The 60948-nt window shown below is 41.2% G+C and overlaps 2 protein-coding genes across 7 annotated transcripts; one reads left to right on the top strand and one right to left on the bottom strand.

Moving 5' to 3' along the window:
* Nucleotides 1-520: 520 nt before the first annotated feature.
* Nucleotides 521-4661, top strand: FAM217A (family with sequence similarity 217 member A). The gene is made up of 3 exons (XM_061194780.1): nt 521-591; nt 687-754; nt 3103-4661. Exons 1-3 carry the CDS (start codon nt 547-549, stop codon nt 4265-4267), a joined length of 1278 nt encoding a protein of 425 aa, XP_061050763.1. The 5' UTR covers nt 521-546; the 3' UTR covers nt 4268-4661.
* Nucleotides 4662-8755: 4094 nt separating this feature from the next.
* PRPF4B (pre-mRNA processing factor 4B) lies at nt 8756-51300 on the bottom strand. Of its 6 annotated transcripts, XR_009701535.1 has the most exons (20): nt 51128-51300; nt 41461-42660; nt 38571-38747; nt 30281-30436; nt 28866-28947; nt 27345-27555; nt 23582-23655; nt 22273-22363; nt 21408-21555; nt 19552-19689; nt 18748-18901; nt 16047-16161; nt 15331-15482; nt 13941-14027; nt 12493-13234; nt 11935-11980; nt 11332-11418; nt 11002-11074; nt 10507-10551; nt 8756-8840 (listed from the first exon to the last, which is right to left on the bottom strand). XR_009701535.1 is itself a non-coding variant. In XM_061195682.1 (15 exons), exons 1-15 carry the CDS (start codon nt 51262-51264, stop codon nt 13031-13033), a joined length of 3126 nt encoding a protein of 1041 aa, XP_061051665.1. In that variant the 5' UTR covers nt 51265-51300; the 3' UTR covers nt 12001-13030. The 6 variants fall into 6 exon arrangements, 2 of the variants coding, with proteins under 2 accessions (XP_061051665.1, XP_061051667.1); XR_009701533.1 differs by lacking the exon at nt 8756-8840 and having other exon boundaries at nt 8895-10551; XR_009701534.1 differs by lacking the exons at nt 8756-8840; nt 11002-11074 and having other exon boundaries at nt 8896-10551; nt 12493-12627; nt 12957-13234.
* Nucleotides 51301-60948: the final 9648 nt, after the last annotated feature.

The following is a 60948-nucleotide window of genomic DNA, read 5'->3' as shown; positions in this document are numbered from 1 at the left end:
TCTTAAAACAAGTCAAAGCCTTTATTTACTATTTTACAAGGCTGCAAATTGGTCATTAAATATCTTACTATATTACTTTTTTTTAGCATAACAGTGTTATAAATGGAAATTAACATTGTAGCGAAGATAATGTTTTCCAGTCACTGCCAAAAGGGAAGTGGTCTCAGCCCTTAAGATATCTTGAAGCAGCTGAAATGGTTATATTTTGTTTTGAAGTAGTGAAAAAAATTAATCTTTCGTTTACTTTTTTTGATCAAAATATAAAACAGTTAACTTAATAAAATAAAGACAGTCTTAATGATAGTCAAGGCTTATTAGTTAACACTGTTTAGTTGATGTTTATAAACAGATTATACTAATTCCTACTGAGGTCAGTAAAAACCATTTATATCGATATGAGGGAGTATTATAGGACTTTACTATATATTGCTTGGTTAGAACAAGAACTATACATTCTTAGAACAGGAGTCGGGAACAGAGATGTCATGTGTTTAAAAGTCTTCTGCTGCTTTATAGAACCATTTGGAAATTCCAGTAGAGCAACTCATGCTGGAACTTACTTTGTCAGAGCATGCTCCCAAAACAACACAGGTAGGGTTTCATTCATCACACTCTGAAAGTATTATTTTTTTTAAAAAGGCATGCAGTTACTGACTAAAATGTTGTCCATGGTTTTCTGTTCTTAGAATAGTAAACAAGGGATATTCCAGTTATGGAGTTATCCTCTCAACAAAGGAAGTGCCACGGAGAACAGGTGAGAGAATATTTATGTTTGTAAACCCCGAAATTACTGAAATAAATCTAAATACAGATGAGTTAACTGCTCAGCTGAAGTACGAGGCCAAAAAAACAACCAGAAGAAAAAAGTATTGTGTGCAAGTAGTGGGAAATTATAGAGACGCGCCCTAAAATAGGACGTGGCTGGCAGACAGCACAGTGTGTGGTGAAGAGGTGACTGGGCCTTTACAAGGAGGGTCTAGATGGAGAGAGTTCGGACTTCTCGTTGGAGTGAAAAGGAGCCGTAATAGGAAAGTAATAATTCACGTGCCAGGAATGATTTTCGTTCCTTCGCGTATTAACTCATTTAACCCTCAGGACAGTCCTGTAAGGGAGGTGCTGTTGCCATTGTCCCTATTTTACGGATGAGGACATGGAAGCAGGTGACAAGTGACAGATGGTTGACCAGGATGTGAAAGCTTGGTTCACGCTCTCAGACCCCCTTCCTTGCTTCAGTCCCTTCCTGGGATTTGAATTCTTACTTTTTGGTTCTTAAACTCTGGTGTGCGTGAGAACCAGCTAGAAGCCTTCTTCAAAGCGCAGGTTACTGTTGTTGGGAAATTGACATGTGTCGAGCGGCGCCAGGCGTTGATTTTACGTAGCGTATTATTGCACAGGGGTGCTGAGTTGCGTTCCTCTCTTTTCTCCCCAGTTTTAACAACTGTGTGGTTCCCTTGACAGCCGCTGTCTCTTCGGCTGAGGATTCTCCCCTGTGTGGCTCGGGACACGGCTCACCTAGCGCTAACATTGAGGGGAGAACCAAGAGGCAGGAAGGGGATCGTAGTGACTCATGTCCTGGGGATGCGGGTGGTGATGGGGGGAGGAAGCCTGCTTTTACGAGAAGGAACTCAAAGGAAGAGGTCAAGTGAAGTGAGAGGACGTAAGTGAGTCGGCAGAGCGCAGTGGTTGGAGACGTGAACGTGGGACCCGATGCCGGGGTTTAATCCCAGCTCCACCACTTATGAGATGTGCGACCTCAGCCAGTCTGGGCCTCAGTTCCCTCATCTGTCAAAGGTAGAGAATGGAACTGCCGACCTCATGGGGCTGTTGTGAGGACTAAACAGAATCACGCGTTTGGTGGGTGTTCGTGATTGATACTGGGGAGGCCTGGTGATGGTGCAGAGTTGGAAGCTTGGGGTCAGGGAGACATTTAACTACTGAGATGTTTCTCCTCAATATGCTGTCAACAAGGAAAGAGAATAAAAGTCACGATAGCTTTCATTTAGTGTTTTAACAATTTGCAAAGTACATTCATATAATTGTCTGCTTCTTAGACCATCTCCAGGGTGGGTATTATAATTTCCATTTTGCTCGTTGGTGGCAAAGGGGTTCAAGCTTAGGTCTTCCACATCCAGATTCCATGCTTTTTTTTTTTTAACTGTACTACATGGATTGTGTCTGTTATCAATTACAGATTTAAGGTGATTTTCCTGTGGTTTTTCAGAGGCAAGTCAGTAAACCTGTAGTATTTATTAGCTAAATAAATAAATTTTTATTATTTTCTGTACTTTCTAAAATCCTTCAAGACTGCTTTGTTGTCTTTAGTGTAAATTGGCTTTAAAAGCAGCAGGAAGATAATGGGGCTATAAATATGTCAATTAACGCCTCAGATCTTTCCATGGCAGTATTTCTAGTAAGCTTTAAAAAAATACTAACTGTAAACTCAGTATTCTGTGGCCTGGCTTTTTTGCAGTTTTCATTTGAATATAATACCTAGAAGTATTAGTCCTAAAATAAAAGAGCACAATCCGATGAAAATTACAATAGACTATATCTGGGATAATTGTTGTTCGATATACATTGTTTTGCTTCCTTTTTTGTTAGAATAATTTTTTAAAAACCACAGTGGCTAAAGTAGAAGCCCTTCTTAAGTAACCTAACTACATTCTTCGAGAGTTTCCTTTTATCTAATTCTGGGTCAATAAACATTTCACTATAATTTCAATTTGAGTTGGATAGCCTCCTTTTCAGGCATCATAGTTGAACGTACAATATATTCATAGGCAAATAGCTATAATTAGACACTTTCAGCCTAGTGGCCATTCATAGCCAGTTAGCCATTTGTAGGTATAATGATCTAGTCACCTGTGCATGTACAAAGGGATGCCCAGTTACTGTTTGAATCTGTACTTTAAAAAATGTATATAGCTGTATATAATTAGAGCGTATTTGAAAATTAACATGTTTCTGTTACAGATAGATACACATATGCCATTGGGAACCAAACATTAGCTAGTATTTGATAAAGGTTTCTTATTCATTATCATTTTAATAGCATTTTAATTCTAGGCAACCAACCATTTATTAAATAAATCATTTTTTAAGGGATTTCAAAAAATCTTCAATGGAAACTGGCTGTCATGTGACCAGTAATCGCATAAGGTTCTTCGCTGTGAACCACTCACTAACAAGTGCTTCAGTGGACAAGCCAGTTGGCTCCTACCCTGCCCTGCAGATGCCATTAAGTCACTGCTGGCCTTATGCTGATGGAGACTTCTTTAAGGACAGAAATGAGCCTCATATTAATTTATGCTCAACTCTAGGAAACAACAGTGGTGAACTTTTAACTGCGCCAAATTGGAATCTGAAGTATGGAAACAGCAGTGTGGAAGAAAATTTAACAGATGAAAGTGATTTATCAGAAAACGAAAAAGCAAACGAGACTTTACTCAGCTATTTTAAAAAGATGGACCTGAACTTAAAGCCAGAAACAATAGAAAATGTTGAAGACTCTTTCACAGAAGAACCAAGTGAAGTATTTCCATATCCTGATTTTCTTCCCCCTCCTTTCAATACCCTGGACTTGCACAAATTAGCCATCTCAAAATCTGAAAATTGGAAAATGACAATGGAGTCCCTAGACAGCTCTCTGGAACATTTAGTAGCTCGTTTACTGGACATGGAGAGATTGCAGCGCACGACTATTCAAAGAGAACGGCCGAGACTGCAGACTTCCTTCTGTGCTCCCTTAGCCACCGAACGACCCTCTTCCTCCAAAGCTGTACCCAAAATGAGACAGCCCAAACCTCCCGACTCTGTGGGTCTTCAGACAACTTGTGTAGAGAAAAGTCACGAGGAAAGGAAAACCAGTTCTGGTTCTTGCAAGCTTGAATACAATGCTCCCAAGTGGAATTGCAGCCGTGCTGGGAAATACAAATGGAATTCTAGACCAGCTCTGAAAACCTCACCCACCACAAAACAGGTGATTGCAGCTTACGACAACTTTAAGAACCCCAAGGTCTCCATTTTAAACCCATGCCAAGAACTCTCAGCCAAGCCTGCTCCTGCCCAGACAACTCAGTTGCTGGTTAAAATGGTCTCAACCAGATGTCTGCCACCAAAGTCTCCTACACGAGTTTCACCTATACTTCTGTCTTTTCCTGAAAATCAGAGGGAAGAAATTAAGGCACCACCAAGGACCAGAAAGAAACTTTACCAAAAAGACATGGTACTGAACAGACCATTCTGTATTCAGAAGCTAAACTGTTAATCACCTTCGTTGATAGCTAAGGATAAGTGCTCACCCATTGACCAAAAATAACTCTTTTCTTTCCTGCATCTCAACGTGAGCAAGTCTATTCCAAGAAGCCTGGCTAAAATATGGTTCCTCATTCCGAGATACAGGTATTACACACACACACACACACACACACACACACACACACACACACACACACACACACACACAATTCCTGAATGTGCTGTGGAGTGGAACTTGTGACAGTCGCAGCTGAGATGTCTACATATAAACCAAGGGCTTCCCTGATGACATATTTGAGTCTCTTACATGTTATGTTTCAAAGGAATGTTTCACTTAGAAAACCATTCTATTCAAGATGGTTCTTTTGTTGTGATTGTTTCCCAGTATAATTCCATCATCAATAAATGGCGTAATAGACTTATCGCTGGTACAATTATTCTTTTATTCTGTTCTATTAAACAATCATAAGAGCCAGTGATTTTCTTTCTGTTCTTAATTGAAGTCTAGTGGGTTTACAATGTTGTGTTAGTCTCAAGTGCACAGGAAAGTGATTCAGTTATACATATATATGTATATACTTTTTCAGATTCTTTTCCATTATTACAAGATATTGAATATAGTGCCCTGTGCTATACATTAGGTCCTTGTTGTGTATCTATTTTATATATAGTAGTGTGTATCTGTTCATCCCAAACTCCTAACTTATCCCTTCCCCTTTGGTAACCATAAATTTGTTTTCTGTGTCTGTGAGTCTGTTTATGTTTTGCAAATAAGTTCATTTGCATCATTTTTTCAGATTTCACATATAAGTAACATCATGTGGTATTTGTCTCTCTCAGTGATTTTTTTTCCTCCACTGGTACCCTTTCTTCTTTCCCTTCCCATCTCGACAAATCTCCTTTGTCTGTCATTTTGACCTAAACTTTGGGTATCTGCTTGGCCATTAAAAGCTAAAGAAGTTGCTATTTTGTTAAATTAACATACAAGATCCTCTAGGTCCTCCCATGAATCCTTAGAAACTTTCCCTTCCCCAGGCCCTTTGTCATATACATGAAAGCAAGATCATTTCTCTTTGGGGCCTAGCTACAGGTTTAGGCTTGAAACAGCCCACTTCCCTCAGATCCAGTAGTTTTAGGATATTGAAGGAAAACGGGAAGAGGTCGCTGTCCACAGAGCAGCCCACATCTCTTGTTCATGGAACTTTTCCCCACGGCTCTTTGTTGCTGGAAGTGTTAACCTTGGTTAGATGAAGCTCAAACAGCTAAAGCTTAAGTCATTAGCTGGTGAAAAAGGGAAACTATGTAATTGACACACCTTACTGTACTTAAGAATCAGGGAAACAAAAAAGTAGAGTCCTGGTTTCTCTTGGAGGCCTACGGAAACAGAATCTTTGGGAGTCGGGCCCAGGGATCCGCTTTGCAGAAAAAGGCATCCCAGGTGATTTTATTGCAGGTGGTTCTTGGAACATACTTGAAAAACATTGTAAAGGGGAAAACCTGATGTAACATGCCTGGATCAGAGTTTGGATATTTTGGGGGGTAGTGGGCTTTGGTTTTAGTGGATGGTTAGTGAGTTCAAATTAGTTTTTATTAAATGTTAAAAAACACACACACATGATTAAAACTTCAAACATTACCAAAAGGGAAAGGCTTCTTCCCACCCCCAAACTCCTCCCCCCAACTAAGGCAGTCAGTATTAAGCTTTTGTATATCATCCCCCTAAATAAGATGGAATATTTGAGTTAGGGATGGGTGAGATGAATTAAAGTACAATTGAAATAAATGTTGAAGAGGCAACTTGTTTGAAACAAGAGGTAGCTTGTTTCCTCTATTCTATCGTTAGGAAAAGAACAAGGCTCAAATAGTATTTAGAGGCAGGGGTCAGAGTATGCTTAGCTTTCAGGTTAATTTCAAAGAACATTCTGGAACCTCATCAACAGCAGTAACAAAGAAACTTAGTTGTTCAGGATCCCTTATTATAATAGACTTTTACCTAAATCCCATATAATTAGTGTCGTTAGCCAAATGGTATAACATCCCGTTCACAGATTGTAATGCAGACATGGACTTGTACTTTCACTCAGTTCCAACCTGCAGTGACCTTCCTCGTTTCCTCCACCAGCTCTCTTTACTCTTGCCTACAATTCTGAGTCCTGAACCTTACGTACCAGCCCTTTGTATCCGTTCTCATTTCTTCCCTCTTTACGTGTTTCGATTTTTAGCCCCTCGCCTTTAGAGCTGGAATGATCTAATTTTTACTTGTAAACCCTTCAGGAAGGGACATGCATTTTGTCCACTGCTGCAGCCCGGCCACTGCCTGGCAGGTGGTAGACACCCTTTAAGGCGTTTGACTGGAGTGGACTTCACCCATCACAGAGGGTTGTGACGTTCGCAAAGCAGCTGTGAGCACTCGCTCCCAGGCTCCGCCACTAACAGCCCCAACTCCTCAGGCAGGTTCCCTAACCTCTCTGTTCTTCACTTACCCAATTTGTAAAGCGAGTAGGATACCTTTTATCTCATATAATCACGTGAGATCAACTGAATGAAGTGCCTGGCAAATTCAGGCACGTATCAGGGAGAGTAGGAAGGGCACAGGAGGGCAGAGTGGTTGGAGCGGGCTGCCCCGGCACTGGACTGTCACCGGATTGTGACAGCTCACGATAGACCGTCCGCGTCCCACCTCTCGGGAGGCACGTGCCGGGCACCGGGGACGCGGTGTGGAGTAAGGCACGTACACCCTGGCTTCCGGAGCGGGCGCGGGGGACGGGACGCAGGAGGCGTGGAGGAGCGTCTGCCGGGGGCTCCATGAGAATCCTGCACTGAAGGATTTCATCTCTTGGAGTGAGGGGTGCGGGAACACGGATTCTGGGCTTTAATGTCTTAGAGGTGGGTAATGGCAAATTTCTTATCGGGGACATAACCAGACTGTTTTATTTAGGATGCCATTGGACCTAAAAAAAAAAAAAAAAAAATTAAAAAGAAAAGAACTGAAACACCTACTAGTTTTCAGTTGAGAGTCCCAAATTGCTCTAAATGTAGTTATGTAAAAACTGTGAGCAGCATTGCTGACTTCGGTTATGAGGCACAGGCACTAGTAATTATATAACATGTCAGGAGCACGTGGTTAAAGCAGAGTCGCTGGGATTCTCTTTCCGGTACTTAAACCGAGTCCCTAGAACGAGGCACCGCGTAGAACGATGGGGGAAAACAGGCAACACATACAAACGGGTGAGGAGAAAAACTCACCACGGAGGGGGGTTGATGTGTAGTTATCAACAAATTCAAGACATTTTGCTATTTCCCAGACCTGTTGGAAGTCAACTTCTACCACTGTTTTTGAAGAAACATTTGGCAAAGTCTGTAACAGACACGTACAAAGTAATCCTGCTCAGGAAATTCTTGTTAAATCTGGCTTTTCGGCTTGCTCGCGGAGTCCCACGTTGAGCCCTCCAGCACTGACACTTTTTCTTGGCTCCTTTTCGGGTCTTAACTGAGGTAGAGTCTTTCTCATCCATAAAAGAAAGCCCATGAGGAAAGCTGTCATCAACCTAAATCCACCCTACATACTCCTTCCCCTAATAAAAACAGCATCTCATGACCCCTGCCCATCACTTTGGATAGATGACTACGTAGCCCTTAGCCCTGTACCAGGCCGAACAGGAAACACAACCGGGGCTTTTACAAGGCTCTCCAGAGCCACTGCCACTCAGCCCATCGCTCCAACCACCACGACCTGACCAGACGGCCTGGCCGGCCACCCGGTGGCAGGGGCTCCAGCTGGGTCGGACGTGCTCTACAAAGCCAGCCTGGGCCTCTGCCCTCCGCCCTCCAGTCCTGTTTTGCGTGTGCTGAAGGTTCACACAACCTCCCTGTTCCTCTTAAGTATTTCATCACTGTTCTGTTTAAAGCTGAAGACAGTTCCTTAGGAGAAAATAAAGAATGGGAAGAAGCGGACAGGGGTCCAATACTCGTCAGGCTTCCCTGCCTGCAATGAACTGACTGATGTTAAGTCATTACAGGAAGGGGTTATCCCGTTACGCATCGTTTCTATCCCTAGGAAAACGAAATCAAGTATGTGTAACGGGAACGAGAACACAACACCCTCTGGCGTATGTGTTCTGCACTTAGCTGCTTGCAGGCTGTTTCCAGGCTGCAGGTTCCGAGGGGCAGATTTGGCTCGCTCGGCGGGACCTCCTCCCCACCCTCCCCTTCGTGAGACTCGCAAAGCCTGTTGGATGTCTTCCGAGAACTTTCCCTAACCTGGCGGTTCCCAGTCATATCTGAGCACAGAACACTTTGCAGAGCACATCTATGAAGATCAGGTAAGAAACAGTGTTTCTGACTTAAAGCTAAATGTAAGATACCAAACTCGAGCAATGAAAACTTAGGAGGCAGTATGGTAACAAGAGGCACATTTTATTACATTTTCCTAGTAAGTCAACTGGGAACATTGCCGCTGAAATGCAAGTTACAATTCAAATGACACTGGGAATAATTAGGATACATGTCAAGTATTTTCAGAGATGAGCTTCCATATCTTGCTCACTAAATGGAAAGATTCTTCAGAAGAACAGTCCCTTACCCTACACATAGGAGAAGAAAAATTAAAGATACCATGATGATATCTATCAAAATAACTGGAAAGCATTTTAAAAGTCAATTTAGTGTACATTAATTGACATGTAAAACACATGAATTTGTAGTGAGCATTTCTATAAGGACGTTTCGTCTCAGAAAAGAATGATAAAATTCACGTTAAATATACGCCTCAACTAGGATTCTATGAAAAAGAAAACACTTTATGAAGCCCAATTTCTGACAACGTCATGATAACTAACATAAAGTAACTGCGCATTCGATATCTGGCTTCTTTCCTATCTCGACACTTAAAAGGGGATTCCCTCAACTGCTCGGCCTGAATCTGAAGACATGCGATTCCCGTTTCAGAGATTCTCCCTCTCCCCGGCCAGCTGGAGAAGCCCAGGTGAGGGGAGGGGGAAGAACGCAGAAAGGGACAAACCTGGCAACCGTGCGCCTCACTGCCTCCACCACGTACCCACAACACTATGACTGTAAAAATGTCCTGAGTATTTGTTTTAGTCAGGAAAAGAAAGGAGTAATTACAATGGCAAAAAAGAATTTTTTTTTAAACACAACATTATTTTGAGAAAAACTGGAGTGGAATGAAGCAGGCACTGGGGAACGAAGACAGAAACAGGACGCTGTTAGTAAGGACTGGAAGGTGGGGGTGAACGCAGATGCTGGGAGGGTCTTAAAGTTTATGACAAGACACTCCCTTCAAAACCCTGACGTTCCAGCCTAATTTCTGATAACCTTCGAGAACAGGTCTACCCAGAGAACGGCGTCTAAAATGCGTGAGCTCAACTACTCCCCCAACTACAGAGAGAACTATGCCATCTTTGTGGGTTACGTCCGAGGACTTATGGAGCCTGAAGTCTCACAATCACTTGGCACCATTTTTGCCATAAAGTGAAATACAGCAAAACCTTCGTGAGAGAAACTACACAGCAAGTGACTGCGCGTCTGCGGAGGACTGTTCGTGCCCCGGGCCCACCTAGCAGAGGGCTCGCAGAGCTCCACGTCTCTCTGCCTTAGAACGTTACAGACTCCAAAACAATTACGTGTGTGTGGATAAACACTGCTTACGGGGTTCCTTTCAAGTAGATAAATCAAGGAATGCTGAGTTCGGGAATTTCAAAGATCTACAGAACGTGCCCTCGCATTTCCCTTAAGAAGGAACGCTGGCAGCGCTCTGGATATCTGGTCTATTTCAAGACCGTGACCGGAGCACTGGCTGAACACAGACACTGAGGGTGAGCTGGAGAAGAGGGCGTCCCAGGAGCTGAGCAGTGCTCTTAGGGTTCCTTTCTACCCTTGTGCATCAGCCAAGGAGACGTGACACCTAATGTGGAAGACTACACCTTCAGATGGATGCTCTTTTTGGTGGCTACTGTTTTTCTAATAATCCTTAGGGACCAATTTTGACAACCACGTGTGATGCGGAATCTCACCAGCCACATGGCCAACATTACTAGATCTGACCACTATTCTCATCCTAGGGGACGGAAGTGGGGGAGAGGCAGGAAGCATGATAAAGCGAAAACTTTACAATGAACACAGGAGCACCACAGTAACGCACCCCAAATCATAATGCTGAAAACTAAAAAACCAGACAAAAATTAAATGGAGGATTCTTTTTTTTTTTTTAATCTTTTATAGGACAGAAACCTTAGCTCATGTCTTCTGGAGTCATCATCTTCCACTGAGCTGCACCTAAAACACAAAGAACAAGTAACAAGCAACTTTGTTTTTTAAAGAACACGTAACAGTTTTGAAGGCATAAGATGAACTGTCTCTAGTGGAAGTTAACTTACTTAAATAAGTATATAAAATGAAGCCATGAAAATCACCAGAAACATACAAATGTTAACTATCAAATTTTGAGTGAAAAAAACTAGGAAAGACTTGACTATGCAGCATTATTATCACCAAAGTAAACAGTGGTGGGAAAATCACTACCCGTTTCCTTCAGGTAGGAAAGCTGCACCTGTGACGCCTTGTTTACAGGGCGTCACCACCTGAGGATGAGCACCACCTGGCATTTACGTCAGTTTACGTCTAAACCACGAGGAGACGGGGGCAGAGTCAAAGCTGGCCTATCGCATCATCTATCACCTTCCTGGCTGTAGTTCATTTCATGCCTTTAAATGGAGCAAAACCCACCAGAAGAATGCTGCTACTCTGATTTTCCATTCTTGAATGCACCAAAATGTGCATGCTTGTTGTAATTAGGTGCCTGGGTGAATAAGAAAATCCCATTTACAATTTTAAAATATTATTTAAACCCCTAAAATCTGATTATTTTCCACATTCCTCAGGGAGACAAGCATTAATTTTACCACCCAAACAGAAAAGATTACATACATTTCTGAAAATTCTCTGCTATCATGTTAAAAAATACTAATTTCTTCGTGTTGCAAAACCAAACCGATTTACATGATTTTGTTTTAAATTGTTGCTAAATGTTTATCTACACATGCTGTCAGAAATAACCTTGTTAAGAAGGTGAAGCTGGTGTCTCAGCAAATCAGACCCCTTGGAGAAGGCGGTGAGTGGCCTGTGCCCCGTTTTCCTTTTTCTCTTTCCGCACCATCAGAAGGAAAAGTGAGAAAATAGCAGAAACATTAGTTAAATCCTGAATTATACCCCATAACCTACAGGAATTACCTCACTACACTGAAAGCTGACAATACTGGTAGAATTTTTTGATGAAATAATTAGGATCCTAATTAGTAATAAAATGATAAACTTCTGGGTAGGTTTACATCTTTAACAACTAATTCTTTCAGTTAAAGACTTAAAGGAAGAAACGCAAGGTTGCTTTTAACTCTATATCGTTTATCTGACTTACCAGCACTGAAGACAAAAACTTTTAAAAATGGCTACAAATGCCTTGTTCACAAAAGACTTTATTACCTAGTGATGCGTACTGAGAACATACAGAAATCTGCATGGTCCACGCCACATGCAGTATAACAATCTTCACTTTACAGTAAGTGAGCGTCAGCTGTTTTATGCCACAGACAACACTTTAAAGTCACATTCTTAAAGAAAAGCTTCATTTACAAAAGAAATAAAAGGTAAAGAAGCAATTACCGCTTTTAAAAAGCAGCTGCTTTGTTCAAGAGTGGAAGGTTTATGCCTGTATTGAAAGACAACATGATCACAAATAATGAAAACAATGAACAAATGAAAAACACTTTTACCATAAAGCAGTACACTTTCAAAATGACATACAAATAGTTAAAAATTTCATTATGTTGTCTATCTAACTTTTAAATATGAGGACTTCCAGAATTAGGCCTCAACATTTGTTATTAGTAAATGAAAACTACGCATGGTTTCTATGTCACTAGGAACTGTATTTAACAAAATGTATATAAAGTCTATAGCAAGTTGATTTAAAAAAATTAAAGTTCATAAGAAACAGTACACTGAAGGCGCTCCATCCATCAAGTGCGCACTCTTCAAATTTTAAATGTGATGAACAGAACAGAAGTCGTAACTATGCCACAGCTGCAATGCCAAAAACTAAAACAAGACCAGTTATCACACATGCAGGCAATTCTGCCACAAAGCTAACATCCCTCATTTGTCAATTGTTCCAATAAAATAACATCTTAAAACACCAGTGATGTTGATGGTTTAGCTTACCTTCAGTGTACTGAATGTTGTACACAACCTGCTTTAAAAGAGGAGACCATCCCTGCAGGCAGGCTCAAGAAGGAACAGACCCCTTTCGGCACTGACTACACCCAGGGCATGCTGCTGTGGCCTGCACACACACACCTAGGAAAACGTGAATATAAACAGCATTTATGCTGGCCATTTTATCTGAAGACCAAAATGAAGCCAAGTTTGCTAAAAATAAATCAACCACCCAGTATTACTACTCATTTGATAACAGGTGCTTCTGTCTTTTATGAGAACTGCAACCGTTTACATTAGCCCTGTAATGCTGTGCAGTCTTGGCAATTGAAACATTTCTACAGTGAAATTCCACATAAGACACGAAACAGATGAACTAGCATTTCTAAAGGAAATATCACCCTTGGTGTTAATTCAAATATATCATGCTTCCTCAAATTTGCTGGAGAAATATTTATAAGTTTATATACATTAATAAACTGCTGTGAAATTTCTTCAGTCTTTGTATTTAATTACTCAAACCCTTGGAGCGTCTTCATCTCGTTTAAATCTTCTCCTGGATGAAGGCGTGCTGCAGGGCCTGGTTGATGCTAATCCGTTTAGCTGGGTCCAACATTAGGATCTGGTCCAACAAGTCCTTCAGCTGGTGCACTTTTTTACGCTGGTCTTCAGGAAGTCGCTGGCACCCAATCAAGTCAGCCAACAGGTCCTTAGTTGGATTAATGGTGCTCATGACAGTAACTTTCTCCTACAAATAATTTTTTAAATGTGTATCTCTAAATAAATTACTAAACACATATAACCTAAAAAACTTGAATGAAAAAGGTCAACCCCAAGTTAGCCATGATAGTTTAAACATCATTCTGTAATTTAATTTTATAAACAGATCAGAATGACAACAGAAAGGAATTCTATGAGAATTCAAAACCACAGTTAAGTAATTAAGGTCAGGATGGTGTGCGAACAAAGGCATGGAGGTCTGGAACAAGCAGCATGCCCGCTGGCCTACTGCCAGGTGTGGAATGGTGGGGTCCATGGAGTCGTGAGGAGGGGGAACCGCTGAGGACGGCAGTCTTTCTGAGGAGTTAAATACATTATCTCATAGGTAAGAGGGCGCCAAGGAAGAATTTTTAAGCAGGGAGAGTAACACGATCGGATTTGTTTTCAAAAAGATCACTCTGGCAGCAGTACGGAAGCTGGATGGGAAGCCAGACCAAGACAGTGACCCAAGGAGAGAGAAAAGGGCCTAAATACGATAAAAAATAAACTCGTTATACTAGGCAAACATTTTAAAATCTTTTCCATAACCTGACGTGTCTTATTCAGGAATTGGCCAACAGCAACAGGAATTATTTTTAGTGTTTTAAAATACTCGCATCTCCTAGAACCACCCGGCACGCGATCCGTTAACAATAAGATAATCATCTAATGTAGCACACCTAAAGGACACTTACCCTCTCTGTTACTTTATCAACTTCTATGTACATGAAGTTGAGGTTTTGATCAAAGTGTTGGTCTTTAAATACGCCTTTCCGAATCATCTGGCAATAAAACAGAACAGTTGGATTTTGAGCTCTTAGACAACATCGGTAGTCTGGTCTACCGATGACCCAATACACAAGTCACACAAGTGTTCCTGTTTAGTCTCTCTGGGTTTGCTTCCTTATTTGAGAATGATCTCCGATTCCTTGTTCTCGAGAGAATAACACCTTTGGAAAAGCTCATACAAATGCTGTACCTAAGACTACTTAACAACATGAAATTATATTTTCCCGGGCAGTGACTTAGACCAATTACAATAAATATCATGTTGTGCTTTCACTATTCAAAACTGAAGACTAATAAGCAAAGACTTACACCAGTGGTTCTTAGGAAAAATATTACACAATTGGGGCCTTTTCTCTTGGCAGTTAAGAAACCTAATGACATTTAAAAAATTATGTTCTAACAGCCCTAAAGTGATAGCAGGTCAGGCCTCGTTAAAACAAGTACCAACATAGCTAATTTCTGTGTATCTCAGTCTAAACGAGTCCAACATAACAGAATTTGGACAGAACTTAAAATACATAATGGCTTCTGACCTATAGGGAGAGAAATCTGTAAATCTCTCAGAAAGTCAGCACATAAGCTGAAATCATAAAAGCCTAAGATACGGTCTTTAGACATTTTTATAAATGCCTATAAAATTCTTGATTTGTGTTAATCAAACAAATATTACAGCTCAAGCATTAAGAGTGAGTTTCAGGTTAAAAAGATGTCATTTTCCGTGAGTTTTCTCAGTACCTTCTTCCTCTCCCAAGCGGCTTCCAACCTCTATAAACGGACTGCCGTCAAGTCCCCCTCTCATTCTCTGATGACTGAGTCCTTCCTCCACCATCTGCCTACCTGGACCTGCATCTTCTCTCACTGCAGCTGTTACCAATAAAGGTGTGCTCCCAGGAGCCCTGCTGCTGCTCTGCCCATCACTGAATGACAACCAGCGGAACAAGGGAAGGACAGAGATGTGAGAACAGTCGCATGTATCCTCTCTCCCTCAATTCCAATTCTACCTTAAACTAAAGGCCCTACACTTCTGCTTAATTCAGGAGAGTAAAGAAAAGCACAAAGACAGACTTTAGACAAGAAAAGGAAAATGGGATCCTCTTATTCTCTCTTGATAGCTCTTGGCTGATTAGAACCACTAATTTAAACACCAGAAGCGAGAAAGAGCTCAGGAATTAGAGTAGCCATGTACCTGCCTCTCAGAAACTGTTTTATAACCACTAGAGATGAGTGTCAGCAACCCACGAATCTATCGGAAGGTACCACTAAGACCTTGGAAACAAGCTCACACTAACATCCTACCTTATTTGGCATCTTTCCTTTGAGATCCATGGCGAGCTTCAACATATGGTTATTGGTTTTGCCAGGAAATAAAATCTTTCCAGTATAGAGTTCATACAAGGTGCAGCCTACGGACCACATATCTATACCATAGTCATAGCTTTTACCTATAACTGAAAACATAATACAAGTTTTAACATATGATGATAAAAACAATCAACTACTGTTTACTTCCATTAACAGGGGAATCAATTTAGCTCGGACTATGTAACCACAATCTGAGTACCTCACTTCCACATTGGTTTCAGATTCTTTCCCACTAATTCTTAACAGGGACTCTTAAACTTAAAAATCTTAAAAAAATGAGGGCGCGGGAAAGGAACTGAAGGGGCAGAAGAAGGTGTGTATCTCTTCTATCTTTCCATTTCGCCTTTGGTGGAGGGGCTGACCAGCCTCAGCCAAGGCAAAAGACGGGGAAAAACACAGGTTCCAGACAATGCACAAAAGTGACAGTCAGACCCTGCGGAAGTAAGAGCTGTCTCCCAAAGCCGAGGGCTTTCCACACCGGCCCCAACTACGGTCACCCCACCTGAGGAGGATGAACTGGCTAGGGTTCCCTTCCTCGTGAGACACTCAAGCAGCTGCTGCAGTGCGACGGAGGACAGAGCTTAGACAGCCAACGGGCTGCTCCCACTGCGCACGGCGGCCCAGCTCCGAGAGCGTCGGAAGAAACTTACTGATTTCAGGAGCGCGATAAAATCTACTGACAAGGTAAGGCGTTATGTCATTATCCGCAACATGTGAAGCCGACCCGAAGTCGCAGAGCTTTAAAATAGTTTTTGATTCATTAACCTGCAAAACATTTTATAATTGAAGTTTAACTCACGCCAGGAGAAATTAAGACACATGCTCAGATTAAAAAAACTGGCTCTGAGAAGTTATTCCCAATACTGAGAACAAAGTCACTCACTTGAAAATTCCTTTTCTAATTATTTTATAATCCAATTTCCTAATTATGAAGAATTAAGAGCTCTCAAATATTTGATCATAAATTAGTAAAAGAACTTTCTTCAGTGAGGAAATAAGAGATAATACCAAGTAAATTGAACCAAAGCTATTTAGAAAAGGGTGGAATAGTAACAGAAAGCATTGAAGCAAAGCATCTTCTAAAAACCCCCAGGAAACCCGAACCAATCAAGTTACTGCCTAAAGGAACACGAAGACTGTCACTGAGAAGAAATCAGACGTAGATTAACTTACAACTGACTTAAGTTAACTTTCATTTGCCAGAAAATTACGATGGCAATGAAAGCAGAAGAATGATTCAGATTAAATTTGGACAAAAAGAGAATAAAAACATTCTTCATCCGAAGCTGCTAGACCATCCCAAATTTAGCACTCACTTCGAGTCTAAAAAATATTAAATCCCTTAAATGTAAAGAAAGTATTAGTCAGGAAAACGTTAAATATATTTGGCAAGACGGATAAACACGAACACTGTATTAGTCATTTGTCTCTTTTCTCCTTTGTAAATACTTCCACATACACAGTGACAGTGACATCTGCCGAGAGGCTGGAGGTGCTCCCATGGCTGCTGCCACTCATGAGTCAGAAGCGTGTTGGGGATTAACAAGTGAAGACAATTCACATTCCAGAGTCCCTTCCCCCCTTCAAAAGAGACACACACAAATTCCGAGTTGGGACTTGAACTTGGCCTACTGTTCCCACCCCAAAGAAACATTAACACTTTAAATAAGCAGCCCCGGGCAGTCTCTCCTGGGATATCATAAAGCCTGGTCAGCGCTACAGACTGGTCCACTACAGACCACATCCACGGAATTAGAATAATACAGGAAAAGTACTTTTAAAGTTTTTAAATATCAACTGTATTCAGCCACTTAAGGGTGCAGCTGCAGTAACCAGAGAAAACCCCGGGGCCACTTAAAATCCGAGTCTGCCGGGGGAACGCTCGGGCTGGGTGAAATGCCCTCAGCAGCAGGGACCCACACTCGGACACTTCCCTCCACTCGCCCGCGGGGAACACGCACTTCTGCCGGACTGACAGCTGAAATCCTGGGCTAAAAGCTTTGGATTTTCATTGACAAACAGCACCACGTGGCTGCAGGTGTCTGTTCCGTTCTCAGGAAGAAGGGCAAACTGTCTGAAATCCACGTGAAAACCTATACTAGTTTAGCACTAACTCAAAGGAAAATGAAGCTCTAAAAACAAGAGCTTCTAAGATGCTAACAAATGTCTTATTACTTAACCTCCATGGTGGTTACACAGATGTTCAGTGCATAATTACCTTTACCTTATACATAGTTTATACGTTCTTTGATATGGATGGTGTATTTCACAATTCAAAAAAGAGAAAGAAAAATTGAGGTAAAAATCAACGATGAAGTGGACTCTGCAAGCCTACAACCCATACTGTATCTACCAGTTCACTGAAATTACTCAGCCACTCTAACCTCAAGTGACATTAGAGATGCAGTACCTTCCTTTTAAACTCAGACCAAACGTACAAAATGGAACGCCTCATTAATGTGGTGGTCTGGAAGGAGATATTTTAAGATATTAAAAAAGAAGAGAAAGGGAAATCTGAACTAAGAGCTAAGTTACTGACAAGGAGTCCAAAACAAACTAACGGGATCGTATCTTTCTTAAAACATGTGGAACATGTTATGGGCAGACGAGCTAGAATCCCCCAGCTGTGAACACGCCCCCGACTCTGACAGCATGACAGAGAAAGGGCCGGGGAGGGAAGGGGCACGCACACGCCAATCACTCCACTGTGATGAGATGTGTTTCTAAGTTTCAAAAACATAAACACTGGGAAATCTGCATCTACCACACCAGAAGGCACGAGCTAGGAGAGGTCAAGACTGGGAAAGGCTCCTTTCCATACAAGGCCCAAGAACAACCCAGCTTTCCTGGGTGTGGCCGCCAGAAGCCACAGCTTCTAAAGCATAAAGAATAAATGAAAAAGAATTATTCCTGGACACCCTAAACTCAACCCCATGCATCTACTTCAGAGAGGGTAACTCCCTTAAACGTCCCTCGCTCTGTCAGTCTATAAAACTAGAGAACAAAGGACTGTGAACACTCCTTATTTCAAAACAGCAACACCACAGCATTTTTCCAGGTACCCGAGGAAGCCCATCGTTACTACATCAAAGCATTCTTGGGGTCTGTGTGCACTCATCAAATCCATCAGTCAACAGGAAAAAACTGGGACAGCAGCCTACCTCCTCTCTCTTCATACTTTACTATAAAATTCCATGGCCCAATTTCTAGAAGAGTAAAAACTGGTAAAGTCATTTGTAATGGGTAATACACTGAATTATTCTCCAAAGATGTCATTTCTAGAACACAGTGGTAATCACATTATAGTAGAAGTTATATGGATGTACAAGGCAGCCTGATCGTTTGACTTACCAAGATATTGTCTGGCTTGATATCTGCATGGAGGATATTGCATCTTTTAAGGAGTTTTAGTGCCAAGAACAACTGCTGACTATAGGATCGTACAGCCTTAATATGAAGGCCAACATCCTTACCATATTTTTTTAACACCTCTCGTAAATTCATACTTTTAGGAAAGAAGAAAACAAATAAAATTAGGGGTTAAAATGCAAAATGGAAATTAAGAAAGCCAAAACCATTTTCAAGCATAAAGTAAAATCAAGTTCAAAGCATGAATTACAATGAAAACACTCTGTTCAAGAACCCCCTCCCACAGCCCAAACGTTTGATAAATTATCCTACACTGACATGAGAGCGCATGAAACTGTGTGTACACAACACAATTTTCAAAATGAAGAGAAGGGAAGGTATGCAGTGCTAAAATTCCTACTGATTTGGAATGGGCTTCCGCTCGAAAGCATAAACATGAAGCCACGGTTTTGAAGATGGACGTCATATTCCTACTCCACTATTCCCATTTCTTTTCACTATGGCTTAATCCTTTCTTGAAGTATTTAATTTTCAGAGAACTCTCTGCTGAGCTGAAGGCCACACGAGGTGAGTGTGTGACACACAGTACACAGCCAATCATTGTTTACACATTAACAACTGTCAAGAAGCTAGCTCTTCACCAATAATTAAAAAACAAAACCCAGAGCCAATTGGAAAAAACACATCAAATACCCAGAAAATTTATCACGGCACTTATCTGAACTGAGGTTGGCAAAGGTACAGAAGATGAGTTTTCAGGGTAATGTACAAGTTTTGACACTGTACCTCAGAGGCTCAAACACGAGGCAGAGATGCTGTTTGTGATAAAAGTGTCTGAAGAGTCGCAAACAATGAAATTTGTCATCAGGATCAGCATCGTTCAGTTTTTTCAAGAATTCTAATTCTTTTAAACCAGTTTTTTGCCTGAAATGAAAAAGAAAATTAGGTCAAAATTGGATACATCAAGAATTTAGGAAAACTATACAAAACAATAAATGCTGGAGAGGGTGTGGAGAAAAGGGAACCCTCCTGCACTGTTGGTGGGAATGTAAATTGATACAGCCATTATGGAAAACAGTATGGAGGCTCCTTAAAAAACTAAAAATAGAACCTACCATATGACCCAGCAATCCCAATACTGGGCATATACCCTGAGAAAAGCATAATTCGAAAGGACACATGCACTCCAATGTTCACTGCAGCACTATTTACAACAGCCAGGTCATGGAAGCAACCTAAATGTCCAGTGACAGATGAATGGATACAGAAGATGTGGCACATATATACAATAGAGCATTACTCAGCCATAAAAAGAAACAAAATTGAGTTATTTGTAGAGACGTGGATGGACCCAGAGACTGTCATACAGAGTGAAGCAAGTCAGAAAGAGAAAAACAAATATCATATGTTAACGCATATACATGGAATCTAGAAAAATGGTACAGATGAACCGGTTTGCAAGGCAGAAATAGAGACACAGATATAGAGAACAAACGTATGGACACCAGGGGGGGAAGGCCAGGGGGGGTGGGGGGGGGTTGGATGAACTGGGAGATTGGTATTGACATATATGCCCTACTATGTATAAAACAGATAACTAATAAGAACCTGCTGTATAGCACAGGGAACTCCACTTCGCTGTACAGTAGAAGCTAACACAGCATTGTAAAACAACTATACTCCAATTAAAAAAAAAAAGAATTTAGGAAAACTAAATAATATGTATTTATTTAGTGATGTGTTTAGTCTTTTTTTTTTTTTTTAAGTACTAATAATAGAACTGTTGAGGAACACAAGTCTCTATATCATTCACACAGTACTTTACTCTTAGCCAAATACTGTTTTCATGGAGTTAATTTCCAAAATAATCAACGAACAAAACAGAAACATCGAGGAATAAACCCACCTTGCTTGAACGGAAATCAATCTTGCACATTTTATCTCAAGATGTCTTGATGTAAATATTATCCTCTGAAATTCTAGTTATAATCTGTCAATAGGCTACATTTTAAAATTAGTGTCTATAATACAGAAGTTGGGGACTTCCATCAAACAAACTTTCTAAGCCTAGGCAACCTAAGACTTCAGTATAAACCTAAACACTTCTTTCTTGTGTTTCCAAACCAGTACCAAGTTGACTTTAATGCCAGCTCAGTGTGTGGCATAGATTATGCGTTAAAGCACATGGGTATGGCAGTTACCTCCTTGCTCATAAAGAGAGGAGGCAACAGACAAAGATACAAATAATTCCCAGAACTATCTGATTTCACACCTTTTGCAGGCCACCATATGCTCAGTGACAGCTAATCGATCTGACCTTCTGATTTCTCACCTTTCGTCTTGCGTTTACGCTATTCACAGCAGAGGATGGTCGTAAGACAAGCGGTAGATGGAGGGAGTCTGAGCTGACATCAGTGCACAAAGCAAGTGCTGAAATGCACTGAAATGAATTAAATGCGATCAGCCTACGGCTCTAGTGCCGCACACAGAACAACACGTGACTATCAACTAAATACCCAGAGCTGCTCTGTCGTTGTCTAAGCCCAATACCTGTCCTACACAGATTGTGGCCACTATTTAAAAACAGGCTTATTTGTGAACACCCGTGTTGGTGAAGGTTTTGTTCTGTCTCCTGAACTTACATGAGCTCGTTGTTCCTAATGATCTTCACGGCCACCTCCTGGTTGGCCCTCGCATTATCCCTGGCTCGGACCACGTTACTGAACACGCCTTGACCCGTGTAGCCATACACGTTATAACGCTTATCCAGGACTTCACCTATGTTCACACCTAAAAAGGTAAGCTAAAAGATTAGAATTCTGACCATAACAGATTACTGAACAAAACTGTGAGATACACATCATAAAAGTCGAAAAGTAGGATACACAGTGCAGTCACTTAAAAACTGTGTCAAATCTCTGCTGTATACTTGGCTTCCTGGACACCACGGAGACTCAAGGCCTCGCCCCCATCGTGACCCCCTTGCGTAATGTGGTTAAAGTTGCCGGCTGCCAACCACTGCAGGAAGACTTTCTGCTCTCCGAGCAACTGCTGACGATCCTAACACTGAGGGGGGAAGAGCTGTGCTCACTGCAGGGTTTCTAACTGTGGTCTGCGTGACTGGCACCCCTTCCCTCTGGAGGATGATCTCATGGCTGAAAATAACTTTGAATAGATTTAAGCTGCACATCAAGTCTTCACCTCACTTCAATTTGTGAAGCTTCTGGGCTGTAACATGGGTTCATGAAGCTGCTAGATGTGCCACACTTTCGAAGTGACGGCACTGTGATGTGACTTTCAGAGTCCTCCCAAGTGTGAAGGCATTAGACCACATACTTTTACAAGATGTTACAATGAACTCTAAAATTAATAAGAACTGTATTGAAAAAGAATAGATACATGTATAACTGAGTCACTCCGCCATACACCTGAAACTATCACATTGTTAACAACTACACTCCAACAGAAAATAACAAGTTAAAAAAAAAAAAAGAACTGTGAACTTACGATAATAGCCTTCTGCATCAGTCCAGTTATCCCTGAGGTTGGGATTCTCTTTGAAATCTTTTCCAATGCCAGCAGCCCGCAGACGCGCACTCTGAAATTAAGGCAGCAACATGAGCTATTTAGCCACCAAACAGGCAGACATTTAAAGCACTTCCTTTAAAAGAAAAACAGGCAGAACCAGCTAAAATTTTATGCCAACTTAAATAAACTCTTACTATGACTTATGTAAATGCAACACAGCAGAAACATGATTATCTAAGTCTCTTGTATCACAATAATGCTCAAGAAAAAAAGTAACAAGTTATCTTCACATTTCTTTTACTGCCCTAGTCACGTAACACCCCCTCCCTGTCTCCTCCCATCTATGGATGAAATGTCACTGGCTGTGCTAGAGGATGAGTTTAAGAATATCTGGTACTTCTGACGAGTCTTCACTACCCATCACTCACATCACTCTTCCATGATACCCAGAAAGCCCTTCAACATCATCCAGGTGGATGATGGGTGCCAACACTTTAACTGGCTCAAAATCATTTCACCCTTTCTTAACCCATCTTTTTTACGTGTTCCTGTGGCAGCACACCACATACGGGACACGTTACTTAAGCCAATCACCGGTGTCTTCAGGGTCCTGGACATCATTGCTTATCCTAGCCTATTTTTAATCTCCCTGTTATATGTTTATCTCCCCCAACTCCCTTCATCAAAGCCTCTGTATTTCTCACGTTCTTTTAAATTTATGATGGAAATGGTCTGCTACTTTTGAGACCATTTTTCAAGAAAATCTTTTCAAGAAAAACCACTGATAAAATGGCTAAAGGTACAAAATTTCTTATTCCACTCCTTATAACATTTCCAACTCTTCCATGACTGCTATTAGGCTTCAAATCCTTAAGTTCCCAATCGCCTACAATGTAGAGGCCCAAAGTGGACTCTAGGCCTGAAAATTACTGACATCACCTGGTCTCCCCTAACTACAGCACACATACACAGAGGCTTGTAAATCCAAGAAGCAAGTTGTTTAAAAAGAAAATAACTACACATTTAAGTCATTTAGTATTTAACTTTTATGAAGCCGTCAGATTGTTCTGCTGTACGTGTTTTAAAATTTGATTTAATTTCAGACAGAGAAAAGTTGCCAACTAGTATAAAGAGATTCTAGATACACTTCACCCAGACTGTCCAAATGTTAGCATTAATTTGCTTTATCCTTCTTTCTCTCTATAGATGTATATACCACTGAAATACATATTTGTTATATACCATTTTTTGATTAACAGTTGTGTTTTTATGACTTAAAATTACTCACATCAAAATACGCAGCAAACATATCATCAGATTCTGTAAACATATCGGGTGCCAACAGCTTCTTCTGAGATGAACCTTAATGGAAATTAGCATTAATATTTGAAAAATGAAGAGATACAAATTGAAACACAAATAATAAATCAATGGAAAATCACTAACAGCAATTCAAACTTTTTTTCCTCTTGCACATCCGTTTTTCACCAATACCCAACTTAAAATCACTTTGTAACACTAAGACATACAAAGCTATCCACTTTTCTTTTTTTTTTAATTTATTTATTTATGGCTGTGTTGGGTCTTCGTTTCTGTGTGAGGGCTTTCTCTAGTTGTGGCAAGCGGGGGCCACTCTTCATCGCAGTGCGCGGGCCTCTCACTATCGCGGCCTCTCTTGTTGCGGAGCACAGGCTCCAGACGCGCAGGCTCAGTAGTTGTGGCTCACGGGCCCAGTTGCTCCGCGGCATGTGGGCTCTTCCCAGACCAGGGCTCGAACCCGTGTCCCCTGCATTGGCAGGCAGATTCTCAACCACTGCGCCACCAGGGAAGCCCGCTATCCACTTTTTACTGAGAATGCACTTCAGAAAGTTGAAAGACCTAATATCGATACTTCCACTAACGTTGAATTAATATGCTAATAACTAAGCAACGATTAGGTATTACAAGGGAAGCTCCTCTCTAAACTGCAATTTCTCTCAGAAGGTTAGCACCCCGCACTATGAATACAGATCTACGTATTTCTCTCCTAAAACGCCTAATAACCCCACTAAAACACTGGGCAAAAGAATAAATGTAAGGAGCTCCTAGAAAAAAAAGAATGCAACGGCTTTAATCATATGAACACATGCCTGATCTCATACGCCCATCTCAAACGCAAATTAAAATCACAGTGAAATACCATCCTATGAGACTGGCTAAAAATCTAAAAGTATGACAACATTCTGTTAACAAGGCCCTGGATAAAAAGCCCTCAGACATTGCTTGTGGGATGGCAAAACTGTACAACCTTTACAGAGGGGAATTTGGAAGTATACAGCAAAATGACATATTCATTCAGACCCAGCAATCCCACTTCTAAGAAACCATTCCAAAGACACAGTAACAAGCAGAAAAGAACGACTTAATGCACAACGCTATTATCATTAATGCTCCAATCAACAGCCAAACATCTACCATTAGAAGACTAACTGAATAAACTGGCGCACTCATCACACTGGAGTAATATGCAGCTGTGAAAAGGAATGAAGGTCACTTCATACAGATGAGTATAATTTTTTGTGTGCATGTGTAGATAGCATATAAACACATGCACATATGAAAGATGTTTTAATGATTTTTTAAAAACCCAAAATATTCCTAAAAATCAAAAGCAAATGAAAATAAGCCTAAACCAAATCAAACTGGTGATATAACCGTACAGAGGAGAACTATTTCAAAAAACTTTAAAACAAACACAGGTTTGTAGACATCTTGAAATATAACCTAAGGACAAAACCATTACATTTTCAAACTGCATTCAGTACATTTAATACTGACAATCGCAGTGATAACTCTGCGTATGAAAGTTTCAAAATAACCTAAATAACTATGTTTATTAGGAACCAAGTTTTTCTACTGTAAAAGAGAGAAATACAAAGCCAAGCAAGTTAATAAAAACCCTGTAATCTCGAATTTGAATTGGCAAATCAGTATGAACTCCTCCTTTCCAAAAATGTATGTATTTCCTAGTTTGGTCCACTGAAAAGGCCCATCAGTAATGGGCATCCCTAAGTGCCCTGTAGTCTCCCAGTGGCATTTCCTACTAAGTGGAACCAAGGATCCCTGCAACAATAACTGATTCTGCTCTGCGGCAAGATGCACACAAGGTGAGCCTATGATGTCTTAGTGCCTTGAACAGGAGTCAGCAAACTACAGACTGGGCCGAATTTGGCCCCTTGCTTGTTCCTGTATGGCCCTGACACGTGAACACCACGTGAACTTCAGTCCATCAAGTGTTTTGGGAACGTGGCCATGCTCATCCAGCTGTGCTGGCCCAGCCGCTCTGCACCATGAGAGCAGAGCTCAGTAGCTGGACCAGAGAAAAAAGTCTAAAATAATTACAAAAGCCTAAAATATTGGATATTTTACAGAAAGCCCCTGTCCTAGAAAGTAAAACAGCCATGTTAAATAAATACTGCAGGGTTTGCCTCAAAAAGACACCAGAAACCCATTTAAAAGGGGCTCCCTGGGCTTCCCTGGTGGCGCAGTGGTTGAGAATCTGCCTGCCAATGCAGGGGACACGGGTTCGAGCCCTGGTCTGGGAAGATCCCACATGCCACGGAGCAACTGGGCCCGTGAGCCACAACTACCGAGCCTGTGTGTCTGGAGCCTGCGCTCCGCAACAAGAGAGGCCGCGATAGTGAGAGGCCCGCGCACCGCGATGAAGAGTGGCCCCCGCTTGCCTCAACTAGAGAAAGCCCTCGCACAGAAACAAAGACCCAACACAGCCAAAAATAAATATAAAAATAAGTTTAAAAAAAAAAAAAAAGACCTAAAGAAGAAATACATGGTGAATATATTTCTTCTCTTTAGTTCCTAAATTTATTTATATTAAAAAAAAAAAAGGGGGGGGGGCTCCCTCCTCGGGTGAAGAGAGAACAATCTAAGCTTCAAAAAGAAAAATGGCAGCAGTGGATCCAAACTCAAGAGCATAATGACACCAAATAATAAAAACCCAACAAAAAAACCAAAATTTCATTGGTCACCTCTGGAGGTTGCTAGGGCACCAACTCTATGCTATGCTAAAAACTGGTCAATAAGCAAAAATAATCAAGCATTTAACCTGCCTTTCCTGTACGAACTATATTTTGGGGTAACCAAAGAATGGAAACCTCCTCTTTTACAAAATTAGAGCTAATAATTCAAAAGGAATGATAGAGATTTTAAAAATCACCACTTTGGAAACCCTGCTGCCCCCAATGAAATAATGGATCTAAGCAGGGACCATCAATGGCTGCTAAAAGCGTGAGGCGAACAGCTGAACAGAAACTTCAGTGGAGTATCTTACCTAACACACCACCTCAGTGCCAGTAAAAACAGGACAGCCACACCACACCGCACGTGCCGCCAGATGTGATGTAAGAGCACATACCGCCAGTGAATGAAGCATTCTTGCCAAAAAAATTAAACCGACACCTATTCAAGTCTCTAACACTAACTACTAGTTTTCAAGAAATACGGAGGAGAGAGAAAATAAATAATACAAGAATGTGGCCAGACAAAATCAGAGTAGAAAAGTTCACAGGACACAGGCCTTAGCACCTTCACAAGTAAAGGGGGGCGTCGGGGGGCGGGGGACAGACCACACCACAGTGAGAAAACTATTAAAAAAGAGACTTCAGAGATGTATACCCCAAACATAATGTGTATCTTATTTGGATTCTGACTCAAACCAACCAAATTTAGACATCAGATATCTAAAAATTATCAATTTTATCAAGTGTAAGTAATGTTTTTTAAAAGGTCCTTATCTAGCAGATACAAACTGAAGTATTCCCAGATGAAATCAAATCATGGCTGGGATTTGCCTGAAAATAGCCTAGCAAGCCAAACCGAAGGCGGTGAACAGGCATGTGGGGCTCAGGGCGACACTCAGGTCATGCTTACAGCTTTCCTAGTCCCCCTCCCATCCCCATCCCGTCCCCATCCCCAAATAACCTCTCTCCTTATGAAGTAACAGGGGTGCAAATTCAGAGAAAAGCATGGTCGAAACAAAACTGTAACTGACTCACCATTATTCTGTTCGACTGTCATGAGATTATGCTTGGCTTTGACTGAGGCCTCAAACGTATCAACATTCTCCCGTTCATACTCCTTGACGTCGGCAGCTACCCTTTCCAGAATGTCCTCAGGGGAGGGAGAGCGGGTGCGAGTGCTGCTCTGGGGGCTGCTGGGCTCAGAGGGCACGGACATGTTGCTGTCCTCGGCAAGGTATTTGTATTTCTGCGGTAACGACACAGAGTATTACTGTCACAACATCTGGTGCTAAGAGGGCCTGAACTGAAAAGTTAAGTGTCAAGGAATGCTAAAAAAGTTTTAAAGATATTGAAGTCTTAACTGAATTAGATCCACAATCCCTTATATATAATTCCAAATCCACAAAACTCTGAAAGCTTTTCTCTGTTTGGTGCACGTTCATGAGGCGGCAAGATCTGCGCTGCAGAGATGTGACGCTCTGAGGGGTCTGAGCTTCCCCAGCGTGAACGCGATGCGCCTCGCTCACTGCAAAACTCTCCTAGGGGCTGATAATGGGGTGCTGTGCTAGACCCCACTGATGGGGCAAAGGAATATACATATATGCACCACATTACCTTTCTAAAATTCACATATTTCTGAGTTCTGAAGCACATCTGGCCCCAAAGGTTGGAGATAAGGGATTGTGGACCTGGGTAAGAACAAAAAAAGATTCAACCAAGTCTTTAGGGATATCAGTTTAATACCAGTTTCATCAGTGCCCCACAAAGGTAAGTTTCCTATAGATTTCTAGTTATGCCCTACATACTCAGGTGATTCAAATTCTTTCCCTCACTCTGAAATGCTGTGGTTGCCCTCTCTGTTTACCCAAGCTGCTACGACTGTCCTTTCCTTGTCTGCTGTCCTCCTAACAGCACCCAAGCATGTTTCATATCTTCCAGAATTCCTCCTCTCAGCTCCATCACTCACCCCCATCACATGATGGTGACAGAAGGCGCTTTACAGGGACCACCATCTTCCAAGGTTGGAGTGGCCAGGCCTCATCTCAGGATGGCAGGGAGAACCGGCAGCCTTCCCAGGCAGCTCACCTTACCATTAGGCCTGAGTCTGACACCCTTTCCCACCCAATCCCTGCATCGCTCGGCTCTCAAGGAGTCTTACAATTATTGAGATGTTCCATTTAAACATTCACATCTGCATTAGAAAATGTGCCATTTTATAAGGCATTAAAAAATCTTTTCCACATATTAACAGGCTATTTATAAGTTTGTGCTAAAGGAAATTCCTCCAATTTATACTCACTTCTGAGGGTTTTCTTGTTCATCAACTTAAAAAAAAAAAGAAAGCAAACTCCATATTTTGTCTTATAAAAGAGGTTTATATCAGAATCCCATGTATAACAAAAAAGATTAACTATTTCAATTTTATTAAGGAACCACCTTCCTTTCAAGACCTATTCAATTGCTACTACTGTCACTGCATTGTCAAAGTAAAAATCCTTAATTTTGTTAAAATAGTGGTGAAGGAGTGTTGATCAAAATGTTACTGAAACCACGTACCTGAACAATGGCCTGCCTTTGTATTCTTCTCTGTTCTATCAAGGCTTCTTCATCTTCCTCCTCAACATCAAAGTCTTCAAGGCTTAGAAAAAATTACACACACATCCGTGTAATTAACTTCAAACATAGAGACTCCAAAAGCATTACGTTTATACATTTAAAAGAATAAGAGCTGGAAAATGTAGGTCATCAGTACATTTGAGCAAAAATCTTAAGCCACCCCACTCTATCCTTGCTTTTAAACTATCCTGGTTTGGAATCCTGGCAAGTAATTTAACCTTCTATGTCTCATTTTTCTCCTCACCTGTTTCACAGCACAAAGACTGGGAACAAAAGAAAGATGCCTAAGTTTAAAAGTCATCACTAGCTGTGCCTTGTAGTAAAGTCATTTCACCTCTGCAGCCCTTGTTCTCACACCTATACAACAAGAGGGGGGCTGGGACACACAAGTAAACTGCTACCTTTTCTGGGTCACAGAAGCCTTTGAAAGCTAGAGATCCTTTCCCCACCAAAAATGCACAGGTAGACATTTGCATACAATCTGAAGGGAAAGTGGCTCCACCTCCAAACACTGCCCCTGACCGGTTCAGATGGTACCCCCAAAGAACCCCGCACTCTTCATGAGCCCTCCCAGCGCAGCCTTTTCCACGACCTGCTGGACGTTCACTGCAGAGGTGTAAGCGACCTGCACTCTGAAGGTACCAGGTCTACGTAGGACACTTTCCCTCCACTCAACTTTCTTATCTCCCAGCTCCAGCCAGGGCTCCTCAGCGCAAGCGTTGCTAACGTTAGGACAGCTCTGTGTGCTGGGGCGCAGCCTATGCACTGCAGCGTGCAGAACAGTGTCCCTGGCCTCCCGCTACTAGGTGACAATAAACAGGTCTTCAGACATCGCCAAAACGTCCCTGGGAGGCAAATCTCCCCCCTTTGAGAACCACTGCTCTAAATTCGTCTCATTTATTTTTGAGATGTGCCATTTAGACAACGAAGTTTGCGTTAAAATAAATTTCCCCACTATTTTATTAGGCACTGAATATTTCTGCATTTTTCACACTGTAACAGGCATAGCAAGTGTGTATCGTTTACACAAAATGGAAAGTCTAAACTTAGTATAAAAATCCCCCCACCAAAACTGGTAACTGAGATTGGCAGGATACCTCTATGGTTCCCAATGAAAATATAGAACGAAAGGCTCGTGATAAAGTGACGGCCCATATTCACTCCAGCCAAACCAAAATTCAGACAACCATGACCTCTGTCACATAACCTATAAAACCTGCACAGAAGATGAACTTAAATTCAGGGTCAAATTAATGGATTTGCTTAAAATATTCAGATGGAAATTAAAGATTTCCAAGTCAAACAGTGTTTCTCTGATTTGGAAAAAGGAAATTATAGGAAAGTTCCATTCTTACTTATCATCAGATGAAGATTCCTGCTCGACTTTCATTCCTTCAGAAAGACTTCCTTTAAATTTATCTTCCTTTACTTTGCTTCTGCTCCTACGTCTACGACCACCCCGTGACCGAGACCGCCTTCTCAGGCGTGACCTGCTCCTTCGACCTCTGTCCCTGTTTGAGGAGAAGACAAATTTTAAAGGTCAATTAAAATTGAGGAGGCTGTGAGTTTGCTGGGTGTAAGGGTAGTACAGGGACTCTCTGTACCTTTCAAAAGCTCAGCTCTGTTGTCAATCCAAAAGCGTTCTAAAAGTCAAATCTTTAAAAACAGTTAGTTAAAATTTTAAAACAAAATTAACATACCATCAATAAGATTCGGATACCCAGCCTAACTGATGACAACTAAACCACAGCTACTCTTCTTACCAACTACAAAGGGGCGCGAGGGAACTGTCGGGGCAATGGGAACGCTCTGTACCTCGATGATGGCAGCTGTGCGACCACACATCTGTGGAAACTCACAACTTTACAACAAAAAGGGTGAATTTTACTTTATGTAAATAATATGTCTCAATAAACTTGATTTTTTAAAAGATCACTGCTGAATAAAGTACGGGAAAGACAAAGGTGACAGAAATTCTAAGTCTAATTAATATGGCCCTCAGACATTGTTATAAATACCCTGTTAACCAAACAGAAAGTGACATCAGAGTTCAAGTATGAAGGTGGAAGTTTGTGTCAGAAAGTGCCGTGGCACTCCCAAAAGAAAAGGCTGTGAGTCTACAAAGGGCTGGTAAACTCTGTTCATGTCACATCTGACCATGTTTATCTCAGATTTCTTCGGAAACCTTACTAAAACAACATTAAAGGGAACAATGACAAAATAAAACCTTCAGTCAAAGACAATGTGAAGAGATGTGACAACAGATACCAATAAAAGCTTGAAACATGCAAACTCGACAGAAAAGTAGTAGCAGATCAAATCTAAATCTTAGTCCAATAGGGACATACAAGGTAAATAAGAAACAAGTCAGTGCCTGCCACAAAGCCCCAGAAAGCGTCAAGATCTGGAGATACCGTATCCTCCGAAGGATGGAGTACGAGGGAAAAGCTAAAGAGAATTGGTTGAAATCCTTTAGGAACAGCTTGACTTGGTATATTCTCCTTTCTGACTCAGTGGAGAATGCCACCAGCTGCCCCTCCCCACACTACCGCAGGAAACCTAATATTCACTTTACAGAGAGGTAGTGGTGGTTGTGAAAACTGGCCCACAGTACCGGAGGGCACTGCACTGGGAAGAGAAGGGTTAAGGGGGGACCCACACTATTTAGGACCGGAACTCTACTGGCAGCCATGTCTTACTCTCCAGCAGATGAGAAGATTCTGGAAAACTCTCAAGCCCAAAAGGAAAGATCTACAGTCACTGATACGCTAATCCGCCACCAATCCACAAGTTCCAGGTTGTCAGAATGGAAGAAAGCTTCCATTTAGCATTCTAAACCAGAATAAAAAAAAAATAAATAAGTACGTAAATAGTCATTTGCGACTTTCCTGGCGGTCCAGTGGCTAGGACTCTGTACTTCCACGGCAGGAGGCCCAGGTTCCCTCCCTGGTCGGGGACCTAAGATCCTGCTCTCATGGAGAGGATAGGCAGATGAATCAGAACAGGCAGCAAGGAAGGATCCACCTGATCTAGGAAAGTCCTCAAATGAAAAGGCAAACAAGCAGCAAAAGAAACCTGGGTAGAAACAATATATTGGTAAGAGAAGAAAACTATAAAGAACAAAAGCTCCACAAAATAAACTCATTATCATTTTTGACATAAAGATGCTACTTCCATAAAATGAGAGTAAAATGTTATTAAAAAATAAACAGCCAACAAGGTCTTGGAAATTTAAAAAATTATGAGTGTGCAGAAGGGAGAAAAAAAAAATCAACAGAAAGGTAAGAAGGTAGACTGAGAAAGCTTCTCAAGACTGAAAGTAGAACAAAAGGACAAACATAAAAGATGAGAGAGGACACATTCACAGAAAGAGAGACAAAATGAAAAGGCAGAGGACTTTGTACCAGATGAAGGAACAAGATAAAACCCCAGAAAAACAACTAAATGAAGTAGAGATAGGCAACCGTCCAGAAAAAGAATTCCAAATAATGATAGTGAAGATGATCCAGGACGTCGGAAAAAGAATAGAGGCAAAGATCGAGAAGATGCAAGAAATGTTTAACAAAGGCCTAGAAGAATTAAAAAACAAACACCTAGAAGAATTAAAGAACAAACAAACAGAGATGAACAACACAATAACTGAAATGAAAAATACACTAGAAGGAATCAATAGCAGAATAACTGAGGCAGAACAACGGATAAGTGACCTGGAAGACAGAATGGTGGAATTCACTGCTGTGGAACAGACTAAAGAAAAAAGAATGAAAAGAAATGAAAACAGCCTAAGAGACCTCTGAGATAACATTAAACGCAACAACATTTGCATTATAGGGGTCCCAGAAGGAGAAGAGAGAGAGAAAGGACCCGAGAAAATATTTGAAGAGATTATAGTCAAAAACTTCCCTAACATGGGAAAGGAAATAGCCACCCAAGTCCAGGAAGCACAGAGTGCCAGGCAGGATAAACCCAAGGAGAAACAAACATTACTGAAAGCAACAAGGGAAAAATGACAAATAACATACAAGGGAACTCCCATAAGGTTAACAGCTGATTTCTCAGCAGAAACTCTACAAGCCAGAAGGGAGTGGCATGATATACTTAAAGTGATGAAAAGGAAGAACCTACAACCAAGATTACTCTACCCGGCAAGGATCTCATTCAGATTTGATGGAGAAATCAAAAGCTTTACAGACAAGCAAAAGCTAAGAGAATTCAGCACCACCAAACCAGCTCTACAACAAATGCTAAAGGAACTTCTCTAAGTGGGAAACACAAGAGAAGAAAAGGACCCACAAAAAGAAACCCATAACCATTAAGAAAATGGTAATAGGAAGATAAATATCGATAACTACCTTAAAGGTGAATGGATTAAATGCTCCCACCAAAAGACACAGGCTCGCTGAACGGATACAAAAACAAGACCCATATATGTGCTGTCTACAAGAGACCCACTTCAGACCTAGGGACACAAACAGACTGAAAGTGAGGGGGTGGAAAAAGATACTCCATGCACATGGAAATCAAACGAAAGCTGGAGTAGCAATACTCATATCAGATAAAATAGACTTTAAAATAAAGAATGTTACAAGAGACAAGGAAGGACACTACATAATGGTCAAGGGATCACTCCGAGAAAACAATTATAAATATACACGCACCCAACATAGGAGCACCTCAATACATAAGGCAACTGTTGACAGCTATAAAAGAGAAAATTGACAGTAACACAATAATAGTGGGGGACTTTAACACCTCACTTACACCAATGGACAGATCATCCAGACAGAAAATTAATAAGGAAACACAAACTTTAAATGACACAATAGAGCAGATAGATTTAATTGATATTTAAAGGGCATTCCACCCCAAAACAGCAGATTACACTTTCTTCTCAAGTGCCCATGGAACATTCTCCAGGATTGATCACATCTTGGGTCACAAATCAAACCTCAGTAAATTTAAGAAAATTGAAATCACATCAAGCATCTTTTCCAACCACAATGCTATGAGATTAGAAATCAATTACGTGGAAAAAAACGTAAAAAACACAAACACATGGAGGCTAAACAATACGTTACTAAATGACTAAGAGATCACTGAAGAAATCAAAGAGGAAATCAAAAAATACCTGGAGACTAATTACAATGAAAACACGATGATCCAAAATCTATGGGATACAGCAAAAGCAGTTCTAAGAGGGAAGTTTATAGCAATACAAGCCTACCTCAAAAAACAAGAAAAATCTCAAATAAACAATCTAACCTTACACCTAAAGGAACTAGAGAAAGAAGAACAAACAAAACCCAAAGTTAGTAGAAGGAAAGAAATCCTAACGATCAGAGCAGAAATAAATGAAATAGAAACAAAGAAAACAATAGCAAAGATCAATAAAACTAAAAGCTGGTTCTTTGAGAAGATAAACAAAGCCAGACTCATCAAGAAAAAGAGAGAGAGGACTCAAATCAATAAAATTAGAAATGAAAAAGGAGAAGTTACAACAGACACCACAGAAATACAAAGCATCCTAAGAGACTACTACAAGCAACTCTATGCCAATAAAATGGACAACCTGGAAGAAATGGACAAATTCTTCGAAAGGTATAACCTTCTAAGACTGAACTAGGAAGAAATGGAAAATATGAACAGACCAAACACAAGTAATGAAATTGAAACTGTGATTAAAAATCTTCCAACAAACAAAAGTCCAGGACCAGATGGCTTCACAGGTGAATTCTATCAAACATTTAGAGAAGAGCTAACACCCATCCTTCTCAAACTCTTCCAAAAAATTGCAGAGGAAGGAACACTCCCAAACTCATTCTATGAGGCCACCATCACCCTGATACCAAAACCAGACAGAGATACTACAAAAAAAGAAAATTACAGTCCAATATCACTGATGAATACAGATGCAAAAATCCTCAACAAAATACTAGCAAACAGAATCCAACAACACATTAAAAGGATCATACACCATGATCAAGTGGGATTTATCCCAGGGATGAAAGGATTCTTCAATATACGCAAATCAATCAATGTGATACACCATATTAACAAATTGAAGGAGAAAAACCATATGATCATCTCAATAGATGCAGAAAAAGCTTCTGACAAAATTCAACACCCATTTATGATAAAAACTCTCCAGAAAGTGGGCACAGAGGGAACCAACCTCAACATAATAAAGACCATATACAACAAACCCACAGCAAACATCATTCTCAATGGTGAAAAACTGAAAGCATTTCCTCTAAGATCAGGAACAAGACAAGGATGTCCACTCTTGCCACTATTATTCAACATAGTTTTGGAAGTCCTAGCCTCGGCAATCAGAGAAGAAAAAGAAATAAAAGGAATACAAATTGGAAAAGAAGAAGTAAAACTGTCACTGTTTGCAGATGACATGATACTATACATAGATAATCCTAAAGATGCCACCAGAAAACTACTAGAGCTAATCAATGAATTTGGTAAAGTTGCAGGATACAAAATTAATGCACTGAAATCTCCTGCATTCCTATACACTAACAACGAAATATCAGAAAGAGAAATAAAGGAAACAATTCCATTCACCATTGCAACAAAAAGAATAAAATACCTAGGAATAAACCTACCTAAGGAGATAAAAGACCTGTACTCAGAAAACTATAAGACACTGATGAAAGAAATCAAAGATGACACAAACAGATGGAGAGATATACCATGTTCTTGGACTGGAAGAATCAATATTGTGAAAGTGACTACACTACCCAAAGCAATCTACAGATTCAATGCAATCCCTATCAAATTACCAGTGGCACTTTTTACAGAACTAGAACAAAAAATCTTAAAATTTGTATGGAGACACAAAAGACCCCGAATAGCCAAAGCAGTCTTGAGGGAAAAAAACGGAGCTGGAGGAATCAGACTATACTACAAAGCTACAGTAATCAAGACAATATGGTACTGGCACAGAAACAGAAATATAGATCAATGGAACAGGATAGAAAGCCCAGAGATAAACCGACACACCTATGGTGAACTAATCAATGGCAAAGGAGGCAAGGGTATACAATGGAGAAAAGACAGTCTCTTCAATAAGTGGTGCTGGGAAAACTGGACAGCTACATGTAAAAGAATGAAAGCAGAACACTCCTTAACACCATACACAAAAATAAACTCAAAATGCATTAAAGACCTAAATGTAAGACCAGACACTATAAAACTCTTAGAGGAAAACATAGGAGTAACACTCTCTGACATAAATCACAGCAAGATCCTTTTTGACCCACCTCCTAGAGAAATGGAAATAAAAGCAAAAATAAACAAGTGGGACCTAATGAAACTCAAAAGCTTTTGCATAGCAAAGGAAATCATAAAAAATATGAAAAGACAACCCTCAAAATGGGAGAAAATATTCGCAAATGAAGCAACTGACAAAGGATTAATCTCCAAAATATACAAGCAGCTCATGCAGCTCAATATGAAAAAAACAAACCACCCAATCCAAAAATGGGCAGAAGACCTAAATAGAAATTTCTCCAAAGAAGATATACAGATTGCCAACAAACACATGAAAGGATGCTCAACATCACTAATCATTAGAGAAATGCAAATCAAAACTACAATAAGATATCACCTCACACCAGTTAGAATGGGCATCATCAGAAAATCTACAAACAACAAATGCCGGAGAGGGTGTGGAGAAAAGAGAACCCTCTTGCACTGTTGGTGGGAATGTAAATTGATACAGTCACTATGGAGAACAGTATGGAGGTTCCTTAAAAAAACTAAAAATAGAATTACCATATGACCAAGCAATCCCACTACTGGGCATATACCCAAGAAAACCATAATTCAAAAAGACACATGCACCCCAATGTTCACTGCAGCAGTACTTACAATAGCCAGGTCATGGAAGCAACCTAAATGTCCAATCGACAGACAAATGGATAAAGAAGATGTGGTACATATATACAACAGAATATTACTCAGCCATAAAAAAGAACTAAATTGGGTCATTTGTAGAGATGTGGATGGATCTAGAGACTGTCATACAGAGTGAAGTAAGTCAGAAAGAGAAAAACAAATATCGTATATTAACATATATACGTGGAACCTAGAAAAACGATACAGATGAACTGGTTTGCAGGGCAGAAATAGAGACACACATGTAGAGAACAAACGTATGGACACCAAGGGGGGAAAGCGGCGGGGGGCGGTGGTGGTGGAGTTTGGGAATGACATAAGAACCTGCTGTATAAAAATAAAACAAAATAAAATTCAAAAAAAAAAGATGAGAGAGGGGGAAGTCAGTGTAACAGTTTATAAGGTCTAATTGGAAAAAAACCAGAAAATAATGGGGGAGAAAGCAAACAAAAACATCAGAAAATTTCCCGGTACAGGCAGCCATAATCTTCCTGCTTTAAAGGGCCTATCTAGTGCCCAGCAAAATAAATGGAAAGAAGGAGCCGCTCAAGGCATTATTACAGTGAAATTTTGGAACACAGGACATTTCTTATAAAAAGAGAGAAAAAAGCAAGTCCTATAAAGAAACGCCCACTTATCAGAGGAGGACTTCTGAATAGCAATAAGGGAAGCTAGAAATCAGTGGAATAACAATTTAAAAATTCTTAAGAAAATGATCTCAAACTAGAATTCTATTCCTTGATAAATCAGCAATGAGAATAATAGGCATTTTTTAGAGACACAGGTCCCCAAGATTGTCCTTTCTGTTCATTTTCCTCAAAAAGCTATTGGAGATGCATTAGCAAACAAGGAGGTAAAGCAAGAAACTGGATACAGGAAACGGAATCACAACGTAAGAGAAGAACAAGGGACTCTGGAAAAGGGAAGCAAATCCTACACAAACTACCGTCAGCTTGGAGCCAGAAGGCTGGGAGCATGAGAGTCCTCTCTTCCCCTCTCCCACCGACTGCTTGCTCTGGAATGAACGGTATGTATACGATCACAATGATTACATTAACCTCGACCATGTCCATCTGCAAGAAATGTGATGAAACTGGGCAGAACAGAAACGTGTGAGGAACAGTATTAAAAAAACTAATGAAACCAATACATATGGCAGTAACTTAAAAAAATTCAGACAAACACACTGTCAAGGCATTTCCACTTCTGAGAATCTAGTATACAAAAACATTCAAAGATACATACATAAAGACTGGTTTCTACTGCTGTGAGTTAAAAGAGATCTTCACCCAAAGGGTCTTTCACGTCTACTGAGGACTTCATCTCCAAGTCGTGTTCTTAAGAGGACCAAATACAAGTTCACAGAAAAATCAATACAGAGCTGCAACTATGAAATGACAGGATACTTATTTATTACTTTGTGATCTAGCCTGCTAGTTAAAAGAAAAATCATAAGCCTAGCTCATTTAGTATTTATCTCTCTTTAAAACAGACGGAAAAAAATGTCCTACTTAAAAAAAAAAAAAAATTTGTGTTTTTAATGAACACGGATTTATATAAATTTGAAGGAAAACTCTATTAAAGAAAAATCAGTGTGCGTGAAATATCACATGTTGGTAACAAGAAACTATATGGCGTCACAGCTACAATTTTTCAGAGAAAACTGTTTGTTAAGAAAACCTACCAACTGAGCTTCAAAAACAGTCCGAGTTTGACGGATCAAACGGGTATCTTTACCTTCTCCGAGGAGACCGGCTTCTTCTTCTGGGAGATCGGCTCCGTCTGAGCGGGGAGCGGGACCTCCTCCTAACAGGAGATCTACTGGCTCTTCTTCGGGCTGGAGACCACCTACTGATTGGGCTGGCATCTTTTGACCTTTCCCGCCTACTGAGGATGTCATCTCGAGGTCGTGTTCTTAAGGGGACCAAATACAAGTTCAAAGAAGAATAAATCAAATTAGAATAAATGAATTTCTTCTACATGTAAAGAACACTTTAAGAAAGGGCACATTAACCTAAAGTTAGTAAACACAGATTAATATGTTTTATAACAAAAATTCAGATGATCACAGTGACATCTGGTGTTATGGCAGACACACAATAGAAGGTCTATTTCCTCTGGTCTCACAATTTGAAGAATTATTAAAAATTATTCATATTGTTAAAGCTACTGATTTTAATTTCAGATAAATAAATAAAACTTGCCCAAGTAAGTAATAATATTCCATTCCCTTGGTCTGAAGACTGTTTTCTTTCTAAATTTTTGACATTTTTGCAATTAAGAGCCTTATTTTTAATGTATCAATTAAGAATAAAACCCCCTTACAATCAACATTAACCTCAGAAAAGGAAATACAGGTAAGAGTTTAGGAAAAAGGACAGTCCACCTAGTCATGGAAGTAAATATTGGTATAACTTATCTGGAAGGAAATGTAGCAGTTAACTTTCTAAAATGTAAATGTACATAATCTCAGACTGCAATTCCACTTCCATGAATCTATTCTAAAAGAAACTTTACACAGAACCAATGGATGTCTTTGCAAACAATCATGAAAAACTGGAACCAACCTCAACTTTCATCAGTTTCAACAAGGGAATGGTTAAATATATTATGGTACATCTACACTGTGAAATATCATGTTGCTATTATTGATATATGAAGAATTAAAAACGATCCTCATGTATTGTCACAGAAGTGTTTCATGAAAAAAGAAAATCACTGTTAACATAAACAGTATGAATCCTATTTTTAAGAAAAAAACGCATACATACAATCGTATGTGCATAGTCAAGGGGCTAGAAAGAGACAGTCTTCTTTGGAGTGGCAGCAGAGGAGGGATGGAAAAAGTGAATTTACAGGCTTCCAGCACAATTTAAATTTCTCTTTAATTAGCATGTATCTCTTCTGCAACTAAAAATAAAAATTTGTTTCAAATATTCAACTCTAGTCCTTGATAAACTCCTCAGAATTTCCTTTTCAAACTGAAAGCAACTGAAAGAGAACAGGACCTTAAGAACGAGGTCAGATAACACCAGCAACACTGTCTCCACAGAGCTGCAGGCAGAGCCGTTTCATTACACTGCTTAGAAGTAAAGAGTCAACAGGATCTCTTAAGATACAGCACTTTGAAAATAGCATTCTTGAAGCTTCTCAAAACACAGGATGATTTATTTAAACTTCAAGGCCAGTTCAGATTTATACCCATACACAGAAAACATTAACATGCAACAGTAGATGGCTAGGAATTCAGAATATCTTTGCATGGTATAAGCCGACATTCTTTTAAGGGAAACTTGGTTGGTAATTTCGCATGTCTAATTACTGAATATAAAGACATTAAAAAATCAGTTTCTAAAGTAGCTTTTGGACTAATCTAAACAACACCCTCCCCTCCCCGCCAAAATCCCTTCTGTGCCTTTACTCATCAGTTCTATGACCCTAGGTAAGTTAGATAACCTCTCAATCTACTTTCTCATTTATAAATTAAGTATGACTTACTTCACTCTGTATTAAGTCAAAAAGAGAAAAACAAATACCGTATGCTAACAAATATATATGGAAACTAAAAGAGTGGTACTGATGAACCTAGTGGCAGGGCAGGAATAAAGACGCAGATGTGGAGAACAGACTTGAGGACACAGGGAGGGGGAAGGGTAAGCTGGGACGAAGTGAAAGAGTGGCATGGACATATATACGCTACCAAAGTAAAATAGCTAGCTAGTGGGAAGCAGCCGCATAGCACAGGGAGATCAGCTCGGTGCTTTGTGACCACCTAGAGTGGTGGGATAGGGAAGGTGGGAGGGAGACGCAAGAGGGAGGGCATTATAGGGATATACGTATACATATAGTTGATTCAATTTGTTGTACAGCAGAAACTAACACAACATTGTAAAGCAGCTATACTCCAATAAAGATGTGAAAAAAAAATGATGACAAAAAAAAAATTAAGTATGACGATCACTCCACTTCATGAGACAATCATGAGAACTTATGAGAAAAGAATTGATGGACCAAATGTATATGAAATATTTTCATTATTATTGATAAAAAAATCACTTCTTACACTATTCTTCCTAAACTTAAGAGGTACTATTTTTTTTTTCAATGAGATTACAAGTATATGAATTAGTAACAGAAAAAAACTTCCACTTTTAATTTAATTATATTTTGGGAACCAAAATAGACAACTGTAGTTCCAATCATATTGTCAGAATTCAAAATCATGCCAATTCAAAAGAATGGACAGATCACAATCCTTAAACTGATACCTCCATTTTTAAAAATTTCAGCCCATACTGTTCAAAGAACAATCCGTACTCTGGAAACTATACAATCTCCTTTCCCATAAAATGGGCATACGGAGACTTATCAGCCCAATTACTTGGATTTAAAGGAGTGATTCTGCACATTAGATACTAAATTAAGAACTTAAAACATGTCAATAAGTCCAATATTTAAAAATCACCTAGAGTCAAGAGACTCACTGACAAAAGTGCAAACATCAATATAGTTAGTGGACAGGATTATACGTAACACTATAAAACTCATTACCATCTCATTTTTATTGTCCACAAGTTCTAGTTTCTCCTCTGAAATCTGCAGCACTACAGCTTTGCAGTCAAGTTACCTTGGCGAAGAAAGGCGTCTCCGTTCAGGCTCCCTGCGTTTTCTTTCCAAGGATCGGCTCTTGGCTCTCCTACCAGGAGACAGAGTTCGAGAAGGTGACTTGCTTTGCTTAGACCTTCTATCATTTAAGAGTGGAGATCGACTTCTTCTTGACTTATCACGTTGTTTCGGAGACAAACTTCTTCTTTTGGGACTACGACCAGGTCTTCTACTGGGTGACCTATTTTCTTTCCCAGAGGAAGCATCTTTAGAGGGAGATTTAATTGGCTTCTTCTCTTTATCAGTTTCAGACCGTTTCGATTTCCTCTCTTTGGACCGTGACCTTCTGTCTTTGGATTTACCTCTCAAGTCAATTGGGGATCTAGATTTTTTGCCTCGATCGCGACTTCTACTTTCATTTATGATTGGGGATTTTTTCCTGTCTTTTGACTTACTTTTATCTTCAATTTTAACCTTGTCATCAGCAGGAGATCTGGCCTTCCCAATTTTCTCTTGAGAGCGCCTTCTAAGGGTAGGAGACTTTGACTTTCTTGCTTGATCTTGAGACTTACTTCTTTTGGAGGGACTTTTGGACTTTTTCCTCTCCTTTGACTTGCTCCTCGTTGCCTTCTCTTTAACTATTTCAACACCTCCCTTACTTTTCTTTTTATCAGACCTATGTCTAGTCCGTTCTTTGGATCTGCTTTTACTTCGTTTTTTTGTACTATTTTTATTGTCCATAAGTTCAAGTTTCCCCTTCGTACTTGAAGATCTAGTACTAGACCTATTTCCATTTCGTGCCTTTTCATGAATCTCCCCCTCCTCTTCAGAGCCAGACTCATAACCTTGTAATATGAGCCCCATCCCAGACTGGACCTTTCCTTCCATTAACTCATTATCAAGTTCAGCTTTAATCAAGGCCCTCTGTTTCTCCAAGTCTTCCAGCAAAGCTAAATCATCAAGTTTAGTTCTTTTTGCTGGAGACATACCTTCTTTGTCAGAAGCATCAATAACCTCTTTTCTTTTGTGTTTCTTATGTTTATGCTTATGTTTATGTTTTTTATCCTTGTCTTCTTCTGAAGAATGTTTATGTTTCTTATGTTTACTTCTGTGTTTATGCTTCTTTTTTTTGTGACGACTGTGCTTATTTTGAGATTGGTCTTCTGATACCTCTCCATTTTCTTCATTTACACTCTTTTCAGAATTATCAGCATCTTCCATCCTATAAATGTATCAAACACATTTAAAAGTCACATCATTTATGAAGCATTCAGAATCATAACAAAATAATAGCAATGATAAAATACATCTCAATAAGATACATGAAGTTAGTCACTGAAATATTTTATTTCAAACGTATATGGCAAGAACTGAGTTGAACAGTGATTTAACTTTAATTTGTTTCTAACGGTTGAACTCAAATACCAAAAGTATTACAGGAAATACATAATGTGGGAGGTTAACATAATTATACTTAATAGAATAAGGGAATCCAAACCAGGTGCAACAAATTGTTAATGCTGACTTTCTTAAACAGTCACTCAAGTAACTTGGTTTTTAAACCAGCATTTCCCACACAACTCAACACCAAAGGACCCCACCCCCCCATTTTCTTTTTCCGTAAAACATTAATAACGACATATATTGGGACACTCATCTCCTTCTCCACTTGGATTCAGAAATATATATATATTTAAATCTCTAGAGCCAATACAGAGCTACACCCAAAAGCAGCAGTCCCTTCAATGTGCACAGGCGGCTGATGGCTGATGTTGATATTGTAAACACATCCCGAGGGTTAAAAACTTCAAAGTGAACTAACAGGAGTTAGGACTCTAGGCTCTAGGCCTATAAGTGGCCACTTCGCAACCATGTGGTACAGCAGTACCCCTGCTCTGTTCTGAGTAGCACGATGAAATCTTTGTGCCATCCTGCCTGGGTTCCCCCACCATGGACATTGTCTGCTCCTGACATCCAACCATCCACATCATCACGGCTGAGAATCCAGGATGACAGGAAGCAGACGATCCTCCTTCTGACATATGGTCAGAAGGTCAGTAGTAGCCTAACGCTATGTCACAATGCCTACGCCATTCACCTCACTTCATCTCATCACACATTTTATCATCTCACATCATCACAAGAAGGGAGAGTACAGCATGATATGCTGAGAGAGAAAAACCACATAAATGTAACTTTTATAACAGTACATTGTTACAATTATTCTATTTATTATCAGTTACTGTTGTTACTCTCTTACTGTGCCTAATTTATTTTTGAATTAAACTTTATCATAAGTATGTACACACAGGAAAAAGCAGTACGTTCAGGCCGGGTACCATCCCTGGTTTTAGGCCTCCACTGGGGGGTGCTGAGACATACCCTCCTCGCACAAGGGGGCCTCTGCTGCATTAGTCTGAGACACAGCAGAGTCTTCAACACGCCAGCAACAGCCTATATCAGCAATTTCATACGGTTCAGCCAAGTATTTGCTCAGCAGGCTATTTAGTCTAAGGTGGGTGGCTTCTGTGCTTAAATGTTTGGACTGAGTTAGAGTTTATGATTCCAAATTATTTTGCTAAATCCTTGCTCTTCAGTAATCCTAGGTTAAACACAGGTTGCAACAGCATTACTTAACTTTCCCCATTAAAGTCACTTCATACTAAACCATCATGTCCTAGAGTTTGAGACCAAAGCCAGACTTTAAATTATCTAGATTCAGGTCATCACACTATTTTTGGAAGAAAACATGGATTATTTTGTTCAAGTCCTCCGAATTACATACTCCCGTACTTTTAGTAAGCTTAGTATTTGCGCCATATACTACAAATAGCTCCTTGCAAGTTAAAAATTAATGAGTCTATTCAATCTCAACATTTAAAAGAAAATCACCTACACATAATGTAGGCATTATCAGGTAACAGGAAAATAAAAATGTACAAGACCAATATGTGCCTCTCTCAAGGAAATTTACGGTGGAAAAGAAAGTCACATGAAACACTGGAGAACTGCAATGATAAAGACCCGAGTAAGGGCATTATGGGAACACTGAAGGATCACTTTAAATCAATTTGAAACAGTCAAGGAAGGTATCTTGCAGATCACAGAAAAACCCAAGCTTCTGTTCAGCAGGGACTTTGGGGGGAGAGAAATTTAGCGACAAGGTACTTGGATTAAAAAATAGGATGAGTAACACTGTGCTAAAGAATGAGTAAGAAATTAACCAGAAGGGTTAAGGGGTACTTTAGATATAGGAAAAAAGATCAATGTTACCAGGGCGTCAAACTTGTGGAAGAGACTGCTCTAACGGAGGTTAAGATCTCAAGCGGACCAATTCCAGGAGATGAAAAGATATAGTATGGGATTCTGGGAGCACACGGTTCAGACAGTCAGAGGCTCAGGAACTGCAAGGTTAAGCTACTGGACGGATGGTCTGCAGTGATGCTGCTGTTATGGTCCTCCGGCAGGTCTCCGTCTTCAATACACTTGGGGGATGAGGGGAGGGGAGGGGCGGGGCGGGGCGGGGCGGGGCGGGGCGGGGCAAGCAGCACAACACAGCGGAGTGAGCCTGTAAAGTTACCAGCTCACAACAATGAGCGGGTGTGGAGAACATGGAGAACATACAACTACCACATGGCAAGAACTTTGAATTTGGGGCGCCAGACTGCCAATGTCCATTTCTGGCACTATGCACTGTGGGAAAGGAGAAAGTATTAAACAGTGCTGCAGAGGAAGCCGAGTCTTCAGCTGAGTCAGGTTTTAGTTTGGCCTCACTCCTCTCAAACAGGGTATAAGAAGACACAGGATAGACAAAGTAGTGTTCTAGGATCATCAAATTTTCTGAGAGACTTGGAAAAGGAAAGTGTAATTTTTGTGTTTAAAAAAGAAAAAACCAACATGGCTTTATCAAGGAGGGGGGAAAATCACAGATTTAGGGTGAAGATACAAAGACATTTCAACTTTGATCCTTGTATAGGCTACAACCTCATACAGGTAACCACCTCCCTTCCCTAGAATCTCCCAGCCCACAGTCCAGAAGGTGAGCTACGTGTCGATTTTTCTGAACCTTGAGTTACAGGGAGAAAAGCTTGAGAAAAAGAGAACTAGGCTAATTCAAGATACAGAAGTAGGTACAGAGAACCTTTTTAAGATCGGGAAGGGTTTTCAGGTATATAAAACCTAAGTGTCCAAAGTACAAAATTCTAGTCAATAAGCTAAAACTCAAATAATGTAGGGCAGCGATCCCCAACCTTCTTTGGCACCAGCGGCCGGTTTCACGGAAGACAGTTTTTCCACGGACAGGGCAGCGGGGGAGATGGTCCAGGTGGTAACGTGAGCGATGGGGAGCCACAGATGAAGCTTCGCTCGCTTGCCCGCCGCTCACCTCCTGCCGTGCGGCCCAGTTCCTAACAGGCCACGCACCGGTGCACCAGTAACAGTCCGCGGCCGGGGAGTTGGGGACCCCTGATCTAGGGAATTCTCTGGTGGTCCAGTGGTTAGGACTCCACGCTCTCACTGCCAAGGGCCTGGGTTCAATCCCTGGTTGGGGACCTAAAATCCCACAAGCCGCACAGTGCGGCAAAAAAACAAACAGACCATCTGAAGATCCTCTAAGTATCCTCAAGAAAAAGGATAGTTGGGTGGTAAAGTCTCCAGAGCCAGACTACCTGGGCTCAGTTCCTGGTCTCACTACTTACCAGTTGTGTGGCCTTAGGTGAGTTTAAGCTTGATGGAGAAAAGAGCCGTACCCACCTCAAGACACGCGGTAAGGACGGCACAGTGCTGGTTAACAGACATCACGGGTAGCGAGGCCTAGCACAACCCTAGGGCCCCAAAAGTAAGTTGCTCTTATTGTTCAGACACTGGATAAATTTGCTCCCCACTGTGGGCACTGTGGAGCTGCAGATGGACACGAAGAATGTTATTTTAAGGAATCCTGGCGGGGGCAAGGATCCTCGAGTCAAACGGCCTTGTTCCAATGCTGCCTGCAATGGGACACCTCTAGTGTGACCTTAGACAAGCTACTCCCCTGTGCCGCAGTTCCCTCCACTGTAAAAACGGGGGACATAACAGTACTGGCAAATCACAGGTTTGTCGCAGCAATGAGTTCATACATATAAAACTGTCACACAAAGTGCTCAAGAAGTACTGCCTCTGCCTATGTCCCCAGGACAGATGAGACTTCACATTCAAGGAGGTGGGACGGGACTCGCCTAAGGGCATGTGTATCTCAAGCTGGTGAGAAGGCTGGTATTACATTCAAAGTCAGAGCTCTTGCAGTTGCTCGAAGATGCTTTTAAAATGTCAGGTCATGTCACCACTCTGAGTGAAAACTGACTACTGTTCCCTACCTTATTCAGAGCAAAAACTTAAACTCTGTATGAGTCCTATACTATCAGCCCAACCCGTCCACCACCCTGAACCCCTCGTTCCCTCCCACCCTCACTGCTCTCTTCCTACAGCAGGTGCTCTCCCACCAAAGGGCCTGGCACGCTTCCCCCAGACACAGCGCTGCTGCCCCCTCGCCCACCTCAGGCCTTTGCTCAAATTACACTTCCTCAGCCAGGTCTCTGGGCCAGTTCCTTTTAACTGCTACCCCACCCTAGCGCGCACAGATTCGCTTTCTCTGCTTAACTGCCCTCCACTTCATAGAATTCTTATTCGTCTCTCCCTATTGTAACACAAGCCCTATGAGAGCAGGATCTGAATCTGTCTAGCTGGCTGCTCTATCCCTGAGGCCCATAAGATGATCTAAGCTAGAGCAGGTACTCAATAAGTATTTGCCGTGTCAAAAAACGATCTACATAGAGTAACACACAGAAACAGTGTCACTGGCTACAGCTGGTTTACACTGTCTGCACGTGCGCTCGCAGCTCTGGATGGTGAACACTGTTTTCGCTCACTTACACCCCCAGTGCCCCATACAGCGCACACGCCTATTTCTTGACGGCAATACCCTCAAACGATTTAAATTTAATCACCTCCCGCAGAAAAATCTGCTTTTTTAACCCTTTTCCAATGCTTCCTATAATTTACAAGTCTTCCAAGGAGTTTCAAATCAAAATTCTTAAGAGTTTACCCACAGAGAAAGCAATTTCCTTCAAAAGAAAATCTAGCTCCTAAAGCTTCTGAGAATCAGGACTGACATCACGGTACCCAATGTTACTAAACAGTCATTCCCATGAGTGACCCCAGTTTTCCTTGTAACTTAATGAATGTTAATTCAAGAAATAATGACTAGGCTACTAATGAAACGCTACCAGCGCCTTAGGGCCAGCTAGGTTAACCTTAATAACTAACCCCGGAGTTCTCCTATACTGGGGTTAGGCAGAGAGCAGACCTTCAGCCTCTTCCGTTGATCTCTCAAGGCAAATTTCAAAGAAAATAACGAGTTAAGTCTGACTAGGTAAATCAGGGAAACTTGAACTCAACGAGCAAATGACACTTGTATCAATGCACGAGCTTGTGCTAGGTCAGTTAATTTAGGTTCATTATCAACAACTTTCCTCTAAAGCTTTAGGAAAAGGTTTCTTGTAAAGAAACTTGATCATCTTCTTGGATGGTTCATATTAACAATAAATACACGTATATAAATCCCATATACATAAATTTATACTTTAACGTTTACATTTTGCAGCCTAACACTACACAGTTAGCAGGTATATGTCTACACTAAACTGGTCTACAACAGGTTTGTCATAAACCAGTACTCACTGAGAGCTGAGTAACATCCTTCAAATCTCACTTGGAAACAAAGCTGAATTCAAAGTGCAGACAGTATGGAAGTGTTAAACAGTATTCATTCACGTGTTTGGTTAAATACATTGTACAAGTTTCACCCTTCAAACAACCCAGGGTCTTGGGGCATCTGGCACAATGAAAACAGCCATGTAACAACTTTAAAATAAAGTGACCAATTACCAACCTCTAGTGTTTTTTTTTTTAATTTTTTTTATTTTTTAAATTTTAATTTAAACTTTGGGTTTATTTATTTATTTATTTATTTATGGCTGTGTTGGGTCTTCGTTTCTATGCGAGGGCTTTCTCTAGTTGCGACAAGTGGGGGCCACGCTTCATCACGGTGCGCGGGCCTCTCTTGTTGCAGAGCACAGGCTCCAGACGCGCAGGCTCACGGGCCTAGTTGCTCCGCGGCATGTGGGATCCTCCCAGACCAGGGCTCGAACCTGTGTCCCCTGCATTGGCAGGCAGATTCTCAACCACTGCGCTACCAGGGAAGCCCTCTAGTGTTATTTTAACTTCCTCTTTCACATATATTTTTCAAAGAGTATTCTTAATAACATCTTATTCGGGAAGCATTCAATTCATGCTTTGCAGTTGGAGGCAAGGGGGAGCAAAATGAATGCCACTGCATTTTTTAAAGAAAATATTAAGCCTGTTTCTCTGACTATGTAGATGTAAAAATAAAAATGGATTCAAAAGACCAACTAGTCTTAAAACGAACCTTGCCCCGCCCCCCACCTTTTCCAAGTGGGATATTAAGTTTCAAAGAGTTAAAACTGTCATATCATGAAAACGGACCTTTCTAGTACACTGGAAATAAATAAAAATGATTTCAAATGCTAAAGGCTATTTTTAAAAGGAGCCACACTGTATAGCGAGGGACCAGACAGTACAAAAGTCAGGAGCAGGGCTCTAGAACTAGACTGCCTGGGTTTCCCTGCATGTGTCACTTAGTGTGACCTTGGGCAAGCTAACTTAATTTCTCTGTACTTCCGTTTCCTCATCTGTAAAATGTGGGAAATAACAGCATCCACCTCTGTTGGGTTGTTAGAAGGACTGAATGAGGTAATATTTGTTCAGTACCTGGTCTTCGTAAGTGCAAGTAAGTCAATGCATATAAAAATTTAAACGCTTAAAACCATCGAAAAAGGCTGAGCTAAAGAGACTGACAAATGTAAAAGCCACTAAAAAGCCTTCAGGGAGCTTAAAACTATTTTATACGTTTACCTTTTCTAAATGTTCCATTTGGAATAGACTCCATGTAACTGTGAACTCCTCAGTGTGTCGTCAAAAAAACTATTCAGACACTACATTCCAGCATTCACTGCGGGCAGCCAACATGGTACCTGCTTTCTTAGCAAACTGTCATTTTCTATGGCAAAACATTTTCAAATAAGTGAAAGTGGGACACATACAGACCACACATTCCATGCAAAACAAGTGTCGAGGAGGGGGGAGGTGGAATTAAAGACTATCTCAGGGTCATTCATACTGCAGGGGCCAAAATAAATATTATTATTAAATCTAGTGTTATTTGAATATGTAAATAAATACGGCTGAGCCACTCTTCAAAAGGAATCTGAACTGTCCCTGAAATCAAATAAATGGACATAATACTACAAAACTTTAAACAGATTACTAGAAAAATCAGCCGCGTTGCCTAAGACTTGGACCATCTTGTCATGAAGACTGGAACTGGGCCTCACTGTGAACTCGAGGAGAAACAAAAAGAGGCAAAGTCTACCCAGAACTTCGGAATCCATTTGCTCTCTTTTAAGTCAAATTGAAATGAAAATAATAAAGCAGCTTTCAGAGGCCTTTAATGAAAAACTTCATAAATATCTCTGTCTAGCTGAGTAAAGCAAATGACTGAGCAGTCCAGAACTGGACGCACAGCAATGAAGCGATGGGCTGGCTGGTGGCAAAGACTTCTCCTCTCTCTCAGTCCAAAGTTGCTGGAAGATTGTATCTACCTCTTTCCTAAGACGGCAGGAAACAAAATCAGATAATGCAGATGCAAAAAAAAGGTCGCTATAGAAATACTATTTTAAAATCCATTCTCTTCTAGGTTCTTGAGTTTTCCTAACAAACACACGAAAAACAAGATACTGCTTTTAGTTAAGCAACGGTTACCCTTGCAGCATGTACAAGTCTGTTTTTGCTCGGCCGCATCGATCCTTATACTAGCTTAATTACAGACAAGAAGTGCTTGGGTTTGGAAGTAGCTAACAATTTCCACTTCTTCCACTCGTACTCCCAAAGAAGCACTATAAACTCAGGCCAAAAATGCTAGGCCTCAAAACTGAGGACTTGATCCTACTTTGTCTCAAGTTTGCAAGTTGGCAAATTGCTGCAATTGGCGGGGAGGGGGGGAGGGGGGTGGGATATCGGGGGGATGCTAGAGTACAGAGTACAGGGTGGCAGGAGGAAGCACCCCGCCAGCCGCAAACTGCAGCTCTGGGGTGGTCAAGGAGCACGGCCCCGGCACCCCTTCTCCTCCCTGCTTTCAGGTCCTAAGGCTGACAAGGGCAGCAGAGGCACCAGGGGAACCGCCTGCGGAGGGAAGGTCTCAGGGCTCGCCCGCGCCGCCCTGCTGCTCGGGGGCCCGCACCGAGGCCGCCGGGAGCCCCGCTCGTCCCCGCGGAGGGCAGGCGGGCAGGCGCGCCCCCGCTGGAGCCGCGCGCTCGGGACCTGTAGAGGCCGCTCGCGCCCACGCCTCCCGGGGCAACGACGCGGCAGGCCCGGCCGCCCTCGACCCAGCAGCCGCGGCCTTCCGGCGAGCGGAGCGCGCAGGCCGCCCGCCCGCGCTCCACGACGCCGCGCGGGAGGCAAAGTTTGGCCGCGGCCCCAGGGCCCGAACTTTCCCGCCCGCCCGCCCGCGCAGCTCTCCGCCCGCTCCCCCTCGGCCAGCCCCGGGCGCCGGCCTTCCGCGCTCCTAGACTACTTACTCTGGCTGTTCCCGCAGCGACTGAGCCTCCGCGGCGGCCATCTTGAACTTCCTGACTCCTGGGCGGCGGTGGCGGTGGCCGCCCGGACGGTGGAAGCCACTGGAGGAGGAGGAAGAGGGAGCAGGGCCGTCGCGCATGTGCCGACAGCGTCGGGAACCGTGGAGCTCAGAATTGCTCGGAGAATCCGGATATAAAAGTGCATCCGGGGACAGGGCGCACGAGCGTCATGACGCACTTCCGCGACGGGGCGGGGCTGCGGCGGCGAGGGCTGGGGCTTTAAGGCCGCGCGTTGATTGGGTTAGAACCAACGTTACGTTCCAGGACCCCGGTGGAGAAAGAGGGTGTCTGCCTTGCGGGCGCGGTTCCGAGAACTGGTTTCATTGTGGGGCCCACAGTTGGGTTAAAATTCTCAAACTGGGGCAAACAAGATGACTTTGCTTTTAAATGCTTTTTTACTGTCTAGATAAGTCAATGTGAAACGGCATTAAGGGAAAGTTTGTAGAAAGGCAGGAGTACTGGAAACGTAGGGCTGTACCTAGAACATAGGGAACTATTTTTATTGATACATTTCTTTGAAACTTTTGAACTTTGTTTCAGCTGTTGCTAAGTACAGGGGTAACGATTCAGGAATCCGTTACTCCTGTTTAGTTTAGCTGGTTCTGTAATTGGTCCGAATAACTTGGTGACTTTGTTTTTCTATAATAATGGAATCTACGGTAACGAGATTAAATGAAACATTGTATGAGAAAACATTTACTGTCTCTTGGAGAGCTTTCAATACCATGGAGGTTTTTACGTTCTCTGTCTCTCAAAAGAGACGTATCTTTCTCCATACTCTGGAACCTGAAAGCAGGGTGATGATCACTTTTATTCTTAAAATCCACTGAGTTTGGGTTTGACCTAGAAATTTGAGCTCGGAATATCTGAATATCTCTTGATTTTCAGAGAGGAAGAGTTACAAATATTCTTACAAAATAAGTCCCTGGGTGGCTGGAATCCCAAACGCGTTAAAATGTTAAGCGTTTTCCCCTCATGGACTTTATTAACATGGAACACTAAATCAATCCCTGGATATTTATTGATTTTTTGTGGGTTCCCCCCCCCACCCATTGTTGCATTTCTTTATATGGTCCTTAATTATATTGTTTTCCTTATGAAGGATTTCTCTCTTTCTCCTTAATAATCAAACCCAGGTATAATAACTTAGAAGGCTTCTTTCAAAGGAAATAGTTTTCAGAAATATGTTAAGAATGGTTTATATTTTCAACCATATATTTATCTATGTACGAATAGTGTGTAGGTTGGGATTTCAGAGTTCCACTAATTGTTCCTACCTCTAGATTCTCATCCCTGTATATCTTTTCAAAGGTATTTTGTATATGGCAGCCTTGTATTTACAGTTTATTATATTCTCTGTCCCACGAAGGCAAGGCCATGTGTCATTGTGTTAAGAATAGCTCAAATATGTTATTAAAATGACAGAAAATTAGTTCATTATTTTTAAATAAATAATTTTAAAATGAAAATAAACAGTGTAACAGACTTATTACAGATCTCTTCTTGGAATTGAGGGCAAGCCTGTAAGAGATCTCACCTTGGATATAAAGTAGAATGATATACTTTAAGGCAAAGAAGCCTAGCAAACTGGCACTCAGAGGTAAGGTGACTTGCTTGTGATGACTCAGTTCCTAGGTGCCAAGCCACGGTTTGAACTGAAATTTCTCAAGTCTGTGCTCTTCCTTCGTACTGTGCTGCTTCCCACAGAAATGTCATTGGTTTAGCATCCCCTTATTGAGCACCCACCCACACAGCTCTTTGGTTTTCAAACTCCTTTCGAACAAAGGTAACGGAAAGAGCACTGGATTGGCACCCAGAAATTCCTTATTTTCTCTGTGTCCGTAAGCTGTAGTCTCTTCCTTGTTGCTGATTCGTGGAATGCTCATAAACCAATCTGTTTCCTCAGTCATAACGTGATCTCCCTGCCCTCCCTCGCCCCGCCCCCCTCCCCCCCGCGTTTCTTTGCAGCAGCTTTCACGTAGACATTAAACTAAGCATACCGAGTGTGGCGAAGGATAGGTGGGGAACACAGGAACTAAGGTTCAGGCTTGGAGCCTGATTATGACTGGCTCAAGTTTAGACTTGGACAAACCATTCAAGTTTTTCAACAAGAACATAGTAAAAATCAAGTTTCAGAAAATGATGCTGGCAAACACATGTCGCTCGCTCGGTACTACTCTCGGAGGGTGCACTAGGATTTGTCAAGGACTCAGCCCGAACTATATACTGCCGTTGAAGTTTTGGGAAAAACGGGGTTCTTTGAAGGCGGAGTTAAAGCAAACACCCACTTATTACTTTAATCATTCAGCAAACGTTTACTAAGCGACAAACTTAAGCCCAACTTTTCATTTTCAAACTTGAAGACCATCCTCTCAGCCTCGCTACCTTTTCCTGTCCTAGTTCGGGAACCTTTGCACCGGAAAGCAGCCGCGGTAGTGGCCGCTGGGTCGGACCCGCGCCGCGGGAGAGCTTCGGGGTGACCCCGCCCACCGGAAGTCGGTGGGGGGCGGGGCCTCGGCGAGCGCGCGTTTCTCGGCCCAGTGAGGCGCGTGCGTGCGTGCGTGCGTCCGTGCGTGCGTGCGCCTGGGAAGGGGTGGGCGGGGCTGAGGAGAGCGGCAGCCCCGCCCTTCCCCGCCCTTCGGAGCCCAGCCAGCCTAGCGCCTGCGAGCGAACCAGTGAGGACCACTCGGTGCTGCTGACGGATCTCGGGGACCGCAGCGCCCGGACGCCGGACACATTCTCTGGCCCGAGGACAAGGTTTTGGGGACAAGCATGCATTTTTGCACACTGGACTTTTTCTTACCGTCTTCCAAGTATTAGTGGTTTCCTGCAAGACGCACCTTCCCGAAATAGTGCGGTGCTTTAGAGTGACGTTCCTCCCGTGCCGAGCGATGTATTAAACTTGGACCTTCTAAGCTACCCCGTCCTCGATCGCGCCAAGCTCTTCATAGGCTCGTTATAGCGTGGGCTGCAGACAAACAAACAGCTTCCTAAGTCCTTTGAGGAAAACTGGCCCGCGCAGACTCCCCAGATGTCAATTCAAAGAATGTCGACGACCTTTTAGGTAACACCTAAGGTTTGACTCAGTTTAGATCTAGACTTGGGATTTGTAGATGCTTGGGAAGACACTGGGTTGAGTTTTTCCTTTATTACAAAACAAAAACATGAAAATAGTTTTTTGTTCTTTGTTTTAAAGCAGCTCCAATGCATTCACGAATATCTGGAAAATACAAGAGAACAAAAGAAAACAAAACGAAAACCACCCAGAGTTCCATTACCCAAACTGAACCAAAATTAATGTATGGGTCTATTGGGGCCTATTTCCACGTGAAATACTAAAATTTCTTGTACTCCTGTATGGAATGTGATAGTTTGCTTTTCCACGTAACATGCCTATCAATTTTTACATAATTCTAGCTTTAGTAAATGTCTTCCTAACTACACGATGGCCCTTTCCTTTGTTACTGGGTGTCCAGTAGGGTCAGTGTTGCTCTGTTGTGTGTGACTCTGATGAGGCAGTGTCTCCAGTGGTGTTCAGAACGTGACCATTCAGGTCAGGAAGACCTGGGCTTCACCACGTGTTTAACCTTTGGAGCCTCACTCTACACCTCAGTAACGAGAGGGTAATAGTTTCCATCATGTAGGATTATTACAAGAATTAAATGAAATAATGAATGAAAGTCCCTGGAGCATGTATTGATAAATACTAGCTATTTCGATAGGCAAGGTTTTTGGTTTTTTTTTTTTAGTTTGTTTCTTTTGTTCTGATTTTTTTGTTTAGTTCCAGATTTTCTATGTAGTTACATACTATTGCTACATTGGGTATAAGGGGTTTTATACACAGCTTTTCATGATTTTATTACATAAGTAACACATAAATAATACATAAATTAGAAGCACTTTTTGCAGTAAGAAAAAATGAAAATTGTCATCCTACTCCCTGTAGATAATTATTATTCACATTTTATAATAGGGCTAGCTAGCCTTTCTCCCTTTTTTATACTTGTATTCATATATTAATGACATTTTAAAAACTGCAATTGCATTATGAACTCAGTCTCATAACGGGCCAAGGATAGCGAAGAGGTCAGTGTGGAGAGAGTGCAGTGATTACAGGAGTAGGAAATAAAGCTGGAAAGGGAGTTTGTAGGATTTGGATTTCACTTAAGATTTATTGGACAGAGTAAGTGCAGGGTTGAAGAGTGGCATAATTTATTTTAGAATGTTTTCTTGGCTGCTCTAAGGAGCTAGACAGCCAGGGACCAGGGGAGGAAAGGTGGAATCCAGTTAGGAGTGTAACTCAGTAATCCTGGTGAGTGAAGGTGGTGGCTTAGAACAGGGTGAAAGTGGGAAAAAGTGGTTGGATTCTGGATATATTTTGAAAGGACAAGCTGTAGAATTCACTGATCAATTGGATGTGGGGTGTGAGAGACGGTGACTTAAAGGTATTTTGGCTTGAGCAGATATAATGCAATTGCCACTTACAGAGCAGATTTAATTGGTGGGGGTTGGGGGCGAATGAAGAGTTCTGTTTCAGTCATATTATGATTTCAGAGTCTATTAGATGTCTAATTGTAAGTGGGGTCTTAAAGACTTCAATTATTGTTGTCCATTTTCCCCTTCATTTCTGTCAGTTTTTGCTACATGTATTTTGGTTCTTTGTTATTAGGTTCACGCATGTTTATAAACATTATATCCTATTGGATTGACACTTTTAGCATTATAAAATGTCCCTCTTTTTCTGTAGTAACTTTTTAAAAATTTAAAAGTTTATTTTGTCTGACATTAGCACAGTCATTCCCACTTTCTGTGGTTGCTGCTTGCATGATTTTTACTATGAAATCTGAAGTATAGCTCCTGTAGACAGCATGTAGTTGGGTCTTGTTTTTTTAAATCTATTCTAATCTCTGCCTTTTGATTAGATTGTTTAATCCACTCACATTCAATGTTATTGACATAGTTGGATTTATGTCTATGATTTTATTTTTCTGTGTGTCTCATGTCTTTTTGTTCCTTTGTCCCTCCTTTACTGTTTTCTTTTGAATCAAGTGAATATTTTCTAATGTAGCGGTTTAATCTCTAAGTGATTTTTTCCCCCCACTATTTTAGTTGTCTCCTTTGTGGTTGCTCTAGAGCTTACCACATACATCTTAACTTACCAGAATTAGCTCCAAATTTGTACTAACATAATTCCAATGAGATTAAAAACCTTACTCCAATATAGATTTGTTCTATTTGCCTATTTTTTGTGGTATAATTGTTATATATATATTGTATCTATAAATGTTACAAACCCGACAGTACATTGTTATGATGATTACTTTATAGCTTTTAAGGAAACTGAAAGAAGAAAGGAAAGCAAATACATATTTATGGTTGACCCTTGAACAACACTGTGGATCCACTTATACGTGGATTCTTTTCAATAAATACTACAGTACTACATGATCCGTGCTTGGTTGAATTCATGGATGCAGAACCTTGGATATGGAGGGCCATCTGTAAAGTTACAACACGTTTTCAGCTGCGAGGGGGGTCAGTGCCCTTAACCCCACATTGCTCAAGGGTCGACTGTATAGCTTTTATTATGTATGACCTTCTTATTTATCATTTCTGGTTCTCTTTATTTCTTGTTTTTGTGGATCCAAGTTACCATCTGGAGTAATTTCTTTAGCTCAGTGCAGCCTTGCTACTACCCACCTCCTTTGTACTGCTGTTAGCAAATATGTTACATTTCTATTCTATATGTTATAGACCCAACAATACATTTTATTATTTATATACATAAAATGTATTGTTTTATACAATTGCTTTTTTTCATGTGTGCATCTTAAAAACAACTTTATTGAGGTATAATTTGCATATCATCAAATCACCCATTTTAAGTGCGCACTTCAGTCATTCTCAGCAAATTTACGTAATTGTGAACCATCACCATAATCCAGTGTCAGAACATTTTCATCACCCCTGTAATATTTCCTCATACCCACTTGCCATCACTCGCCATTCTCACCCCTGCTCCCAAGCAACCATTAATATACTTTCTTTCTCTATGGATTTGTCTTTTCTAGGCAATCATTGTATTTTTCTTTTTCAATTTTCTAGTACACTCTCAATTTTGTACAACTACTACGTCTATCTAGTCCCAAATATTTTCATCACTCCAGAATAAAACCTGTACCCAGTAAGCTGTTTGTCCCCATTCCCCTATCCACCCAGCCCCTGGCAACCACCAGTCAGTATCCTGTTTCTGTGGATTCATCTATTTTGGATATTTTATCTAAATGGAATAATATATTATGTGACCAGTTGTATCTGTCTTCTTTTACTGTTTTAGAGGTTGATTCACATTGTAGTATGTATCAGTACTTCATTTCTTTCTATGGAGGAATAGTATTCCATTGTATGAATACATACAGTTGTTTTTTAAATCTCTTAAGAGAAGAAACAAAAATGCATTTATGCTGTCTTTTGTAATTACCTAATTACCAGCGCTGTTTGTTTTTATGTGTTGGTTCAGATTACTGTCTGTGGTCACTTTCTTTTAGCCTAAAGAACTTCCTTTAGTATTTCTTGTAGGGTGGGACTGCCAGCAGCAAATTCTCAGTTCTTGTTTATCTGGAAGTTTCTTTATTTCATCATCATTTTTGAAAGATAACTTTTTGGATATACTATTATTGGTTGACAGGTTTTTGTTTGACCCTTTTGAATATGTTATTACACTGCCTTCTGCCTTCCATTGTTTCTGCTGAAAAATCTGCTGTTAATCTCATTGAGGTTAACTTTTTTGGGGCCACACCGCATCTTAGTTCCCCAACCAGGGATCAAACCCGTGCCCCCTGCAATGGAAGCTCAGAGTCCTAACCACTGAACCACCAGGGAAGTCCCAGTGTCCCCTTTAAATGATGAATTGTTTTTCTCTTGCTGCTTTCAAGATTTTCTCCTTGTGTTTGGCTTTCAGCGATTTTACTGTGATGTGTTTATATGTGGATCTCTTTTGCATTTATTCTACTTGGAGTTCTTTGTTCTATAGCTTTTCAATAAATTTGGGAAGGTTTCAGCCATTATTTCTTCAAATATTTTTCTGCTCCTTTTTCTTCTCTCTCTTTCTGGCAATCTCATTACATGTATGTTGGTGTGCTTTAGAGTGTCCCACAATCCTAAGGCTCTGTTCATTTTTTCAGAAATTCTTTTTTCTCTCTGTTTTCTGATTGCATAATTTCTATTGATCTATTGTCAAGTTTACTAATTTTTTTTCCTGCCAGTTCAAATCTACTGTTGAGCCCCTCTAGTGAAGTTTTCATTCCATTTATTGTATTTTTCAACTCCAGAATTCCCACTTGTTTTTTGTTTGTTTGTTTGTTTTAATTAATTTATTTATTTTTGGCTATGTTGGGTCTTCGTTTCTGTGCGAGGGCTTTCTCTAGTTGCGGCGAGCGGGGGCCACTCTTCATCGCGGTGCGCGGGCCTCTCACTATCGCGGCCTCTCTTGTTGCGGAGCACAGGCTCCAGACGCGCAGGCTCAGTAGTTGTGGCTCACGGGCCCAGTTGCTCCGCGGCATGTGGGATCTTCCCAGACCAGGGCTCGAACCCGTGTCCCCTGCATTGGCAGGCAGATTCTCAACCACTGCGCCACCAGGGAAGCCTCCCACTTGTTTTTTAAAAATAATTTCTCTTTATTGATATTCTGTATTCGATGTGACATTGTCATCATACCTTACTTCTTTAACCATGTTTCCTTTAGTTCTTTGAACACGTTTACAGCGGCTACTTTGAAAGCCGTTGTTAAATCCAACATCTAGTTACTCTCACAGGCGGTTTCTATTGCCTGCTTTTTTTCCGTGGTGTGGGGTCATACTTTCCTGTTTCTTTTCATGCCTTGTAATCTTCTGTTGGAAGTTGGCATGTTTTAGCAACTCTGGTTACTGGTTTCCACCCTTCTCCAGTCTTGTTATTATTATGCTTGTTTATTTGTTTAGTGACTCAGTTATTCTAGTGAAGTCTATTCCTTCCTCACCCCATGCTGTGTGAAGTCTCTGATGTTGTTCCTGAGGGAGTGCAGCCTTGGGGATTCCTACAGTCACTCTGGGATGACAGTGGTTTTGTAAAGGTTCTCTTTGCCCCTTTCTTGTCCTGGCCATACCCAGGTGTTAAGGTCCACTAGGTGCTGGCTGATTGCTGTATTGTTTTCAACATTACCCTGGGGCATAAATTGGTCCACAGACTAAACCAATCAAATTCAGGGACATTTAAAAGGATAGTTTCTAAGGTCACTGTCTGAGATTTGGTCTGACTCCAGGTGGGTTCCTACCAGCAGTCTCTCTATCCCTGGTTCTCTGGTAGAAACGGCTGGCCTACAGTTTAACCTCCATGTGCAATGATTCTACCAATCTCCTCCGGGTTGTCTTTCCCCATATCCTCCACTGTTTTTGAGAGCATCTGGAAGCTCGAACTTCCTCTCCTCTGTTGCAAATGAAGCCATTTCTTTTGGGAAGAGACGAGGAGCTATCTGTTTTACAGCCTCCTGTACCCTCCTGGCAGAATCTCTGATCCAGGACTCTGGAGCTGGGAGGGGAATAATGACATGCCTGTCTCTGAGTGACACTTGTGTTAGGAGCTGGGCGCTCGGTGGAAGGGGACAACAGTAGCCACAGGTCCTCTCCTTCTCCCAGTGCCTCTGCCTTGGGACCATGGCAAAGGCAGTCAGGGCCCCAGTATTCCCAGTGGTGCCGCACTTGAGGTATAAAGCCTTCAGTCCACAGACGGGAGCTGGGCAGAAGAAAGTCCTCTCCTCTTGGCTGCATCCTCCTGGAACTTAGCCTGAGGAACAGGGAGCTGGGGGCAGAACGAGAAAGGCTGACAGCCCCAGAAGATGGCCCTCTGCCTGGGAGCTGGGGGACAGGGAGCCCCGTGTTTTGGGTGACACCAGGCTGGGGTGGAGTTTCTGTCTCTCTGATTTGGGAGGGTGTGAGGGAGGGAGCAGGTGTTGGTTCAAATACCACAAACACTCACTGATTTTACCAAATTACAGTAGATTTTCTTGAATGAATGTTTCTTCATTTGCTGCATGCCCTTAGGATAATTTCCAGAGACTATAAGTGATTGTTTTAAATACCTTTTATCAGGTTTGCCGGGGAGGGGGTTCATGGAACTCCTCACACTGCAGTGCCAGTTAAATGTCTAATTGTAGATGTGAAGTAGGCAGTGGATAGACAAGTCTGGAGTTCAAGGGTGAAAGTAGAGCCGGGGATAGACGTTCTGGAGACATGGCGTGTGCATGCATTTTAAGAATGGGATTGACCAAGCTCACTTAGGTTCTGGGCAAGAGAGTAGATGGAGAAGAGTGTAGGCAAGGTTTTAAAGGCCATGCTTATTTTAGGGTGATTGGCAGTAAGCGTTATCACTTAGGTGCCATTAGAGAAAAACCGTTAAATTCACATAAAGAGTTAGGAGACATTTAACAATTTCCTTAACTGCTCTGCAGCTAAGTAATAGCGTGTGGCCTTGAATGAGTTGTATAATCTCAGTTTCCTCAACTAAAATGAAGGAGTGGAGCTAGGTGATGACGAGAGCCTCATTGTACCTTCCAACCACAACCTATTATTCTTTAAAATTGGATAACTACACATTCTTGCTTTCTCAAATTCCAGGTACTTATATAAATTCCTGTACTCAGTGCTGGCGAGAGTTTGGTGAAATGGGCTTGCTTATACACTGCTGGTAGGAATGAATTTAGTAATGTGCTTCAAGATCCTTACAAATGT

Source organism: Eubalaena glacialis, chromosome 7 (genome assembly GCF_028564815.1).
Source record: "Eubalaena glacialis isolate mEubGla1 chromosome 7, mEubGla1.1.hap2.+ XY, whole genome shotgun sequence".
Taxonomy (NCBI): Eukaryota; Metazoa; Chordata; class Mammalia; order Artiodactyla; family Balaenidae; genus Eubalaena; species Eubalaena glacialis.
This window is presented reverse-complemented; position numbering and strand designations above follow the sequence as displayed.

Excerpts from the sequence above, each read along its gene's own strand:
- FAM217A (XM_061194780.1), top strand. The coding sequence starts at position 547 with ATGCTGGAACTTACTTTGTCAGAGCATGCTCCCAAAACAACACAG. Across the intron at positions 592-686 it reads ATGCTCCCAAAACAACACAG|AATAGTAAACAAGGGATATT; the intron begins GTAGGGTTTCAT and ends TTCTGTTCTTAG. Across the intron at positions 755-3,102 it reads GGAAGTGCCACGGAGAACAG|GGATTTCAAAAAATCTTCAA; the intron begins GTGAGAGAATAT and ends TCATTTTTTAAG.
- PRPF4B (XM_061195682.1), bottom strand. The coding sequence starts at position 51,264 with ATGCGCGACGGCCCTGCTCCCTCTTCCTCCTCCTCCAGTGGCTTCCAC. Across the intron at positions 28,948-30,280 it reads GAATCTTCATCTGATGATAA|CCTTGAAGACTTTGATGTTG; the intron begins GTAAGAATGGAA and ends ATTTTTTCTAAG. Across the intron at positions 27,556-28,865 it reads AAAGGCAGGCCATTGTTCAG|AAATACAAATACCTTGCCGA; the intron begins GTACGTGGTTTC and ends TCGTTACCGCAG.